The 52,500-nt window shown below is 42.7% G+C and overlaps 2 protein-coding genes across 2 annotated transcripts; one reads left to right on the top strand and one right to left on the bottom strand.

The window, feature by feature from the left end:
• Window positions 1-22,711: 22,711 nt before the first annotated feature.
• On the bottom strand, window positions 22,712-50,672 carry LOC147621933 (uncharacterized). The gene is made up of 5 exons (XM_086822947.1): window positions 50,452-50,672; window positions 50,316-50,365; window positions 24,025-24,157; window positions 23,766-23,870; window positions 22,712-23,649 (listed from the first exon to the last, which is right to left on the bottom strand). The coding sequence occupies exons 1-5, from the start codon at window positions 50,594-50,596 to the stop codon at window positions 23,018-23,020; spliced, it is 1,065 nt and encodes a 354-aa protein (XP_086679073.1). The 5' UTR covers window positions 50,597-50,672; the 3' UTR covers window positions 22,712-23,017.
• Window positions 27,719-29,256, top strand: LOC147621934 (uncharacterized). Its single transcript, XM_086822946.1, has one exon. It carries the CDS (start codon window positions 27,849-27,851, stop codon window positions 29,202-29,204), a length of 1,356 nt encoding a protein of 451 aa, XP_086679072.1. The 5' UTR covers window positions 27,719-27,848; the 3' UTR covers window positions 29,205-29,256.
• Window positions 50,673-52,500: the final 1,828 nt, after the last annotated feature.

The following is a 52,500-nucleotide window of genomic DNA, read 5'->3' as shown; positions in this document are numbered from 1 at the left end:
ACATGAAATGCAAACACCTTCTAATCATCCCACTCTACACTTTTTCCTTCTAATCCTCCCACTCTACACTTTTTCATGTGAAACAAAACAAAAACACCTTCTAATCCTCCCACTCTAAAGTAAGATACATTGATTTATCATGTGTGCCTCCTTAAGCATACTCTACTCACAACATGCTTTGTTATTGTAAAGGTTTACAAGTATCTTTTATTGATGTTCTTGTATAACTACCATGGCATACCTTGTAGCAAATCATGAGCATCACACATGTCTTATTCATGTTACTCTATAACTACCATGGCATAACTTGTAGAGCAATATAAGCATGGAACTATTCTTGTTGGCCTTGATGAACATCTTAGACAAAGTTCACGCAATTTTCCTTCACACTTACTACTCAAAAGAGTCCAATATGTACTTTTGTTTTCATTGAGTTAAAGCATACAAGACCACCATTTACCCAAAAAATAAGTACTTTTATATTGAAACTCCACACATATAAATAACGATGAAAAAGTGTATTCATGTGCATGTAAATGTATGCTTGTGTGTTCATGTACGTATGTTGTCACATGGGAATGGGCATGGGCATATGAGAGAGAGAGAGAGAGAGAGAGAGAGAGAGAGAGAGAGAGAGAGAGAGAGAGAGCCCTTCAACTCAAGAGATTCTTATGACTCACCATCCACAACTATGACCACCGATGAGACCACAAACCCTTATCGATGATCTCTTGTTGTAATTGTCCCTATTCTCGAGTGCCCCTCCCATGCAGACCACGTTGCACCCTAGGGTCTACGTACCTTGACTCCTACCCTACATGTGTTCTCCAAGCCTCCTTTACCATGCATTGCAACTCTAAGTACCGATGGCCGCATGGGTATCTCTTGTCCCTGCTATTTACTATTATGTAGCCTCAATTAGTGGGGTTATCTCGTATCCTACTTCCTACTACTACTTGTTGCCTTGTAGGAGGGACAAAAGGGTTCATGATTGGTATGTAACTTTTTGCTACCCTCTAGACTTAGTACTTTGGAGCCTACACTCGCACTATTAGTGCCTCTCACTCATGTAATTACTACACAACAACTTAATACATTCACTTAGAAGAATAACGAATAACATAATGTGGAAATGTGATGCTATGTTCAAATTGCCTTGAATTGGTTACAAGAGAATGTATTACAATGAGAGATTGCTTAGATGCTTTGCAAACACAAAGTAGGCTGAGTAAAACAACATTATAATGTATAATAAAACCTCTTGGATTCTCAAAGCTATGTCTTTCTAGAGTCTTTCCATGTCCTTTTGGTGTCTTTCCTTCAGTGCATATAGCTAAGGTTTACTATCTGCTTCACTTGATCTCTAAAGATATCTGAGGAGCAATAAGGATAGTTATGTCTCCACCCCTCATCATCCTTATGCAATGCTTTAGGTTGTTGAGACACCTCATAGATCTCATTGCATGTTATGTTGAACCCTCACCTCCATAAACTCCTTGGCTTGTTGGCGAGCATCTTTAAGGGCATCAATTTGATTAACAACACGGGTGTGATTTTTTGGCGAGCTTTTGAAAATGACAAGCTTTTGGATCTTTCATGTCTCTTGTGTGCTTAAAATGTCATCACACACACTCTATAGTATGCAAAAGAATATATAAGTGAACTAGTATTTTAGATAAAAAAATCTAATGAGAAGAGTAAAAGGCATACACCATACCATGACGAGGAGACTATTTACGATCATTTCATTTCAAAACTAGATAAATGGCTAGTGCATTTCACTTTACTATTTTATTGCCCACCACTATTAAAAATAATATTTCATAAAATTTAATATGATCAATATATTCATGAAATATAATCAACAATAGACCATAAATGTAATATGATCAACCATAAATTATTATACCATTCTATTAAGCTCACCCTAACCCCCCTTGAAACACATCTAACAAGAGATTACCTAGTGAACCGCAACTGTCATTGTGAGGATTTTTCCAATGGCAGAGCTCGTAACCCTTGAGGTCTCCAAGCTCTACAACTCCTTGAGAAGCAATTCCACCATGCCTCCCCATGAGCGTTGTCACACCACCGCATTGCACTGTGTACTCATCTCTCCTCTCACCTCATATCACACACACACTCACTAGCATGCATTAGAGAGAGAGACATTAGCAAGAGGATTAGCAAGAGCAAGACTCTATTGCACAATGGGACTCTCATAATATATCATGAAGTACATCACTTGGGACTTCATCGTAACTTGCTACCACACGTTCTTGAAGCAAAAATTACCATAAGTATTACATAGGACCATTACAGGCGCTCGTCCAAGTTGTAGATTTGGACACCATTGCTTCATATCTTGAATGTATGACCTTTTGGTGTATCTACCTTGACTCCTTGATATAAGATAATGGTAGCAGCTCTTGTTAACCCTAGGAATGGGTTAACATTCCCCCCTTCCTGATGGTGATCGTGTCCTCGGATTGCGTGGAAGACCTTTGTGTGGGGAGAATTGATAATCTTTGTTGATATCTTTAAATGTTGAGTGGCGTTCAATGGTTGTTATTCCTCTGGAAGGAATGGGAATGGATAGTTAGTAAATAAAAAGGTTAGTGTTTTTTTTGGAATTCCTAATGGGTGGGTAGGTAGGGTTTTTTACCGAATGATTGCATTTTTATGTTTATGTGAGCATGTTTTTTTTGGGTTATTTGCTCACTTTGTTTTTGGCTATCATAAGCAAGGTTACATGTGATTTGTGTTAGTGGGGACACTAAGAGATGTTAATAATGGGAGAAAAGGGAGGGAAGGATCCGGAGGAATGTAGACATAATCATCAGAACGAGATGGCGATTCTCAGTTTCTCATTTGATTCATTGAAGTAACATTCATCATTTGAAGAAATTGGCCTTTGATGATGTCCATTTGTGTGGTAGGATTCTTGTCAAATGTTGTGTAGAACCTGTTCCTGCATGCTTCTTCCCATGTGCTTTTTATGCTTTTATGTATATTTAAGTGCTCTAATGAAGTAGATATGTATGAAGCACAAGAATTGAGTCAAATAGACTCAATTCTTGTGCTTTTTATGCTTTTATGTATATTTAAGTGCTCTAATGAAGTAGATATATATGAAGCACAAGAATTGAGTCAAATAGACTCTTATTACGCGTTGCTTTTTGTTGAAGTAGCCATTCATCGGCGAAACTTGAAAGAATTACGTGGACTTGCGAGGCTAAGATATTTTCACTAAGGATTAGAGATCATTGTGTTGTGAAGATTTTGCTCGAAGAGGTTTGCAATTTGAAGGAGAGTTCTAGGCGATGGGTTGTACCATTGACCAGGCTTTCACCCACCATGGTCCCCCCATCCAGAGATATACCTGAAAAGTTGTTGATGGTGAGGATTTGGTACAAATGTCCTCCAGTGCATGAGTATGGATATGTACTCACATGGAGCAGCTGCTACATTAACTTAGCTAAAAGAATAGTAAGCTATAAGCTTAACAAAAATGGAATGGCTATTTAAGATCCTTGTTTGGGAGTTGTTTGTGATATTCTACCACTTTTAGGTAGGCCATATGTGTGACTCCCTTGTGTTTGTGTGTTGTTGTTTTTTTTTTTGGTTACCACCTTATGAGCAACAGGTTGTGGCTACTCTTCTTTTTGAGAGAATAGGTTCTTATGTCTGCCGCGTAGCTTTTGCACTTACGCTTCACATCCAGAGGGGTGAAAAGAGTATTGTGAGTTTGTCTTTGATGTGGTCATAAGTCTCCATTGTAGACGTGGGAATTGAATCTTGAACTTTTAGCACAAGTGTTGTCTAGGCAGTAGGTACATCTTCTGGTTGGTTGCCATTGGGTTTGAATGAACACGCAAGCTCTTGTTTATTTATTGAATGGCTTGCTTGGTGTTGCTTGGCTTTCCATTCTGGCCGAACTTTAGATGAAGCTTTTGGGGTTATAGTCAGTGGTGAGGCTGTCTTCACTTGGTTCGATTTCGGTAACCATATGATAGAATTACGAACATAGTATCCTTGTTGTTGAAGCACGTGCATAGACACCCATCTTTGATGAACATTATAATTTGGTGGCTGATGCTATTGGTGTGTTGAGGTTTCTTTCTTTGTGCAGGCTTAGGGGACTTTTTGTTGCACTTGGGAATCTAAGCTTTGGTATTTTCTTGGTAGTACCCTTGTGCTTGCAGTAATTGTTTTGGTACCCACGCTTGTTGAGTTGTTGGAGTTCATTGAGGAACTCACATAGGCTTTTGTGGACGGTGTTGTCCACCATAGAAACAAGTAGTGGGGAATCCATGGAAGAAGGGCTACGATTCTCTGGCATTGGAGAGGAAGAAAAGCCATCTTTCCCTGTTAGATCTAATGAAATCTTTGATATAGCCAGGAGATTTTTTGATCTCCAACACGGCACGGAAGATGAAGCACAATCTACGGGCACAGGCTCGTCAGCCAGCGCAGGACACAGTCTAAGACCAGAATTACCAATCCAACCTTCTAGCTCCAGGCACACTAAGACAGAGAGGATTAGTGGGACGACCCCCAGGGTTAGAAGGGATAAGGAAAGTGCCGCCAAGACAGGTCAAGTCTTCTTTCCTACATCGGAGGAAATAGAAACAAGCTTAAAAATGGTTGAGGTAGAGCGACAATTGCAACTATTGAGTTTAAGAAAACAAGAGGTTGATACTCGAAGAACAAGGGCGGAACAACGGGAAATGGAGGAAGTGAATCCATTTCGACCATGTGGCAAAGAACCAGAAACATCTAAAAATGCCACTAATAGTATGTGGATGGGGATAACAGATGAAGTGATACCAATTATGGAACCCATCAATGAGGAAACAAGGGTTGACGAAAGCCTTGAGACACAAGAAGAGGAGGACAACCTACCTAGGGCACCTGTTAAGTGGTGAGGATCGTCTCTATACAAGAAATGATCAATGATCCCATGTTCTTGCAGAGCATGGAACTCCTGATCAAACAAAGATGGACTCAGGCTACTAACAATGAGCTTGGCAAAATGAGGAATTACCCGGACCCAGCCATAGACCCGAACTGAATAGAAAAACTTATCCAAGAAGAGGATGAGGTCTAGGAAGGGGGGGGGTAGCTCCTCGAAGACCAATTGTGGATCCAAACATAGATCTTAATGTGGTAATGAGAGGGCGGATTTGGTAAATATGGCCGCAAAAATGGGCCAAGGTATGGTTAGGGAACTAGGCACCGCCCTAGAATCCAGACCATCCCAAATGAAGCCACATATCATTTCTAAGTTTATGCAAAATTTCTCAAGTGATGGGGACCTGAATCCAACATATAGAGGCCTTTAAGTGAGCTTATGAAACATGTGGGCTAATGAGTGATGTAACCATGATCCATGCTTTTTCACTGACCTTAGAAGGAAAGGCTCAACAACGGTATGGAACCTTAAAGCCAGAGGATAAAGTCAAAGTACTTTTATTTTTCCTTGTTCTCTGAGTGTTGTGTTAAGGAAGAGGCTTTGATGATCCAGGCACCCAAATTGGATTGGTGCCTTCGTAGTAGCCTTGGGCTACAAGTAGCTTCTTCTCCACCCACATTTTTATACCATTAAGATACTTGGATTTTGGTTGTCTTGGTGGATTTTTCTTTTTAATTAAAGTGGAAGGTTTGGGACCCTCCATCACATTGGTTTATAGTGAGATTACAGGTTTGAGACTCATGGGTGTTGTTATTGATGAAGCTTGAGTCCTTTTCGGAGTGACATTTGATGAGATGAGGCTTTTGAGCATATTGCCATCTCCTTTGGTGAGGTTTGTAAAGAGGCATTGGCTCCGGGGATTTTCCTTTGATTTTGTTGTTAGAGATAGATGGTTGTCCGTGGGAAACTTTTTCAAGAATAGCTGCTGTTGACTCTGTGAGGTTTTGGCATTGGTTTTGTTGGTGAGGATGGAGTTAAAGGAGTAGATGCTTTATCGGAGTCAGTTGTTGAGGTAGATGGTAGGTCATTGTGTAGAGGGACTATTGTAGAAGAGGCTTGTAACTTTTTTCATTTAGCATCATAGAAATCCATTAGGGTTGGATCCTCTTCCTGGCAGTATGGTATTGTCAACTTTGTGTCAGTGACCATCATGAGTGATGACCCTATCGCTAGCAAAGCACAATGGTGCTTGGGTAGCAATAGTCCATTTATGCCCTAAGGTCAAATCTGCTTCCAAGATACTCAACCACAAAAAAACTTGCAAATAAGGGGGTTAGTTTCAATATACATTGTATGTTCAAAGTACCCCAAACATGGTATGTTCAATTCTTGTGTAAATGGAATTCTTTTAGGATGAGCCGTGAGTGTTGGTTGATCTAAAAAATCCCATAACTCGAGGGTCATGAGATTCTTCTCTCGTGTTGGATAAAGCTTTGCTTGAATTGTGGTGATTTTATTGAAAAGCTCCAATCCAACCATAATTCTTGGGATATTCTTAGTAAGATATGTTGGAAGTTCTAGCTCCTCCAAGGTGTCTTCCTCCCATAAGAGCAATTGCACAATGCCTGTAGGAATGCTCAAGGTGAATGTTTGCATGGATTCATCAAGTGAATACAACAAGTCATGTATCCAAGTTCCACCAAGGATGACATCATACTCAAGGGCATCTAGGGTAATATGGAATCTAAATTCCACATATCCACCGATTGTTTGAGTAGCATAGCTAAAGTAACCTGGATCTTCAATGTTTTGTCCATTGGCTCCTCTTGCAAGACCATTGTCTTTAGGGATGAGTTTAGGTTGCCCCAATGACACCCAAGTGTCTATTTTCAGGATGTTATGACTAGCTCGAGGGCTAATCAATGTGCGTTTGCACTTAACATCATTGCCTGCAGGGAAATCTAACCATACCATGATAGAATCTTCAAGAGGAACCATGGATGTTTAAGTTTTTGTTTCAGCTTCAGATCCCGTTTCAATTTCATATTCCCATTCACTTTTATCCTCTTTTTGGCTCTTAGCTTTTTCAAGAGTACCTAATGTGTACAATGGCACACTTGGTCCTTTGACAATTCTAACTGAGTTCTGTTTGGAAACTTGTGAATCCTCATAGTCCTATTCTGTGGAGCTCTTTATATCTTGGTAATACTTATGTTTAGCTTTTAAAGGTGCAAGTGCTGATGCTATGCTGGCTTCACCATGAGAGAAGAGCACTTCTCCAAAGGAGGCTTTGAGAGACTCCTTTAATTTCGTAAGGGATTCATCAAATTCCTCACTTGCTTTTTGTTTTGCATTTTGGTTACTTTTTTAGGATTGGCATTATGAGGTTCAATCACAACCGGTGATCCTGTATGACACTCAACCATGCTAAGCATGGTCTCCTGAGCTTGCTTTTTATGTTTTGCATATGTCATGTGATCATGATTCTCAATTTAGGGTGGTTGGGTGGGTTCTAGTTTCTTGATTGGTCTGTGAGGTGCACCTAGTGCCGAATCAGAACTTGTTTCATCCTTACTAGTGATATATTAGAACTTGTTTCATCCTTACTAGTGACATTTTAGAACTTGTTTCATCTTTTGACTTTCGTTGGATTGTCAGGTTTTCATTATGTTTACCCATGCGATGAGAATGAATTTTCTTTTGGGCTTTTGTATTCTGTGTCGCACATATAGGTGTTGTGTTTTGTGTGGTAGCCTTTGAGGTGGAAGCTTCTATATCATGTGTAGCTTTTGGCTCTTTTGGGGTTATGTTCTCCATAGGTTCCTTTTTCTTGTTTTTTTATTCAACCTTGGTGTCGATAGTTTGTTGCCCCTTGTTTTTCTTGGATTTAGAAGGTTTTGCTTTCTCTTTTGGTTTCCGCTTTAAAGCATGTTCCTCTATCCATTTCAACGTGTTTTCTGTTGCATTCTTTTTTACTGTATCTCGTGCCTTGGCTTGTAAGCATGTAAGCACATTCAAGGGTACCGTGGATAATTTCCCGTTTTGTACACTTAAGATGTTAAGATTTGTATTTTGTGAGATAAGTTGCATTGAAGCAACTTGCCTTGAGCAATCATGGAACATGTGATTAGTGCCACATCGTTCACACATGGGTTGCAAAGTGTCAGCAGTGAGGGCATGGAAGTATTCCAAACTGTGCAATTTACCACTTTGTGAGGTCCACGACAATAGAAACATTGAAGTGTTTGCTTAACTGCTTCTTGAGCGGTTTCTACCCTTTGGACTGTTTCTGTTTGGTGCACGGGAGATGGAGGTTTTGAATTAATTGTTAATGAATCGGGACATAGGGTCGTGTCATGACCAAAGGTTTTACAATATATGTAGCACAGAAAAATAGGTGCCTTGTACACACAATGGGGATTGGGATGGTCGTAGTGATTACACTGAACACAAGGCATTTCACTCATCACTTAAGAGGCATGAAGGATGTTTGGTTTTGAAGGATCTCATCCTCTCTTAGAGATTGTCGGTTGTAAGCTTTTAAGCAAGGCTGCATAGAATTCAAGGAATGACAACTTCGAGATCATTATTTTGTTAGCCATTGCTTCTCTTGGTTTAGATGAGGAACATCTCATATCATGATCATCTTTCATCATGTTGTCATCTAACCGTATTGCTTCTTTACAACATTGATCGAATGTTTTCGGGTTGGATACAAGGATCAAGTTGTGTAAGCTGTTATTCTTTAAGCCCATCATGAAACATCTCTTCAATTGAGCATCATTTAGTTTCTCCCATGGCTCACCTCGTGAGTCCAAGAGTTTTATCCAAAGGATAAAATCCTGAATGGTTTCGTTATGTTTCTTCTCAATTGAATAGAGTTCTGTCGTTGCACTCCACTGATCACCTTGTCTTGAAAAGCCGTGGATAAAGCCCCTTTTTAAGGTCCTGAAGTTTGTCTTGATCTTGTTGGGCATCAATGTGATGAACCATCGACTAGCCTTTCCCACTACAACGCATGTACCTTGGTGGGGCAGTTTGGATTTCCAAATGCTTTGCATCATTGTTTAAACATTTGAATGAATTAAACAGGATTAGTTGTTTCATCATATTTGCCCATGATTTTTGAAATCTGTATAGCCGTGTTTTTGTATGTCACTGAGGCCGTGTGTGAGTGCCCTAGTGGGTAAGGACTCACTTAGTCCTTAGGTAACTCCCCTTCCTAGATTAGTCAATATATCCAAGGTGTGGGCATCTAGGGGTTGCAAAGGGTTGGTACCTATAGGATTTGTGGGAATGTTAAGTAAAGGATCAAAGCCCAGTGGGATTGAAGTGATAGGGTTAGTACCTATAGGATTTGTGGGAATGTTAGGTAAAGAACCAAAGCTTGGTAGGATTGAAGTAACAGGGGGTGTAAAACCCGATAACACGCTTGTTGTCGGCATGGCCAATGGTATTGGGAGGTGCATTTGGGGCATGGATCTCAATGGCTTGAAGATGTCAGCCATTTGGTTCAGTCCGTGTGTGAGCCCTAACAATCCCTCTATCATTGCCATATCTTGACGTTATATTAATTGCTCCTTTAATGAGCAAGCACATGTTTTTTTTTGCTTTTTATATTTTCTCACAACTTGTTACAGCCTCAAGAGGCATGGTGTACTCTTCGCTGGGTCAAACAAGTGTTCGTTTGCCCTAATTAGCTTAGGCGCTACACGTACGTGAACGACCTTTTTTCGAAAAAGGTGCATGCTAGTAACTTCCCAGATGGAAGAGGAGGTCCTAAAACCTATTTTCCATCAGTCTCAAGACGGGAAAAAAATTCAAGAATTTTTTTCTTGTTTAGCAACCCATTTTTGAAGGTGCTCCAAAAGGAATTTAGAAAAACTCTATATGAGAGAGTTGTAATATTTTTGGAGTACTACAACTTTGTCTCTCTGAATCTTTCGTGATTTTGTCGTTTATACCCTCAAAAAGTAGTTTGAATATGGTTCGCAATCATTTTCGTGTTGTTTTGGGTGATTTGTAGTGCTGTACAGGTTGTTTTTTGCCTTGATTTTTGGGTCAAATTTTGAGGCGATTGTCAGAGGCCGAAACGATGAATTTTGCCCTCGGACTCTCAAGACCAATTTCAAAGAGCTCAATGCCCGCTTTTCGATGAGCACTAGAGTGCCTTTAACAGATTCATGGTTTAAGTGAAACAAGCCTCCAAACATTGCTTTTTTTTGGGCCGACGGTCCCCCTTTCACGATGTGAACTAGTTGCGTGCAGTTCATGACGTGAAACAAACGGTCCCCCTTTCACGATGTGAACTAGTTGCATGCAGTTCATGACGTGAAACAAACTTCTCAAATTTTATCAAATTTAATTTACTTTTTAAAAAAACGTGGGGACTGTCATGTCTTGAGACACTTAAGGGTTTCACTCCGTTAACCCTTAAGGCGTGAGACAGACCTCATGGGATTTATTAAATTTGATTGATTTTTTTCGCGTGTGAGGCCTTAAAGCCTGAGACGCTTAAGGTGTAAGCCATTCTTTTTCCCTCGCGCGGCATAAGATGCTTAAGGTGTGAGACACTTCAGGCTTGAGACATTTTTTTTCGCATGTGAAGCCTTAATAAGGCGTGAGATGCTTAAGGGGTGAGCTGTTTTTTTTCTCCGCACGTGAGACCTTAAGGCGTGAGACACTTAAGGTGTGAGCTTTTTTTTTGGGGAGTCTAGAGGGAAATTCGAATTTCTTTGTTTTGGGGGGATATTTTGTGAATTTTAGGGAGATATTGGCATTTTCCCAAAAGGCAAGTGGAAATCAAAAAAGTCAATCCTTTTATGACACCTCCTTACACCCTTCATAAATGACTCCCAAAATGGATAATTTGACAACTCATTGGCATCTTCTCATTTAATGTTCATTAGCCTTAATGAATTATGTAAAAAATAATTAGAAATTAATCTTTCACTAATCTTTCTCTTTAAACTAATCAAAGACTCTAATTAATCACTAATCACTAATCACTAATTAATTCACACCATTAAGCACATCATTGGATAGAGCATGGAATTGCTAAGCTATGTGCATCAACTAATGTGTAAATTAATGTATAATTAGAGATTAATTAAACTCTTAATTAATATCTCTTCTCTTTATGCAAAATTAATCAAAAGAGAGCCAATTTCTTCCAATTGATGAAGAAATTGATGCAATTAGATGTTTTGATGCATTTACATGCTCCCAAAACACCCAAGAACACTAATTTTGGCCTCTAACATGAGCAATTTTGACTCCAAAAAACACATTTTCTAAAATATTACCTCTTGAACAAGATTAATCACCCTTAATGAGACAAAAAACCAATCAATTAAGAGAGATTAGTCGATTTCAAGAGTTTTTTTGATGATTTTGGGATTCTTTTCAATAATTAAGCTACTACTAATACTTGCTAACACTCTAATGCATACAAATCAAATAAAAATCATACAAATCAAGCAAAAATTAATGATTCTAACTCTATGTTTAACTCTAAAGAGAGCTAAGATTCACTAAAAATTGCATTCTATTACATTATTTGATGAAATGGATGCAAACTAAGCCTAATACACTCTATGTGCAAGCACTAGGAACATTCAAAACCACATTAACACAACAACCAAAACAACAAATTAAGCTAAAAAGCATTCTTTACAAAACAAAAAAGAGAGCTATTTATCACAAAATCACATACAAATCTCCATCAAATCCACATCTTTTTCATGGGAAACCATTAATCAAGATAATGGGCAATGGGTAATGTGTAGATTAGAGAAAAACGATGGAAAAAGCTCATGGATGTCTCCCTGGCAGGGGCGCAAAAAATATTAATGGCTCATCCTAACCCCCCTTCGAACAAGAGATTACCTGGTGAATTGCAACTATCATGAGGATCTTTCCAATGGCCTTGCTTGTAACCCTTGAGCTCTACAACTCCTTTGAGAAGAAATTCCACTGCACCTCCAACGAGCGTTGTCATGCTACCCGTATTGCACTACGTGTACTCGTCCCTCCTCTCACCTCACATCACTCACACACACTCACTAGCATGCATTAGAGAGAGAGATTATCAAGAGGATTAGCAAGAGCAAGACTCTATTGCACAATGGGAGAGTATCATTATATTATGAGAGATATTTACTTATATACATGGCTATATTTTTTCACACTCACTTAAACTGTGACCAGTCAGGCACTTTAGGCTCATAAGAGGCCTAATGCTATTACAATGACTACTCTCATAATATATCCATGAAGTACATCACTTGGGACTTCATCCTAACTTGCTACTAGACGCTCTTGAAGCGGAAATCGCCATAAGTATTACATAGGACCATTACGGGCGCTCGTCCAAGTTGTAGATTTAGACACCATTGCGTCATATCTTGAATGTATGACCTTTTGGTGTATCTACCTTGACTCCTTGATATAAGATAATGGTAGTAGCTCTTTTTAACCCTAGCAATGGGTTAACACAGACTTGTAGTTACAACTCAAAAGCAAAACAACATAGAATTCTCATAACATGCGTGATAAAGCACATTCTTGATGACGTGTGTTTTAATAGACATCGACAACATAACATATCAATGCTTAATTCAATGAAAATCTCAATCCAGAAATACCAATCCCATCTCCCAAATCCAAACTAACAATCCCAAAAAGACATTATGCTAGGGCTTGGATAATTCTTTCTCTTGAGATTGTGTGTGTCAACACTTTGAATCTCCCTCTTCAGACACTTATTATAAATTTCCTTATATTTTTGGACACACACACACAAAAGCACATCATCAATTCACATAATTTTACCATGCCTTTGCATCCTGTAAGCATATCAAACACTATGTCATCCTTCTTGGTAAAGGTTGCCAACAACAACCATATGTAAAAAATGGTCACAAGATACGCATATAAGGTCACACACATGTGAGTACTCTCCCATACATAGAAGACCATGTACATACATAGAAGACCATGTACTCACATATACTCTCGCATGTACTCTCAAGACTACAAATACAAGGTCCCACATATATACAATGGTGTACATACTATTGCTTCATCATAAATAAGTGATATTAAAGACAATGCTAAGAGAACACGTACTTACAAAAGAATGATGACCATTCATCCCCTCCAGGATATGGACCGCTTGGACTAATAGTTCCCCCGTTGGATTAATCTTAGGTTGGAAACTCTAAACTGAAGCTTTTGGTTGCACAAAATGCTTGTGCATCGATCTTCTCTCCTTCTTCTCTGACCAACCATAGCCTTAGAAATCCTTCTCGATGGAAGAGACACACCACCAAAGTAAACTTACTTACTTCTTATATATATGCTTACCTATGTATATAAAAACTCACACACACACACACACACACACACACACACACACACACATGTAAGCCGGATAAGAGAACTAAGACATTCATAACAGTTAACATATATAATATAATATATATATATATATATATAAGATTACTATGTGCTTACTAACATATAAGATTAGTCTCTTATATAATTTTAGTCTCTACACTATGTTCCTCCTATGTTCTTACTAACAAATAAGATTAGTCTCTTATAGGTGCAAGGTTTTCTTGTAGCATTTTGACCTTGTGTTGGAGGTAGTTTGCCCAGAGTGATGAGGAATTTTCTTGGAGAGGTAGGGAGGGCTCTCCCCCTTGTCTATTGTATATAACACACAAATATGCAATGGTAATGAATTCCCTTCTCTTGGGGATTTGAGAGTTGGAAAATGTAAAGTATAGAAAATTCACACTAGCCAAAACTTCCAAGTTATGTGTCTCTTAATGCAATTTGTGAGGAATACTAATGAAGAAAATTACTATTGCCAACACAAATCATTTGCATTCAAAATAGCTATGGAAAGCTTTAACAACAAGCTAATACTGCTAGCTAATGGGATGTGTTGAAATTGCAATATCAAATTGGATTGTTGAATATTCTGTGACCACCGCCAGGACCAATGATCTCTTAATTTGCGAGGCTTGTCACATCAAGCCCTTGATGATGCGCAGGTGCCATGCACGATCGCTTATGTCAATAGTGACAAAGTCGACCATGATTGGTTTCAAATCCTTATTACACTTGATATAAGTGTAGCTCCACAACCTGAAACAACCACCCTCGGGTTTGGATAAATTTCCTCTTTGGTAGAAACATGCAAAGAAAACATGCCTTGCTATCTCCCACACCTAGCCATAATCTTTTGCCATGGGAAACCTGGGTCTCTCTGGGAAAACCCTCTCTTAAAACGGCCCATGCCAAAGTTCAATTGCCTCTCTTAAAACTGCCCATGCCAAAGTTCAATTGCCTCTCTTAAAACTGCCCATGCCAAAGTTCAATTGCCTAGTGGACAATGCATACAAAGCCTTGGGTCTTTTACTCAAACTATACATACTGTATCTAACCCATTGGCTTGTAAGTTCTATGCGGTTCCCACAGGTGAGACAAAAGCAGCAGTCATCCTCGGAGGAAGTTGGGTCCCGAATGCTACAAGTACAATTAACTCCGCTAACAACATAGCTACCCTCAAGCTTGCCCAGGATAAGGTAACAATGATCCTTTGGGATGGGGAGTGCATCGAATCCAACCCTCTAGCCCCACCAACTGCTTCCACAAAGGGTGCTCCCTCACCTCCCACACTAACTGGTAAGTCTTCCATTGCTCCTGAACGACCCAAAGAACTAAACCCACCAAGAATATGGATTGGACTCCTGGTGGTCTACAACGGTGGCAAGTCCACATATCCTATGGCCCATGCCAATCTCATATTCTTGGAGGTGTGGAAAACTCTTGGAAAACCCACACTAACAATAGAAAACACTTACATTCAGATTTCACATGAAATGTGTTTAATGAGTGTTGGGTATTTCATTCCTAAAATTTCTACTGGAAATAACTAGTTGGAGTGTAGATTTCATGTCATAGATGCAAGTGCACTCCAAGGCCAGATAATAACTGGAAAAGAGTGGATTGATGCCACTCACTCCAAATCAATTGGCGCGATGAAATAGCCACCATGGAAATCAACGGCAAAAGGCCACTGTCCTCTTGTGTCCCCAAGAGGAAATGATACACACCCTTACCCCAACTTCCCTTCCGCCTCATACCACATCCTCATCTCACTGGTAGTCTCTCCTATTTCCACACCCCATGAATCACCAAAACTGGTCGATCGGCCACTGTCGACACCAGCCACCACGAATGATAATCAAGCCTCCTCGTCGACATTTCACCTCAACTCTTTAACCTTAACCACCCACACTGCAAGCACCCCGACCTCATATCTTTATCATGACAATCAATGGTGGGTGCCCAAGAATCTTCTTGTTTGCTGCTCATGGATTCTAAAATGGCTACACAGAACTATGGATCCCCAGACGGCCATCTCTATAGCCCCAGTGAAAAAAGACAACTAAACTAACAAAAACCAACCAGGCTTTGACATTGGCTAGCCCGTTATTACGAGCACAAGGCTACTATGAAGGCAACACTCGCCTTTGGCTACCCAAGAAGACTGCCTATGCTCATCCACCCCAATAACATGCCCCTAAGAAGCCGGGAACAAAAGGCCCCACGGTTGTCGGTTCGACAACCCCAAGCACACGAAGCCAACAATGATGGGTGTCTACCAACGTACTCAAAACTCAAGGCTTCCATGAAGGCACCACACACTTGTGGCTCCCCAAGCCACAATCAAAAATTTCTCCTCCACGTCGACAATCACCTCATAGCTCAAAGCCTCGTTGACAAAAAAGCCGAAAGCCTCGCAACCACGAACCTTTATCACTCAGCGGCGTTCGGTGCCGCTCCCAAGGCATACCCCTTAGCAATTCGCCCAAACCACACCCACCACGCAGTACCTGTCTAATCGACAAAGATGGTTTGGCAACCAACAGGCATGCAAGTCCCCTCCTCCTCGACAAAATCCTCTGGAATTGCCCACACCCAACCCATGGGCACTCTAAAAGCTCAATTCGTCCAACCTTTTCAACCCACGGAGCCTCATCCACCACGACACTCCACCCTGCCCCTCGACTTCGTCACACCAAACCAAGGGATAGTGCTACAAATGGCCAAGCTTATCCAACCACTCAAAGATACACTCAAAGGTAAGCTCACAAATCTAGCCAAATGGGCTACTCAGTACAAAACCCTCTTTAGGAATAAACACCTGTCAAAAAAAAAAAGGAGAGAGAGTCTCTAGGTGATTAGAAACTAGGTGATTAGGACCACGAGCACACCTTTTGCCCTCGCCCATGCACAACACCTGTAAATCTCACTAGGCTCTATCCTATGCGCACACACTGTATAAAGCTTCATCATTGATAGCCATCTAGGTACATCTCTGGATGTGGGGACCATGGTGGGCGCAAGCCTAGTCCATGGTACGACCCATCGCCTGGATCTTCTTAATCATCCCTACTGCACCCGAATAACTGTGCTTCATGTCTAATCAATCCTACCCAAAACTTCTTCTTCAGCTCAACACCTATGGATCCTCGCGCCATCAACTACCACTCTTATCAAAACATGATCCCAGCTCCATGAGCTACAATGACAAAAGAAGATAAAGCATAAAAAGAAAAAGAGAGAATACCGCAACCTGATGACTCAACATCCACGAGAGCCAAGATACCCATCACGGTGTCTTGACAAAGATGCTAGAGCTTCATGAACATCGCCGTCAACACATAGCATCTTGAAGAACAAGAACCCTCCATGCGTGTTGCGTCCTTGTCCCTCTAGAATTCCCCCCTTTCCATTTGCTTACTAACCCCATTGTTTTACAAACTCCTCTTTACTCATACCAACTACCACTGGGATACTGATCATTAAGTATTCCATGCTAGTCTAATCATTCAAGTACTTTGATTCCTCTAATGAGAATGTCCTGCCATAAAGGTGAAAAAATGAAAAAATACAAAAAAAAGAGTACTACTGGGAACATACAAAAAAGCAAACTCTAAGAGCCCGTACGATTAGCTGGATACTTAATCACCAGTACTCCACTAACTTCTTTCCATGACGGCGGTGACGAGCGGCTACAGTGGAGCTCTTGAGCCATGCTCGAGCCCGCTGTGACAGATAGCCATGACACAGTTAGTGTAGGCTTTCCTTAACACCTTTTTTGAAACCTCACGAGACACCGTGATTCTTGTCATGGTATTACAACCTCATAGGCCTAGATTAAAGCAAGTATCTCTCACTCAAGTTTAAGGATTGACTAGTGTAAGATTATTTTTTCTTGCTAGGTTTAGAGTTTGTGCACTTTGAAGTTCTCTCCTCTTCTCCATAATCATCTCCCCATCTCCTCTTTTGTGTAGTTGATTCCTTGTAGCTCTAGGTGAGAGAGAGAGAGAGAGAGAGAGAGAGAGAGAGAGAGAGAGGGGGGGGGGAGGAGGGAGGGATTCTCCCTACACAACTTTTTACGTAAGAAGCATATTAGTGATTATCCCCCTTCTCTTTGCGACCTCTCTCAACAATAACTTTTTATGTTAGAAGTGTCAATTAAGGGAGTATGCACAACGGAAGCAATAGTTGATGTGGCAAGATAGAGCAACATATATGAGAGAGAGCAAAAACACAAGATGTATAGAAAGCTTCTATATTACCTTCTATTTCAACTACTCCAAAGTAAGCTTAACCTTCACCTTCATGTGTTGGTTGTGTTGTGTTGTGTTACAAAAAGTGAGGCCTCCTGCCCTTTATATAGGGTTCACCAAGGGCTAGGGTGGGCCAACCCTAGATCCTTTTTCCACCCACATGCCCACTTTATTTGGGGTGTGTTCACACCTACATGACCTCTTTCTCTCACCCTTTATCACTTGTACATCATATATTTCAACACCCCCTCTCAATGCCACCTTGGGACAGTGCCAAACATGGAGCAAGGTGAGAATTGGACATACAAGAACAAAATGCCCCTCTCAACCATAGGATAGATGAAAAGGTGGGTAGCCTTTATAAATTAGGCTTTTACAAAAGTGATGAGTTATAGAGAAATGTGGTTCACTCCCAATTCTAGTAAGCATGCTTCACTCCTCAACTAGAAGGGTTGCTCGGCATGTGAGGAACTTACAAAATTTCCCTAAACCTTAGTAACATCTCTTGTACCATCTCTTCCATAGTGGCTTCGTGCCCCACCCTTGTTTCTCCTTCCATGTTAAAATTATGGGGAGTATGCACAACGGAAGCAATAGTTGATGGCAAGATAGAGAAACATATATGAGAGAGAGCAAGAACACAAGATGTATATAAAGCTTCTATATTACCTTCTATTTCAGCCCCGCTTGCCCTTTATATAGGGTTCACTAAGGGCTAGGGTTGGGCCAACCCTAGATCCCTTTTCCACCCACATGCCCACTTTATTTAGGGTGTGTTCACACCTACATGACCTCTTTCTCTCACCCTTTATCACTTGTACGTAATATATTTCAACAAGAAGCATATTAGTGATTATCCCCCATTTTTTATTTTCCTTTTGATGAGCCTGATGAAGATGCTTGTGTGTCTTTGGGGCCTCCATTTCCTTTTGGTAGCTTGTGTTTGAGAGTTAAAGAGGGTTGGGGCTTTGTAGAGGCTAACTTGGGCAAGCAGCCATACATGGGTACTGCCCATACATGGGTGCCACCATTGTAATATCCTTGAGCTCTAAGCAAAGGCCTGACAAACCCACCATCTCTTTTATGTTCACTTTACTTGTGGCGCCCTTCTTTTGCTAGCATGAGAATGTTGTGTTACTACTTTGGGGCTTTGGGGAGCCAAAACTAATTTGTATACTTACAAGAATTCTTTGGTGACCTCTGCATGGTTGTGGTTGTAGCTTTGAGCAAGTGCATTTCCTCTTCTTCTTTGGCTTGGTTGTGGTGGCTCGAGTAGTTACAGAGGACCTCTTTAGAATCCAAATGATGCCGCTGCCTTTATAGTACCCTTGTGCCTAAAGCATACATTTGGGCACCACCAGTTCTACCTTCGTGATGACAAGTTTTCAGGTTTGATGTGGTATCATGGTGGTTAGCTTTAAGGTTCCTTAGAGTTAGCTTTGGATGAGGCTCTAGATGAGCACTCACTAAGGGGTTAGTGAAGTTAGTGGAAGTGTTGTGGGATTTTTTCTTGGTGAGGATTGTTATTTATAAGAGGTAGTTGCCGAAGAAGCTGCCACCTATCTTGGTGAAGCTTTTGATGGAAATGGGCGACTTACCTTGGCCCCAAGTTTAAGCTAAGTCAAAGCAAGGGAGTTTTATTAGATTTTGCATAGGCAATAGTGAGGTGACATCAATTATTCCCCATCCATTCCCGTTTGAGGAGGACCTCTTCATGGATAGTCGTTGTTGGGCATACATTGTAAGAATATGGCACAACAGAAAAAGATACAACAAGAGAAAGTACACTAGACAATGCAATAGAGAGAATGGAGAGAATTTTAAAATTTTGATTATGCCAAACAAGAGATAGGTACAATATGATGGTGTCCACTCGTGCACTCTAGTGTAGAGCTTAGATAGCGATCTAGAGAGACTTTGGAAGGAGGGTGTACTAAGAGTATAGAGAACATATTCTCACAAGCATCGGATGCCTTAGCCTGTACCAATTATGTCCATTTATAGTGTTGTAGGTAGTGTAGTGGACGCATCCAAGACGTGGGCGGCTACGCTGCATTAATGCATCTCACTGCCCGTGTATTCATAATGCCTCCCAACTGACCACCGCCCACTAATGATGAAATTAGTATATGAGAAAATATTCCAAAGAATATTCCCTATGCCTTTGTTGATTTCCCACTTATGTGAGAAAGATTGACATGGGGATTGTGCTAGTGGGGATAGTGTATCTTGACACTATTGGATTTCAGATATCCAATGCCAATTTTCCACTTATGTGAGAAAGATCGACATGGGGATTATGCCAGTGGTCATCTATGTTGATGGCTTAATTGTCACTGGTGACAATGTGATGACATTCATGAAGTAAAGATGCTTCTTAAGAAGAAGTTTGAAATGAAAGAGCACGGTGTATCTTGTTACTATTGGATTTCAGATATCTAATACCGATTTTCCACTTATGTGAGAAAAGCTGACATGGGGATTGTGCTAATGGTCTTAATTATTATAGGTGACAATGATGATGACAATCTTGAGGTGAAGCAGGCACCTAGAGCATGGTGTCGCTTATCACCGTTGGATTTCAAATATCCAATTCCGATTTTCCACTCATGTGAGAAAGACTAACATGGGATTGTGGTAGTGGTTATCTATATTGATGGCTTAATTGTCACAAGTGACAATGATGATAACATTCATAAGGTGAAGATGCTTCTGAAGAAGAAGTTTAAAATGAAAGCTTTGGGAGAATTGTGATACTTCCTAGGTATAGAGGTGATTAGATCACGTGATGGGATTTAACTTTTGTGGAAGTAACCTTTGGACATGCTGTCCAAGTATGGACGCCAGGGTGTAAGCCAATTACAGTGCCATTGGAGCAGAACACAAGGTTGACTAAAGAAATATGTGAGATTCTACTATATATAGGTAGTTTAATTTACAGGATTGTTATTAGGCCGCTAGATTTGAGCTGTTTAGTTGAACAAGTGAATCAATTTATGTAAGTCTCGAGGAAGCCACATTTAAATGTGGCTAGGATGATACTCAAGTACATAAAGTCCACAGTACATACTTATCTATGAGACTAGGATACATGTATAGATACATGAGTATACAGATGCAGATTGGGCTAGTGTTATGGATAGGAGATCTACTAGTAGCTTTATGTTATTTGTTGGAAGCGTTGCTAGCTCAAACAACAAGAAGAAAATGATGGTTGCTTTGTCGAGTACAAAGACTAAGTATAAGAGTGCTGCTATGGCAACATATAAGATAGCTTGGTTACAAAAACTACTTGAAGATATATAGATGAGTCCATAGATAGAAAAGTTGTCATTTATTGTGACAACAAGAGCAACATAAAGTTATCCATAAACCTAGTGTATCATGTTAAGACAAAGCACATTGAGGTACACTATCATTTTGTGAGGAAGAAGGTTTTAGCAAGTGATGCAGATTTTGTTTATGTCAGCACAAAGAATCAAGTATTTTCACGAAGGCATAGGATATAGAGAAGCTTACTTGGAATGCAAGGTATGGAGTTGAGCTGGAGAGGAGTGTTGAGATACTAAGCTAAACTAGTGCGATATGGATGACACCTCCACACTTATGCCAGTGGCATGGTTGGTGAGATTATGGTTGATATGATAACCACTTTGGTTATGGCATAGTTATAGCGCCACCTCAAATAGTTGGGTTCACACTATGGACTTTGTATGTTTTAGTAGTAGAGTACTTTCCCTTATAGTATGTTATCTTAATGTTATGTTTGTAGAGAAATACGAAGATATAAAAAAATTTAGCCATCCATCTCTCTCGTGTGCTTGTCTATTCTTGTGTGTGTGTGTGGAAAAAAGAAAGCTTGCAAGGAGCTCACCCACCCACTTCCTTGCATTGTTCTCATCTTATCTCTAGGTTACAATGCAGCTTGGTACTACACATGGGGTACATGTTACCACCACCCATAATGTAATGGCTCAAGACTTGAGCTAGTGTATGCCTTGAGCTTCTAAGGGCTCAATGTAGAATATTTCTAGCACTTCATTCTTCTCCACTCCTTTGGGAATCTTGGTTAGTTCAAGTGGTTCTTTAATTAGTTTAGTGGTTGAGAAGATAGAACTTGGGGTGGTAAGGGCACATTTGGAATCCTTAGGAGCATAGTAGGTAAGTCGAGCAACTACCTCACTTGTTGGTTCCTATATTAGTGAGTCGTGTCGTGGTTCCTACCTCTCATGTAGTGGGAACACGAGTGATCTCCTTGTCTCAATCTCAAGTTTGGGCATTCAATGCTAATGTGATTAGCATGGCAAATAGGGCATCTGACTAACTCACATCTCAGATATATTTATATGGTTGAGACCTATTTTGTTGTTTACCTAAACTAACCCACCATTATTGGGTCATTTGATACATAAAGGCTACAAGGAGCTCTTTCATTGCCATGAGCTCTTTGATTGGATAAGTTCATATCAAATAATTAACGCCATGCTAATTTAAAAAATGATATTTAAAGCAAGCATAAACAAAACTAATATTTTATTGCAAAATTCACTCTCAAAATCTACATCAATTTATAGCTCTCATGATGAGTATCTAGATCTATTTTCATCTCTATGACTACCTTCATCAAGTCACCACAAATCACTCCACCTCACCTTGAATTTCTCAATCACGTGATTCTCTGTAAATCACCTAAATTCTCCCTATCCTTTTCACCTTCTACAATGTCACCAACCCTGTTAACCATTGATCTACACACCAAACAAATGTGTGCGCACGTGTAGTTATGCTCCCCCTTCATCTATGCCCAATCAGGAGATCACCTTTCCAACAGCAATTCCTTCTTCTCAAGGACATTAAAGTGCAATTCTATCCCATTCATATTCAAACTATTTTTGCAGCTTTCAAATAAGGGAGCGTCTCAAGACAAACAAAGAAGCACCATGAAATTATTTTTTCACATTGGTTTTACTCCTCCGCACCATTAAGCTTGAGACTCGAGCACCTCACAATAATGTTGCCTCACATTAAGATAAGAGTCGAGTGGCTGGTTTGACCCCCACATCCAACGGATGCAACAGGCTTCGATTGTCCCGTCACAATTTCAAGACATATTTAAACTCTCAAATAAACTCAACATGAATAGGTCAATTCCCAACACAATCCTCAGATTAAGATCCCTTAAAAGACATAGTCAGGAATGGTTTTTGAGAACTGGATCCTCCCCCATCCATGAGCACAAAGCAGTGCAGATGGCCCCACGCATGTGTATAGTTAAACCTGCAGACTTCAAATTTATAACACTTTCAAGATCTCCCTAGACGATGCAAAACGTTATCTAGCTCTGAGTCTAGACTTGAAAGTACACACTTATGAAATAAGCCCTATGACCTACATAAGGCATCCATATTAACTTATTCACCATAATTCTAAGAGGCTCGTGGAACCTTATTTACTCTTTTTCTGTATAGAACCTGTGCACCATTGTATGCTTGTATACTTGACCCGGACTGAAGACAACAGAAGGGAACTTGGGTTGATTTACTGCGTTTGGGAGTTCCTGTGTTTCCAAGCAAAGCCCACTGTGCTTTCTGTATTTAGAACCATCTTTTCCTTCCATATCAGACAAGAAATTCCCCGTGTAGAACTGCATACCAGGTGCATTGGTAAGCAGATCCATCACTCTCCCACTCGCAGGATCTTTTACTCTAGCAGCTAAATGCAGATCACCTTCAGCTTCCACATTACCGTGAAGGACAAAATTGTGATCATACCCTCCAGGAACATTGTCGATGCAGTCGCTAATCGTGCGGGAGTCTTTGAAATCAAAGGGAGTCCCATCCACCAGCAAGAATTCACCCGTTGGTATAAGGTCCTCATTTACTGGTGTGATATGGCTTGCCCATATGCGAACATTGTGTCCCAAAACATCTTCACTTTGATGACCAGCTAGATTCCAATATGAGTGTTGGGCCAAGCTAATAGGAGTAGACTTGTTGATGGGCACCGCTTCCATGTCCGTCCTTAGCTCAAACTCTCCACTCAGTGTGTATGTGACTGACACCTTGATGTCGCCAGGGAAGCCTGCATGTCGTACATTTCAAGGAACTCCATGAGAAAACTAGTAACAGATTAATTCAACACAATATTCAAGGCCGTACAGGACCCAGACCTTACAGTTCAAGAGAACCTTCACTCACCTTCTTCGCCATCAAAGCTGTGGTACACAAACTGCACAGAGGGATATGGGTTGCCTTTCACCTCCTTTACTTTCCACAGAACTTTATCAAACCCTTTCTTCCCACCTGGTGAGACCATATTTTTATGCTGTGAGGAGGCAACAGGATTTCATAATGACCACCTTCAGTATTGAAAACTTGGCCAAATGATGATAATGAGGAACAAAGCTTTAAATCAACATTGAAAAGATATGGAAGCCTTTTTCAGGAAGTTAGAAACCATGTAACGTTATGTCGGGGTTGCTTGTTGTAGCAACTAGTTTGTGTTTCTGCCCATCCAATGTAAATGCTGCATCACTTATTCGATTGGAAACCCTACCCACGATGCTTCCGAAATACGGTGATGTGCCATCCTTTCCAAAAGAAAATCCACATGTGAGAATCTCTCTCTCTCTCTCTCACACACACACACAACTTGGGGACAGCAGGGCACACAACAGCTTCAATGGCTGGACATGTCTTCATCCATCACCTAGCATAATGTGGTCTTCATCCATCACCTAGCATCACAATAACAACACATGGCCTCTCCATGGATGCGATGCCACTTGTTGGATGCATTTACCAAGGCAGGAGCTCAATAGAGTCATTCAAGACAATATTTGGCAAATAAATATTCATAGGGCATTGATCCTTCCAGAGAATGTGCATGTACCAAGACCAATTTGTCATAATTCTGGCAGACTTATCCAGATGCTGACAGGCGAGTTTATCCAGATGCCAAGATACCTGAGGCAAAGGAGCATGCCATCCTTCAATGCCCCACATACTACATGATCAAGAATCGCTAACACTGTCTATTCAGTCTAATTTGTCATAATTCTGGCAGACTTATCCAGATGCTGACAGGTGAGTTTATCCAGATGCCAAGATACCTGAGACAAAGGAGCACGCCATCCTTCAATGCTCCACATACTACGGGATCAAGAATCGCTTCCACTGTCTATTCAGTATATTCAGAGAGGGTTTGCTCCCCTTTGCCGAGCCATGAAGCATGAAGACCAGAAATATGTGCAGAGGGTCTTATCCACCTTGTCTCGAGGGCCGAAAGGTGGGGACAAGACCAATATTAGGCGGTGGAGGCCCATAACTTCGTTGGACCTCCTTACAAAATCATAGCGAAGGTAGTGACTATGAGGCTTCAGCCTGCTCTTCAAAGGGTTATTCATGATACATAGAATGGCTTCCTTCAAGGAAGGAGTATTTTTAATGATATCTTTTTATTCTGGGAAGTTGTGGAGTGGGCTAAATCTAGCCAACAACCCCTTGCCGTTCTCTTGCTGGACTTTGAAAAAGCTTATGACAGAATGGATTGGGACTTCTTGGAAGGCATGATGGCATGGATGGGTTTCTCACAAGAGTGGATTAGAGGGGTCTCTTGCATGTATAGGGAGGCCCATAGCACAGTTTTGGCTTGCAGGGGGTATGGTGAGTGCTTTCAAATCTCCCGTTCCGTGAGGCAGGGATGCCCCTTAGCTCCCCTATTTTATGTTATAGTAGCAAAGGATATAAGCAAGTTTCTTAGGGTTGGTTTCGGGCCTTATGCTGCCTCTTCGCATAGAGGAAGAGTTACTGGACTCAAAGTTGGCAGATGATACTGCTATGTTTTAGGAGGTTTCACACGCATGCCTCTGTGCTTTCCACACTGCCTTGGAGATGTTTTATTTGGCAACGGGTGCCACCATCTGCAGGCAGATCGGGGTTTGGATGTGGGGTTTACTTGGATTGACAAAGGATGCACTGCCAGGTACCTTGGCTGTCAGGTTGGCATTGACATCTCGCTTGCACAACAATTAGCTCCTGTGCTCATGAGCACTAAAAGAAAAAGGGAGCTTGATTTGGCCTCTAGAGCCTTGGTAGCTAACCAAGTGCTGCTGGCGACTGCTTGGTCTGTCATGTCATGCTGGCTTTTTAATAAGGGATGCATTGGCCAGCTTTGTTGGCTTATTCGAAACTTCCTTTGATCTGTTTTAGATGGCATTGTACACACCATGGCGAGAGTAGCTTGGGATACCATTATTATGCCTAAGCAAGAGGGAGGATTGAACATCATTGACCCTGAGATGCAATGTAAGGCTTTGCTTTGTAAGTTGGTTGTTAGAGGGTTTCTTCTTGGCACTGAGCCGGAATAGGTAAGGGCTGTAGTAAACCACCGGGATTTTGTGTGGGATCTTTGTTGAGTTGACATGGCATACATTTGGAGACAAACTCCCAGATACTTTCTGCCATTAAAATTGAATGAATAATTTCATTAAAATCCTATTCTCATGAAGTACAATCTGCCCGTCTTTAGGAATACTTAATCTGAAATGATTGATGGACTTGTTATTGTATTGCCTTTTGCTAAACAAATGCTGGAATCTTCTTTTTGTATACGTAGCTACTATATGCCTTTGTGGATGTAGGTAGTACCGATGTTCTTGAATACAGAGTTTGTCCATTTGCTACATAGCCTTGAACATATTGATGCTTTGAGTATACTATGCCTTATTCTGCTCTATGAAAATTTTAGATTGCACTTGTCTTTTATTGACATATCATGCATATATTATTTTTGGAGTCCACTATTGGAAGGGGACTTTACTGATTTCTCCTAATGATGCATTTAATCAAACAAAAGTACACTGTAGCCTTTACTATTTGATAAGATTTCAATAGCCGTAGCTGCATATGATATATTATTCCACTAAGGTATGAGGTATATTTGATACTCAGATATGCATTGATTTGACTATTACATTGGGCATCCTTGTATGTTGTTAGCATGCACTCGCTTAGTCCTAAGACGAGACCACTGAGGTACCTAGATATAGAGTTTGCCCTTATGATGATTAATCTGGGACATATTCAGGTGTCTTGTATTGTAAGCTTTGCAATGGTCTTTTATATCTATCCTAGGCTCATATATGTCTGGGTCTATGATGTCTCTCATGGGTCTGCACATGTGACCTACCCTCATGAAGGATTCACTTGACCTTCTATTAGTTTATGAACACTCTACTCTGTTAACCTTTTGGAAGCAGTAAATAATGCTTGACGAAGCATTCTGCTGGCCAATGAGGAACAACGGGTATGTTATGTACAAGGAGGTACACATTATGCCACAACTAGCAATGTTCAAGCGAATGTGGTGGATGCCAATGTCAATACCAATGCAATGCCCTCTATGCCTTTTCATATGACATATTCAGGTGTCTTGTATTGTAAGCTTTGCAATGGTCTTTTATATCTATCCTAGGCTCATATATGTCTGGGTCTATGATGTCTCTCATGGGTCTGCACATGTGACCTACCCTCATGAAGGATTCACTTGACCTTCTATTAGTTTATGAACACTCTACTCTGTTAACCTTTTGGAAGCAGTAAATAATGCTTGACGAAGCATTCTGCTGGCCAATGAGGAACAACGGGTATGTTATGTACAAGGAGGTACACATTATGCCACAACTAGCAATGTTCAAGCGAATGTGGTGGATGCCAATGTCAATACCAATGCAATGCCCTCTATGCCTTTTCATATGACATATTCAGGTGTCTTGTATTGTAAGCTTTGCAATGGTCTTTTATATCTATCCTAGGCTCATATATGTCTGGGTCTATGATGTCTCTCATGGGTCTGCACATGTGACCTACCCTCATGAAGGATTCACTTGACCTTCTATTAGTTTATGAACACTCTACTCTGTTAACCTTTTGGAAGCAGTAAATAATGCTTGACAAAGCATTCTGCTGGCCAATGAGGAACAACGGGTATGTTATGTACAAGGAGGTACACATTATGCCACAACTAGCAATGTTCAAGCGAATGTGGTGGATGCCAATGTCAATACCAATGCAATGCCCTCTATGCCTTTTGATATGTGCCAAATGATGATGATGATGAGAAGCATGGTGGAATCATTGATGAAGCCAATGATTGAAGAGATGAAGGGTCTCTGAGATGACATCAAAAGTGAGGTCAAGGGTAGTATTGAGCAAGCAAGACAACAAACTCATGGGGAATGGATACATGATGTTGGTGGTCCCTCTCATCGCCCCAATTTCATGGATGCTTCAAGATCAAGCAAAGGCATTGTGATTGGGGACATGGATGGTATGCTGCGGATGGACAAAGAGAAGACCAAACCAAGCATGCACTCTTCTCTTGGGGTAATGCATAACACTATGTATGCTTCTACACCAAGTGATGCGAAAGGAAAAGGACATGTGGGACAATCTTCTCGGATGCATGCACATACCGCAAGTCACGGCCATGATTACCATGCATTTGGATCAAGATATGTGGAGCATGAAGACCGTTTTGAACGGATGATGGATGATGAGATGCATGGGGATCACATGGTTCATAGGGATCGACACTCATTCATGGATCAAGGTACTCATGTGGATAGACATGCTCATGAAGATCATGATGCGTTCAGAGGCATTAAGGATAAGATCGTGTTTGCCAAGTTCAATGGCGAGGCCACTTCTAATGAAGAGTTTGAAGAGTGGGTCAACAAAATGGATCTCTATTTTGAGATGAACCCACGGAGCGAGAGGGCCAAGGTCTATTATGCCACTTTGCATTTGGAAGGATATGCTCATGCATGGTGGAGGCATCTACAATCTCAACACTATGAGATAACGACATGGGATGCTTTCAAGGATGATATGAGAGGTGCATTCACTTCCAAGTTGCATAGGGACAAGTTGGTTTGTGAGTGGGATAACTTGGAACAACGAGGATCAAGTGTTAAGGATTACACTCACAAATTCCTCAAGCTCATTCTTCATGTCAATGGCTTCGGAGAAGATTTCAAGGTGGTAAAGTACATCAAGGGGTTGCGGAGCAACATTGGAGCCGCTATCAAAGCTCAAAGGCCACGCACACTCAAAGAAGCTATGATGTTAGCCGAGATCTATAAGGAGAAGTACACTCATTCTTGGGCAAGCCGTAGCTATGGGTGGCCAAATTTTGGCTCAAACTCTTCTACAAAGCAACCTCGGGATGCCAACACTACTTCAAATGTGCCCAAGTTTCCTACCGTGTATGGTGGTAGTGGTGGCAAGACAAATTACAGGTTTGGCAATGTTTCAAATAGGCCTTCTTTTGGAGACGGGAAACCTCCTAGTGAAGTGAACAAAAGCAAATTTATGAGGGAGGACCGTTTGAACGAGATGAGAAGCAAAAACTTATGCTTCAAATGTGGAGAAAAGTGGAGTAAGGAGCATGCCAAGTCTTGCAAGGCACGCAATGTCACCATTAACATGATCTTTTCCGAAGAGGTGGATGAAGATGAAGACAAAGAGTTGGAAGCTTCGAAAGAATGTATTGAATGTGATGGTGAACATGACACTACACCGGATGGGGAATTTCCGTTTGACCCCGGTGGTAATAGCAATGACAAGCTTTGTTAATGTGGTGGCGGATTCACTCTCTAGAATGTGGGCATGCACGTTATTTGCCATCACGGAGGTTCACAAGGATTGGATTGATGATATCCAAGAGGAGTATATGTTAGGCGACGAGGCCGCACATATGATGCAGAAATTACAGCATGGTACATGTGATGATTTGCCTCATTTTCAATTGCAAAATGGACTCCTTTACTACAAGGAGAAGGTGTATCTTGTGCCACATTCAGCTTTCAAGCAAAAAGTGATGATTGAGATGCATTCTTCTCCCATGGCGGGACATTTGGGTTTGTTTAAAACCTATGATGCCATTAGAAAGAGCTTTCATTGGAAAGGCCTTTGGAGGCAAATGGACACACATTGCTATGGATTTTATTACCGGCCTTCCTATCACTAAGAAGGGGTGGGACAGCATTTATGTAGTGGTTGATCGGTTGACAAAAGCTGCTCATTTTGTGCCAAAAAAAGTGAAGTTTTCGGCATCTATGGTTGCGCATCAATTCATGGAGAATATGTCCCCCATACATGGTATGCCACAACAAATTGTGAGTGACCGAGATATCAAGTTCATGGGCACATTTTGGTGTACATTGTTTGAGAGCATGGCACCCAATTGACTCCAAGTACGGCCTATCACCCGGGAACCGATGGTCAAACCGAAAGGGTGAACAAGGGCTTGAGACTTACTTGAGGCATTATTGCTATGAGACACAACATGCATGGGATGAATGGTTGCATTTGGTGGAGTTTGCCTACAATAGCACATACCATGTGACTATTGGAATGTTGCCTTTTGAGGCTATGTATAGTTACAAGGTGCATGTGCCAATTGTAGCATTCAAGAATGATGATGTGAATCCCAATGCAAAGGATGAGGTGGAAAGAATGCAAGTTCTTTTGCAAACATGCAAGGAGAACATCAAGAAGTCTCAAGAGAAGATGAAGCACTTTGAAGATGCACATCGGAGACCATTGGAGTTCAAGGAAGGGGATTATGTCTTCTTGAGGATTCCCAAGACCCGGTATGGTTCTCTAAAGGGCAACACAAACACGAAGCTTGCACATCGCTTTTATGGGCCTTACAAGGTGATAAGGAGAGTTGGAGAAGTGGCTTATCAATTGCTACTTTCAACCACAACAAAGATTCATAATGTCTTTCATGTGTCACATTTGAAGGCATATGTTGGTCCGGAAGTGCAAGTGTTGGATGAACTCCCTCCCATGAGTGAAGATGGATTGGTGGAGTACATTCCCGAGAAGGTGTTGGGCATGAGAGAAAGGGTACTTCGCAACCGAACCTTGTGTGAATACCTAATCACGTTGTGCATGACATGCTCATGTACCTTCTCAGGGCTAATCCAGAAGGAGCAACCAGAAAAAGGACAAGTAGAGCTAGGATTTTGGAGCACAAGGCCAGTGTGGACTTGGAGCAAGGTTGGAGGGCATGAAGAGGAAGGCCTGTCGGCTGTACCAGAATAAGAAGCTGTCGGCTGCATACAGGTGTGGTCGACTGAATTGGAGAGCAAGGCGGCTGCAGGTCCGACAGCAGTAGTCGGCCAGCTCATCTTTGGTTCAAGAAGACTATATAAAGGCATGGGTGCTCATAGTTGTATTCATTCAACTCATTTAGGAGTTGGGTCCTTAGGGTCCCAATTAGGGACAGATTTTGGTGATGTTCACCTTTTCCAAGAGGGCAGCCAAGGGCTGTAGATTAGGAGTACCTTTTTGTACTATATTAATATACTCAATTTCCAGCATATCTCTCTCTCTCTCTCTCTCTCTCTCTCTCTCTCTCTCTCTCTCTCTCTCTACTCTCTTCATGTCTGCGTTTTGCATCAGATGGTTTCCAGGAGTGTTTAGGGCTGAAAGAAGACTCCCAGAGCTTCCGCGTGTTACATTGGTATCAGAGCATCAGGCTCAGCAAAGCTAAACACTAATTCAATCCCATATGATGGTGTACATGTTCAAAGTACAGGAAAATACACGGATACGAAGCCCAAGGCAAGGAACACAGAATTGAGAAGAGCTCCTAGGAGGTTTGTTGGTGGTGTTTCACAAAGCCAGGGGGGATGGCAGTCCTATGAGCCAGATAGGTTCTCGGGCAACGGTCCCAAGGGAGGATTATCCTCCAAGGGGTGATGTGAGAGTGCCAGACTCATTTCTCAGGAATGAAGACCGAGACCGTGTTCAAAGTTAGGGCAAGAATGGATTGGGGACTGGAGGGAACAGATGCATAGATCTTATTCTGTGACAGAGTGGTTTTGGAGACCGGGCCGGGTGTCATGTGCATAAAGTGCCATGGACATTCTCAGATGCTGGTCCAGAAGAGGCAGCCAGAAAAAGAGTATAAGAACTAGATAGAACCAAGATTATGGAGCATAGAGTGCAGATTGGATAGTGTGGACTTGGAGAAGACCAGGATGCTGTCGACAACATGAAAGGGTACTGTCGGCTGCTTCCAAGAGACGTCGGCTGTACCAGAGACCAAGGTGACTGAAGGAACATCATGACATGGCAAGGCGGCTGCAAAACGTAGCATTTTATGATTTATTAGCCAATCGGCTGACCGACTGCTGGTCGGCCAACACTTCACTTTTCCCAAGGGCCTATAAAAGGCACTCAAGGCTCATCATTGTAAATCATTCATTCTTCTAGGGAATGGGTCCTTAGGGTCCAAGTTAGGACTAGATTTTGGTGTCTATCACCTTTTGTATGAAGGCAGCCTAGGGCTGCAGATTTAGGTACCTTTTTGTACCATCAGAATATACTGAAATTCCAGCTATCTCTCTCTCTCTCTCTACTCTCCCTTCAGTCTATGTTTTTGCATCAGCATGTTCTAAGTGGTGTTTAGGGCTGAAAGAAGACTCCCAGAGCTTCCACGTGTTACACCGAGCTTTCAGAGAAAAGGGTTGCTAGGGATGGATGGATGATCGAGGAAATTTGGGAAAAGATTGGGATGATGACAGTCATCCAAGAACAGGTTGGAATCCCGTCATCAAGTTTAGCAGAGGGGGATGTCATGTGCATGACATGCTCATGTACCTTCTCAGGGCTAATCTAGAAGGGTCAGCCAGAAAAAGGACAAGTAGAGCTAGGATTTTAGAGCACAAGGCCAGTGTGGACTTGGAGCAAGGCTGGAGGGCATAGGGCATGAAGAGGAAGGCTTGTTGGCTGTACCAGAATTAAGCAAGAAGCTGTCGGCTGCATACAAGTGTGGTCGACTGAACTGGAGAGCAAGGCGGCTGCAGGCGTTACTATTTATGGAAAACAGTGCCCAGTCGGCTGGTCCGACAGCAATCGGCCAGCTCATCTTTGGTTCAAGAAGACTATATAAAGGCATGGGTGCTCATAGTTGTATTCATTCAACTCATTTAGGAGTTGGGTCCTTAGGGTCCCAGTTAGGGACAGATTTTGGTGATGTTCACCTTTTCCAAGAGGGCAGCCAAGGGCTGTAAATTAGGAGTACCTTTTTGTACTATATTAATATACTGAATTTCCAGCATCTCTCTCTCTCTCTACTCTCTTCATGTCTGCGTTTTGCATCAGATGGTTTCTAGGAGTGTTTAGGGCTGAAAGAAGACTCCCAGAGCTTCTGCGTGTTACAAGGGATTACCCCAAGATGAAGCTACTTGGCAGCCCGCAACTATACTACAACGGTTTGAGCATTTATTGGCAGCATCTAAAGGAGTACATTGAGGCTTACAATAGTGAATTGGATTGCTGGAATTTTCTGTAATTTACAGTTATGTGGCCTATTTGATGCTCAAGAGATGTGGATATCATGCAATTAACACATGGGGAGCATGTGATACCTATGGGCATACTTGGATAAGGTTCCGGAGAGAATTTGTTGAATGTGGGATGATCTTATTGCTCATGCAAGCTCTCTTGGACAGATTTTACAGATTGATGGCCTTCATTGATGCCTCACTCATGTAGAGATATTTTTGTTCTTCGACATGATGCATGTTTCGAGAACGAAACATACTTGGGTGGGGATGGTTTGGAATGAAATAAGGGGGCCATGGCCTTGTGGGTTAATGGTCATGGGCCAAATATTGTTTGTATATTGTACATGGGACATGGACCAAGGACAATAAGATGTAACAGTGAATGTGGCTTTGGCATGGGCATGGGCATGGGCACATATTAATGTAGTGTGAACCCAATGTCTACTATATAAGCCAATATTGGCCATTCACTAATCATTCCATAATCATGATACTTTTTCACTAATACAATTACAAGCTTCCATAGCTTTTCTTGGTGCAATCCACCCTTGCCGTGCTTCAAGTAAACAAGCACACATCTATTCTCCCTCCTTGCCTCTTGCAAGATCCTTCTGCAATGGTGACTTGAAAATAGGCTTTAGCAGCTTCAACTTCTTCGGCTTCAGTGGCTCAATCCTTGATAAAATCTGCAAACATTTGAGCCCTTCTTTGCTCCTATTCTCTTTTGGTTCTCCAAGAAATTCTCTGAGAGGTCGTCTGAACTGCTGAAAGTCATGAAACTCTTCTGATGTCAAGCCAGGGAAGCCTAAGCACGAACTGGGCTCGCGTTCTATTGATCTGAAATCTATTAAAGAAAAGAAAATGACATTTGCTTTCCAGATTTTCGGATGGCCGCGATTCCCATCAAGAATTTTTGTAACCACCTCATGGTTGTTCCCTTCATGAGGCCCGTGGTCTCCCTCTGCTCTCGATATGGCTCTGTCACCCCAAGAAAGTTTCTTCAAGAGAAATCCTGCTCTGATACCACTGTAAGCCTAGCGGGGCGTGCAGTGACAAACTCAACCATGTGTCCAAGAGATAAAAATATAAAGAGAGAGAGGGGAGAGAGAAAAGGAAATGGGGATCTTGCATAGTACACCACATTGAGCGGGGAACATGTCACCAATTGGCCGACCATTTGGTCCATTCCTAGTTTTTGCGTCTCGTTCACTTGAGGCCAGGCCGGTGTCTCGTGTGAAGAGGCCAGTATTTTGCTGACATGGACGGGAGCCAGACTGGTGCCACCCGTGTGTTAGCAGGATGGTGTCGTATGGACGGGAGCCAGATCAGTGCCACCCGTGTATGACCTGGACTGTGCTCGATCCATGGGACTGTCACGCCATGGAAGAGCCAGTATTCGTGCCGTGTTTTACCTATGGGACTGTCACACCTTAGGGAAACTCGTGCCTGGAACTGTGTCTTACCTATGGGACTGTCACTCCATAGGAAGACCAGGTTTTTATGTTTTTATGTCGTGCCAGTTTTGTGCCGACAGATATTTTGTACATGTTCCATGAACGGGAGATATGTCCATGTTACTATTTGCACATGCACACATATTTTGCATGTTTGAAACTGTTTTCGCATGACATGTATTTGTGTGTTTGCCTGCCTGACGTGTTACTTACTGAGCGGGGACGCCTGCCAGTGAGTCGTGAAGTCTGCTCTGTATTCTGACGAGTTTTAGTGCATGTGAACAGGTGGTAAGTATGTTACACATGTTGTTTTAATATTTTTTTATTCTAACCCTTTATTTTATAAGGTTAGGTGTTCACACTTATTTAAAAGTGGGCACCCCCTTTGGGCACCCACTTTGGGGCCAAGGTGGGGAGCCCCACTTTTAAGTGAGTGTGGGGGTGGGCATGGTCACCAACCCCCACTAGTTCCCTTTCATGCATGCGTGGGAACTCTCTAGTGGTATCTTCACTTAATTTTTATTAAAAAGAAGGGCTCTCTTCAAGCGTAGGCATCATCGCATCTATCTGGCGGGGATCCATCAACCGGCGTTCATCTCTTCGCTGCTGCCTCCCCCATACAGGCTGCGCACGGCTGCTTCTATCCTCTTACAGGTGGGCTGCGCCTGTGTACAGCAGCCAGGCCACTTCTCTCTAGGTGGCTGTACGCCTGTTTCCAGCCAGCAGAAACCTTCTTCTGCAGACAGCCGTGTGTGCTCTCCCTTCAGACAGCTGCGTTGAAATCTACAGAACAGGCTGCGCTTACTACCCCACCAGGCGACTGTTTTATTGTTGCTCCTTCAGGCGGCTGCTACTGCTCTCAGACGTGGGCCATCTTCACAGGGCACTGCTGCGTATGTGCTACTACAGGTGCCCTTCCTCCCACAGGCGGCTAAACCCTTTATTTGGTGGCTGTTTACCCACTGGCTGCGTTGCTTTGTCTCTTTGCAAGCAAACGTGGGCCAACTTCTCTCCACACTACAGCCAGGCTTCTCCTCCAAGCAGGTTCTCCTTCTTTCACAGCAGGTGGCTGTGATCTTTTGCGGTGATTCTTGTCTTGGTGGTTCACCACGAGGCAACTGCTTCTTCATCACCTGGATGACTTCATCATACCACAAGTATTGGTTTTCTATCAACCATCTACAAGTAAGTGATTTTCAGATTTGAGTAAAGTATTTTATGTTTAAATCTGATAAAAGATTCATCCCGCTCGGCCAACACCCGTTCGGTGCCGGGTTGTCCAAGCTATATGGGAGAACCTCGGTCCAAAGGTGCTGAGATCGGGAGAGCCAGGCGTTAGTACGAGAGCGCCTGTTTGTGCGTGGTCTTGGAACACCAGTGAGGCGCTCTCCGCGGAGTCCAGTGAGAGCACAGGACCGTAGAGATTGGACCACACTAGTGGTCGTTCTGCTTCGAGTCTCTACATCGAAATTCGAGCCTACTTGTTTGGTACTGTTTTCATATGTACATGGACATTATCTGGTTCTCAGAACCCATGGAGCATTGTATTCATTAAATACTCCCAATAAATATATCATATATTGAGGGGGGGGTCGGCCCGTTCCGGCCCCAGTGCTGGTGTCCATCTTTCCATTTCTGTTCATTTAAATTTCAAGTTGTTCTAAGTTGTCCATTTCATATTTGTGGTTTTAAAGTTGTGCTATTAAGCGTGTGGGTGTCCAACGGAGTCTTTCCCACTTGACGGGATCGGTTTCATTGGTATCAGAGCACGGTTGTTTCCCTCTTCCTAGTGGGGAAACGAACCTGTGTACTGGACATCCCGCTTTTAGCAAACTTAAAACACAATGGACAGCCAAGGCAACCCTTTGGAAGTACCAAATTCGAGGGGTCCATCTAGTGCTTCTCGTGGGTCTGATGCCCTGCGTGGTAGGCACAAGCCCCTTGAAAGGGTTATGGATAGTGAATCCAAGGGTCAACTGTCTCCAGGGAAGACAGTTATGCTTGAACAAGACCCTGATGCTATGAGGGCTGAAATGGAACATATGAGAAAACTTTTGCAGGCTCAAGAGCAAGAGTTAAAGTTTTTACATGAAGATCCCCATCTACAAAGTGCTATTGAAGCCAGGAAGGCTGATGCTATGGTTGATGTAACCTTTGAATCAATGGCTCGTGAAGTGGGCAAGAAACCAAGGGAGTTGGCACTTGCCTATCTCCTCCGCAAAGGTGATATCAAAGAGGGGGATGACGGAGAGCTGAAATTCAGTAATCCACCTCGTTTGAAGCATGGAGATCCTGCATCCCAGAGGCTGAAATCTTTTATGCAAAAGGAAGAGGTGACTATCACCTCTCGTCATGCATCCTCTCCACAAGGCACTAAGCCTGACAGATATATGTATGCCAGTGCTCATGGAGGGCACGAAAGTCACATGCATGCAAGATATGTATCTCATGGTGACAGGTCTACTTCCAGAAAAATTTTGCCTTCTGAGTTGTCTCATGGAGAGACCATGCCATATGCAGGTAAGTCACATGCATCTGAGCTTCGAGTTCGTGGAGCACATGCCACCGTGCCCCATGAAGCTTCTATGACGGCCCATGGAGCCCATGCAGACAGGGCTACCCTGTTGGATAAGGGGAAAAGAAAAAGAGAAGACCATGAGCCTCATGCCAGGAAGCTCAAGGAATTCAAAGCAGGTGATAAATCTGTCAAATTTGATGTCTTTCATGGTGAACATGATGCTTATAAGGTGTTAGCGTTTGTCGCACAGTTCGACATTGCTTTTAGCGATGAGGACTTTACAGAAAAATCAAAGGTGCGCCATGCTAGCATGTTTCTGAAAGGCACTGCTGCCCATTGGTGGATCACCGAAAAGATCACCAAGGATCCCATCTCTACTTGGAAGGAATTCAAAGATAGATTTTATGCTCAGTTCTTGCCACCCAATGCAGAGCAAACTCTCACTCAAAAGTGGGACAGGCTGGAACAAAAAGATAATGAGAGTGTGCAACAGTATGTTAACAAATTTTGGAAAGTGTTGCTGGAAGTGACTCCCTTCATGCAAATCTCAGAGGATGAAAGAAAGAGGAAGTTTCGGTAGCCCTGGATATGGATACGCAACTTCCCAATCAAAGGGGTAACCTGCACCTCTTTACCAATAAATGCAGCTTCAGCTTCAATCTGAGGTCCCATGTTTTCAACCTCAATACCCAATGCAGCTGCCATTTGCATAGAGATGAAATTGTCAGTTGCACAGTCATCAAACATGAAGAGTGCGGGCTGATCCTTGATTTGTCCCCAAGCCTTGCAAACCATTCGCTCTTTTGCATCATGACCTGTATTACCTTGCACATCAGGAACTGCATGAACATTTGCTTTGGTGTGCTTGTCCTCGTGCTTTGATTTGCGATCTGGGCATTGTCGGAACATGTGGTCTTTGCTACCACAAGAAAAGCATTTTCCATCCTTAGCATATTGCTCTCTTTGCTCCGGGGTTAATCCAAATTTGTTCTTCCTTGGACCCTGTTCTTTAGTTGTGTTATTTTCAGCTTTACCACCCTTGTAAGGCTCCCGGAAGTTCTTTTTAGGTGGCTGTCCACCCTTTTGCTGATTTGGGACAGCCTTGTCCTTCCCCTTGGAACCTCCTTGATCCTGCTTGATCTTGAGCACCAATTGCTCCGTAGCAAGAGAAGAAGCTGTGAGTTGTTGCAACGTATGTTTTGGGTGCAATTCAATACCCGATCTGTATGCTGGTTGCAGTATTTTCTAGTTGCTCCACTGAATGGATGTGATGTATTGTTGGGCAAGCCGTGGCACCATAGGCTTGAGCCCCGCAAAGATTACAAGTCCAATATGATTTCTTTTATGCATAAAGGCCGCATGCATTTTATTGATGCTGGCAAAGAAGGGGATTCCATCCCAGTTGTATCACACATCCAAATTAATAAAGCAATGAAAAAGAGTCTTTCAGCGTACTTGGTTTTTGTGCGTGATAATCTTGTGCCAAATCATCAAAATGTGGATGCTATGTCTAATGATAGGCTGAATTTTCTTAATGCATTCAACGATTGTTTTGCTGACTCGTTGCCAGGTAAATTACCTCCCCAAAGGCCCGAAGATCATCGTATAGATCTTGTGCCAGGTAGTTCTCCACCTAACAAACCCGCATACCGAGTGAGTGCTGCACAACAAGAAGAAATTATGAAGCAGGTAAACGAGCTTTTAGAGAAAGGTTTGGTTCAGCCCAGTTTCTCACCTTACTGCTCTCCTGTGCTTCTTGTTCAACAGAAGGACGGATCATTCCGTATGTGTGTGGACTATAGAGCTTTAAACAAGCTTACCATCAAGAACAGATTTCCTATTCCACGTATTGATGATATCTTGGATAAGCTTGATGGTTCGGCTTGCTTTAGCAGACTTGATTAGAAGATTGGTTATCACCAGATCCGAGTGGTACCACAAGATGTCCATAAGACTGCATTCAGGACAGCCTTCGGATTATATGAATTCTTGGTAATGCCTTTTGGTCTCACCAATGCTCCTGCTACTTTTAATCATATGATGGATAGGATATTCCGACCCCATCGCAAGTTTACAGGAGTCTTCTTCGATGATATCTTGGTTTTCTCCAAGAATGAGCAGGAACACAAAACTCATTTGGTCACAGTGTTCGAAGAGTTGCGGAAGCATAAACTTTTTGTCAATGCTAAGAAAAGTGAGTTTTTCCTTTCAGAGATTCATTATTTGGGTCATATTGTATCCAAAGATGGAGTTACAATGGATCCTGCAAAGGTCGAGACTATTCGGAATTGGCCCGAATTGCAAAACGTACATCAAGTACGTAGTTTTCTGGGATTATGTTCGTACTACAGGCGTTTCATAAGGCATTTTGCTATGATTGCCACTCCTCTACATGATCTCACGAAGAAGAAAACTGCTTTTAAATGGACTTCAAACGAACAGGATGCTTTCTTGCAGCTCAAGCATGCTATTATATGTGGTCCAGTATTGATTGTTCCTGACTTGCACAAGTCATTCGTGGTTGAATGTGATGCTTGTGGTGATTGCATAGGAGCTGTCCTAAATCAAGAAGGGCATGCAGTTGCATACGAGAGCCGTCGTTTGCATGATGCTGAGCTTCATATGGATATCTATGAGAAAGAGCTCTTGGCTGTAATTCATGCCTTAAAGATTTGGAAACACTACCTTCTTGGGACTGAATTTGTAGTCAAGACAGATCATCAAAGCTTGAGATACTTTCTATCTCAAACAAAGCTTTCAGAGAAGCAGATGAGAATGGCAAATTTTCTTTCCATGTTTCATTTTCAGATTGTGCATACTCCAGGAAAGAAAAATGTGGTGGCCGATGCACTATCTAGGAGGCCTTATGTTGCTGCAATCTCAGTGGCCTCTCATGGAGATCTATCTGCTATGAGAGATTTGTATCATTTGGATGCTGATTTTTGCCATATATGGACTGATTTGATGGCTGGTCATTCACATGCCTCTTATGTTATCAATGAGGGTTATCTTATGAAGGATAATTGCCTTTGTGTGGTGAAGGATTTGCGTCCAAAGGTTATGGACGAATGTCACGCTCCACCATATGCTGGTCATAGAGGTATTATGCCTACTACTCGCATGATTCAGAGGTACTTCTTTTGGCCAAGCATGCGTAAAGACATTGAGGCTTATGTGCGTGCATGTATTACTTGCCAAAAGGTGAAATTTGACAGGCAAAAGCCTCCAGGTTTGCTTCAGCCATTGCCTATTCCCTCGCAACCTTGGGAAAGTATCACGATGGATTTTATTATGGATTTGCCTAGATCCCAGCATGGGAATGATGCTATTTGGACTATTGTGGACAGGTTTAGCAAGCAAGCTCACTTCTTGCCCGTCAAGAAAACCATTAAAGCTGATCATATGGTAAAGCTTTTTCTTGCTAATATTTTCAAGCATCATGGTATGCCTAAATCCATTGTTGGGGATAGAGATCCCAGGACTACAAGCCTATTTTGGAGGGCTTTGTTTGATAATATGGGTACTAAACTTGAGTTTTCATCAGCTTATCATCCCCAAACGGATGGCCAAAGTGAAGCTGCAAATTCAGCCGTGTTGGATTTGTTGAAGTGTTATGTGGCAGATCAAAAGAGTGCATGGGAGAAGTATCTTCCACTTGTTGAGTTTGCCTACAACAATACGATCCATGCTTCCACAGTTTAGGCTCCGTTTGAGATTATTTATGGCAGAGTGGTCTTGCCACCTATCCTTCGTACCAAGGATGAGATTTTTGCAGCTGATGAATATGTTCGTGACTTGGATGTTGCCTTTGGTCAGGTGCGGACAGCCATTGCAAGATCTCAGGATAAGCATAAAATGGCTGCTGACAAGCATAGAAGGGACATGGAAGTCAAAGAAGGTGATTGGGTATTGCTGAAATTTGAGAAGGCTAGGGTTCGGAAGAGGCCAGGACGAGAAGGATCATATCCTAAGCTTTCTCCTCGCTATTATGGACCCTTCAAGGTGATTCACAAGATCAATGAAGTGTCCTACAGGCTTGCTTTACCTAGTCATTGGAAGATTCACAATGCTTTTCATGTGAGTCTATTTCGGAAATATGTGGGGCCAGATCCTGATGAGCCTGTCACAGAAGATCCGCCAGAAATTGAAGAGCTTGAGGAGATCCTCCAGCCAGAACAGATTGTTTTTCACAAGGAGAGAAAGCTACCTGCAGGAAAGCTTTCCAGGAGATACCTTGTGAAGTTTAAGAATTATTTGCCTATTGATGCCAAATGGGTAAATGAAGATTATTTTGCAGATTATCCGCAATTGTTGTAGGCATATCTTGAGGCTTTTCAGTTGAGGTCAACCCTTTAGAAGCCCGGGGGGATGTCACCAATTGGCCGACCATTTGGTCCATTCCTAGTTTTTGCGTCTCGTTCACTTGAGGCCAGGCCGGTGTCTCGTGTGAAGAGGCCAGTATTTTGCTGACATGGACGGGAGCCAGACTGGTGCCACCCGTGTGTTAGCAGGATGGTGTCGTATGGACGGGAGCCAGATCAGTGCCACCCGTGTATGACCTGGACTGTGCTCGATCCATGGGACTGTCACGCCATGGAAGAGCCAGTATTCGTGCCGTGTTTTACCTATGGGACTGTCACACCTTAGGGAAACTCGTGCCTGGAACTGTGTCTTACCTATGGGACTGTCACTCCATAGGAAGACCAGGTTTTTATGTTTTTATGTCGTGCCAGTTTTGTGCCGACAGATATTTTGTACATGTTCCATGAACGGGAGATATGTCCATGTTACTATTTGCACATGCACACATATTTTGCATGTTTGAAACGGTTTTCGCATGACATGTATTTGTGTGTTTGCCTGCCTGACGTGTTACTTACTGAGCGGGGACGCCTGCCAGTGAGTCGTGAAGTCTGCTCTGTATTCTGACGAGTTTTAGTGCATGTGAACAGGTGGTAAGTATGTTACACATGTTGTTTTAATATTTTTTTATTCTAACCCTTTATTTTATAAGGTTAGGTGTTCACACTTATTTAAAAGTGGGCACCCCCTTTGGGCACCCACTTTGGGGCCAAGGTGGGGAGCCCCACTTTTAAGTGAGTGTGGGGGTGGGCATGGTCACCAACCCCCACTAGTTCCCTTTCATGCATGCGTGGGAACTCTCTAGTGGTATCTTCACTTAATTTTTATTAAAAAGAAGGGCTCTCTTCAAGCGTAGGCATCATCGCATCTATCTGGCGGGGATCCATCAACCGGCGTTCATCTCTTCGCTGCTGCCTCCCCCATACAGGCTGCGCACGGCTGCTTCTATCCTCTTACAGGTGGGCTGCGCCTGTGTACAGCAGCCAGGCCACTTCTCTCTAGGTGGCTGTACGCCTGTTTCCAGCCAGCAGAAACCTTCTTCTGCAGACAGCCGTGTGTGCTCTCCCTTCAGACAGCTGCGTTGAAATCTACAGAACAGGCTGCGCTTACTACCCCACCAGGCGACTGTTTTTTTTGTTGCTCCTTCAGGCGGCTGCTACTGCTCTCAGACGTGGGCCATCTTCACAGGGCACTGCTGCGTATGTGCTACTACAGGTGCCCTTCCTCCCACAGGCGGCTAAACCCTTTATTTGGTGGCTGTTTACCCACTGGCTGCGTTGCTTTGTCTCTTTGCAAGCAAACGTGGGCCAACTTCTCTCCACACTACAGCCAGGCTTCTCCTCCAAGCAGGTTCTCCTTCTTTCACAGCAGGTGGCTGTGATCTTTTGCGGTGATTCTTGTCTTGGTGGTTCACCACGAGGCAACTGCTTCTTCATCACCTGGATGACTTCATCATACCACAAGTATTGGTTTTCTATCAACCATCTACAAGTAAGTGATTTTCAGATTTGAGTAGAGTATTTTATGTTTAAATCTGATAAAAGATTCATCCCGCTCGGCCAACACCCGTTCGGTGCCGGGTTGTCCAAGCTATATGGGAGAACCTCGGTCCAAAGGTGCTGAGATCGGGAGAGCCAGGCGTTAGTACGAGAGCGCCTGTTTGTGCGTGGTCTCGGAACACCAGTGAGGCGCTCTCCGCGGAGTCCAGTGAGAGCACAGGACCGTAGAGATTGGACCACACTAGTGGTCGTTCTGCTTCGAGTCTCTACATCGAAATTCGAGCCTACTTGTTTGGTACTGTTTTCATATGTACATGGACATTATCTGGTTCTCAGAACCCATGGAGCATTGTATTCATTAAATACTCCCAATAAATATATCATATATTGAGGGGGGGGTCGGCCCGTTCCGGCCCCAGTGCTGGTGTCCATCTTTCCATTTCTGTTCATTTAAATTTCAAGTTGTTCTAAGTTGTCCATTTCATATTTGTGGTTTTAAAGTTGTGCTATTAAGCGTGTGGGTGTCCAACGGAGTCTTTCCCACTTGACGGGATCGGTTTCAGAACATGCCCCACCCCCTCTTTAGGAATTTATTTCAAGAACAATCCACGGGCTTTTCCAAGCCAAGACCAATACAACAAATGAATACAATATCAAACAAAGGTGTTGATGTCGAGATCGGGCCGAGGTCGATGTCGAGGCACAAGATAGCTGATGTCGAGCTCACCACAAGAATGACCCACAAGTATCTCTCACCGGGATAGTACCAAATCCAATGGATCCCAAGTCCAATGAATAGTCCAAATCTCAGTCCAAAATCCAAGCTCCAAGTCTAAGCTCTATGTTCCATGTTCATGTCCAAGCTTCATGCCCAAGCTCTATGTCCAAGTTCTTCATGTCTATGCTCAAGTTCAAGTCCATGGCCAAGCTTCATGTTCCATGTCCAAGCTCTATGCCCAAGTTCCATGTCCAAGCTCTAAATCCACTTGCTCATCCCATGAATAATCTCCATAATTCCTATAACCTTGTCGATGATGAAAATCCTAGAAAAGCTCTTTCTAGCAAGAAAACTGATATAAAATCCGTTTTAATGGTTTTCGGGCGACAAAAACCTTCATCAAAAAGTAGTTTTTAGGGTTTTTTGAGCAGTTTGAGGGTTTCTGGAATTTTCAATCTGTGTACAGTCGCACGGAAAGATGGTGACGTGGCACTATAGTTACTAGATGGCGCTTTGAAATCAACGAGTAGCGATGAAAAACTCCATGATTTGGTTCATAGATGATGATAAAGAAGATAATCTCCACGTGTGGGTTCTTCTTCAACTTGATGCTCAAGAGAGGCTCATGCTTTTTTTAAACTTGGGGAAGCCTTGCTTTTTGCCAAAAAGTAATGCTTTTGCCTTTTTATTAAATATTATAAATAATAGCCAAAGTTCTTGATTTGTGCTTTTACAACTTCAAGGCCTTGCTTGTAACACGCGGAAGCTCTGGGTAGTCTTCTTTCAGCCCTAAACACTCTTGGAAACCTTCTGATGCAAAACGCACCATCTGATGCAAAAACGCAGGTAGAGAGAGAGTAGAGAGAGAGAGTGAGAAGTGCTGGAAATTCAGTATATACTATGGTACAAAAAGGTACATATCTGCAGCCCTTGGCTGCCTTCTTGAAAAGGTGATAACACACCAAAATTCAGTCCCAAATTAGGACTCCTACTGACTCAAATCCCTAGTGGGTTAAATGAATCAAACCTTGAGCATGTGGCCCTATTTATATGGGTCTTTGGACACTTTATGCTGGCCGATTGCTGGTCGGCCAGTTCCATGTCCATACAAGCCCTTTTAGCGCTGCTCGGCTGCTGTTGGTCCTTGTCCTTGATGCGCTTGTTGCCCACCCTCTCTGCTGACTTCAGCCGACAGCAATTCTGGCAACCAACATCCTCTTTCTTGCAGCCGACAGCCCTTGTCTGGATTCATGTGCTTCAGCCGTCTGCTTCCCTCCATGATCCCACTTGTCCTGCTCCATGCTCACCTCAGATGCTACACCTAAAGCTCCTACATTTTGGTTCTACCTATCTTCTACTGGTTCATGGTCTTTATCTGTTTGCCTCTTCTGGATCTAGCCTTGAGAATGTCCATGGCATCTGTGATGCACATGACATCCCCCTCTGCTAAACTTGATGACGGGAATCCAACCTGCTCTTGGGATGACTGTCATCATCCCAATCCTGTCCCGAAGTCCCTCTGTCATCTTCCATCCCTGGCAAAACCTTTTTCTCTGAAAATCCGGTCTGTTCTCCAAACCACTCTGTCTCTGATGAAGATCTATGCATCTGGTCTTCCTCTAGTCCACAATCCATTCCTGCCCTGACTCTGAACACCGTCTTGGTCTTCTTTCCTGGAACTGAGTTTGGCACTCTCACATCACCCTTGGAGGATCAACCTCCCTTGGGACCGTTACCTGTGAACCTATCTGGCTCACGGAACTGCCATCCCCATCTGGCACTGTGGAACACCACCAACAAACCTCCTGGGAGTTCTAACCGCTTCTGTGCTCCTCGCCTTGGGCTTCGAATCCGTGTACTTTCCTATACCTTGGACCTGTACACCATCATCTGGGACTGAATCAGTGTTTAGCTTTGCTGAGCCTGATGCTCTGATACCAATGTAACATGCGGAAGCTCTGGGTAGTCTTCTTTCAGCCCTAAACACTCTTGAGAATCATCTGATGCAAAAACACAGGTAGAGAGAGAGTAGAGAGAGAGAGAGGTGTGCTGGAAAATTCAGTATATTCTATGGTACAAAAAGGTACCTAAATCTGCAGCCATGGGCTGCCTTACATAAAAGGTGGTAACACACCAAAATCTGTCCCCTATGGGACCCCTAGTGATCCAATCCCCTAGAGGGAGAGAATGAGTTCAATGAGGAGCACTTGGGCCTTTTTATATGGGTCTTGGACCCCTTTATGCTGGCCAACTGCTGGTCGGCCAGTCATAATTTCATTAAAGTTTATTTAACTCAGCCGACTGGTCATTAATGCTTGTTTCGATGATACGCCTGCAGCCCCCTTCAACTTGGTTCAGCCGCCTCCACCTCTGGTACAACCGACAGGCTTTTCCTCTTGCTCTCCAAGCCCTGCTCCAGTCTACACTGCCAACAACTCTCTGTGCTCCATTTTCTGGTTCTAATGGTCCTTTTTCTGGCTGCCTTTTCTGGACTAGCTGAGAAACTTGTCCATGGGCATCTGTGCTCCATTAGCAGAGGGGGATGGAGATGGAAAACGCGACGCTGGAGAGCGAGAACGCTCCTCCAGAGCCAAAATCCGCGCCTTCTGCTCATCCAACTTGGTTGTCTGGTCTGCGATTGCTCGCATCATCTGCTGGAACATGTCTGTGACACTCAAGCCGGGTGCCCTAGCGAGAACGCTCCTCCAGAGCCAAAATCCGCGCCTTCTGCTCATCCAACTTGGTTGTCTGGTCTGCGATTACTCGCATCATCTGCTGGAACATGTCTGTGACACTCAAGCCGGGTGCCCTAGCTGGGCTGCCTGGTGCACTCTGGTCCCATGGTTCTGGTTCTCTCTCGTCGCCAAAGCTCGCCATAGCGGAAAAATGCAATTCCTTTCCGATACAATCTGACCATCCACTATCTGTGTGGGAGACTTCCGGAGGCTAAAAACCAACCGTCCTTCGAGGGACAGGAGTCACTCCGAAAGGGGTAGTCCACCGGCATCTAAAAACCAACCACACGAGCGAAAAAATTTTCTAGTTTTCTTTGCTGAATCTTTGTCCTTGAAGTAGGCTCTGATACCACTGTAATACGCGGAAGCTCTGGGTAGTCTTCTTTCAGCCCTAAACACTCTTGGAAACCTTCTGATGCAAAACGCACCATCTGATGCAAAAACGCAGGTAGAGAGAGAGTAGAGAGAGAGAGTGAGAAGTGCTGGAAATTCAGTATATACTATGGTACAAAAAGGTACATATCTGCAGCCCTTGGCTGCCTTCTTGAAAAGGTGATAACACACCAAAATTCAGTCCCAAATTAGGACTCCTACTGACTCAAATCCCTAGGGGGTTGAATGAATCAAACCTTGAGCATGTGGCCCTATTTATATGGGTCTTTGGACACTTTATGCTGGCCGATTGCTGGTCGGCCAGTTCCATGTCCATACAAGCCCTTTTAGCGCTGCTCGATTGCTGTTGGTCCTTGTCCTTGATGCGCTTGTTGCCCACCCTCTCTGCTGACTTCAGCCGACAGCAATTCTGGCAACCAACATCCTCTTTCTTGCAGCCGACAGCCCTTGTCTGGATTCATGTGCTTCAGCCGTCTGCTTCCCTCCATGATCCCACTTGTCCTGCTCCATGCTCACCTCAGATGCTACACCTGAAGCTCCTACATTTTGGTTCTACCTATCTTCTACTGGTTCATGGTCTTTATCTGTTTGCCTCTTCTGGATCTAGCCCTGAGAATGTCCATGGCATCTGTAATGCACATGACATTGCTTTTTGGCCCTAGAGTTGCTTTTTGAGAAAGCGACTTTTAGCTTTTTGGTCCGGCTTAGTCTCCTCTTTCCAATGGTGCCCTTGGCTTGTGGTCAACCCTGTTTGACTTTTTGCTTTTTCCTGCTTTTTGACTAAGAATGGTACTTTTTCTTAATCAATCCTTATGGACCTTGTCCCCATGTCTTCTTTCACCTGTCTGGTGTCCGGGCATGGATTTCATTATGTGAAATAGAGCTAGGAGGACCAAATAGTTATAGGCTAACATGCAGCAGTCCATTGTGTGGAATAACTTGATTTTGGATGAATATGGTAGACCACTTGGGCCAACCACGCATACCTAGTGGATTGTCTAGGTGACTCTTTTCCCTGCATTGTTTGATTGGAAGAGGCTCAAGAGCCTCGAGGATGAGAGAATGCTTTACACGTAGCACTTGAGGGGCATTAGTCAAAGGATTATGGAAATGGATGCAGCCATACCCAACCACTGGATCACCGCGAACTTCATGGAAGGGCCTCATCACTCATGGTTTGGGGTGTTTTCAAGGACAAGGGTACCCCTTTAGGTCATGTGCCTTCCCACTTCGGGTGAGAACAATGTACCGGTTTTTACTCCATTCAGGATAGATGACCCTTGGAGAGAAGTCTTAGGCAGGATATCATTTAGGGTCCGATGGTCTGGCCAGTGAGAGTGGTGAAGCACTTCTATATTGATCCCTCTCAAGGGATGATTATAGAGGGTTATATGATGGGTGTCCCAGTGTGTGGGAATGGAGGGATGATTACATTTTCTTGGAGCCTTTGGTTTTCAGATACATGCACTGGGACCCTGGTGAGGGATGCTCTTAATCCCATGAAAAGCATGCCCTTCTTTAGTTACACTATGTGGAACACCAGACACTAGATTCTAGGACAAATCCAAAGAGTCTCTACTTCTAGACCTCATTGGGAGGCTTACGGGATCACCCTTGACATTTAGAGAGCTTTTTGGCGGAGGTCATGGCACTTGTACAAGGAAACAAAGATTTTTCCTCTTTTATTTGGCTTTCTCTACATGGTGGTCTTGCCATCAACTAGTGGAGATCGATCGTTGGTGTAGCCAATCTTATCCGAGATGTGCAAGAACTTCAGAGATAGTCTACTATTGCTTATGGAAGTGCAGCAAGGCATAGAGGATTTGGATTGCCGTCTTCAAGACATGCCAAAGTCAGGCTACGTATCACCAACATAGAGGTTGGACACTGCATGGGAGATCATTGCTAGCATCATAGCTGGCACATTTGGAAGACTAGATGCGCTGAGGCCATGGAGGGCACTTTGGTTTATGATACACATTGCATTTGTAGGATCTAGTGTGATTTTATCCACATGCTCATGGCCACTGGGACTAGGATTCAGGGATCTTCGAGGGCTGCAAAGAAAATGTGGCCAATTCATGAGAGAGTGGGATCATGGGATCTTTTTCACTACCTCTCATATGGGACCTTGCTGGCAGCACAAGGTACCAGATTGGTTGAGATTTTCCCCTTGTGTGATCTAAAATCTCCGTTCTTGTAATTTTTTTTCACACTTAATAGAAGTCATTTTTTCGAAAAAAAGAAGAAGATAAGATTGAGGTTGAAAGTATGAAATTGGGGAAAAGTGAGAAATTGAAAGCTATCGGGGCCGCTTGTCAGGTCGCACCACACTTGAATAAACCACCTCCACTGCTGTCCTGGCTGCAAAAGATCAGACCAAACACCACCAGGGAGGCTTGCACCTTGACGCCGTGCAGTTAACGCAAGGGCCGGATCACCACTCAAGGCAAAACGCTGATGAAGAATAGGCTCTTGATGAAGAAAAAATGCAACCAGCAACAAAACGCAGCCCACCAATCACCAACCAACGTAGCCCCCCAGATTGTACCTAGACTCCGTGAGGAAACGCAGGCAGGAGCAATAGGAGAAAATGCTGATCAAGAAGGGAGAGCATGAGAAGAAAACGCAGCCACTGTTGAAAAACGCAGCAATGTCTTTGTTCACCACCACAGAAGAGGGAATAAAACGCAAAAGTGGGGAGCAGAAGCCTAGGCGATTGATACCATGATAAAGTTGCACAATGCAGAAGCAAAACATAGGAGAGAGGGAAAGTGGCAAAGAGAGAGACACATCAGACAATGAACATCATATTATGTAGCAAGAGGCTTTTACAATGGTAATACTAACCAACAGATGGTGTAGAGCATATGTGCTAGTGAATGAATGAATTGGATTAACAAGTGAGAAAGGAAGAGCCCTTTATATAGGAAGGCCAGAGTGAAGCAAAAATACCCCACGACTAGACAAACATGAGAAAATACATGTGTCCAAATAAAAGGTCTAGTCCCACACAAAAGTGAGATGCACGAATTCTAACATATATACACATATATAAATGTATATATATCTACATACACACATATAATTTTTGGACAGCCCTAACTGAGCCATCTTTCAAGAATGATGCCCGTTGTATCTTGCCCAAAATGCACCCCACATACACCTCCAGCTTTGGCAACTCTGGCACCATCTCTTGCCTTTTAAGGCTGGCCGTCCAACACAATATTTACTCATGGGAAGCCCAAAACATAAAAAGTCTGGCCTTTTACCAATAAACTTGTCCACCCATTTAATAATGGTGTGAACACACATAAATAACCTATTTTGCCATGTTTGCGTTTGGCTGTATTCTAGCATGTAAACAGGTAGGAAATTGCAGATGGGTTGCTAGAGTGTCTTGCCGAGGCAGTAGTGGAGGCAATTCTGCGCTTTGGGATTGCAACCCTGCTGCCTCGGCAATTTCGGTCGGCGATTCCTGATCATCATGTGCACAACCCTCCACATGTGTAAGGTGACCAGAACACTGATGGGTACAAAGTTACCCTGGGCATCCCAGCTACGTGATTGGTATAAAGGTTCCTGTGTAGAGATGTGCACAACATGCATAAAGACTTTAAAAGAAAACAGATATCATGGTCTGTGCTTGTATTAACTAAATCAGTACATAATAACAAGGGCACCAATTGGAAAGATCAACATACCATGTAAGGAGCGAGAGTATCAAAACCAAGCACAATGTCTGCTAATTGACCTGTGACAGAACAATGTTAAGGATTACACACAAAGCATAAGCATGCATGAGAGAAAAATGGACGGGGGCATGTAAAAGCAGCTTGCCCGCTTTGTCAGGCACCACGAGAGAGACGATGGTGGCGCCCCAGTTGGTAACTCGTAGCTGCATGTCTCCCCTTTGCAGGGTAAAGAGCTCGGCCTTGCCATCCAGGCCGAAGGGCTCCGCTTTGACAGTCGTATGGCTTCCCATACATGCGCAGCGTGGAACGATCAGAGATGAGGAAAGGTATGGCCACTTACTATGGTGTCAAATAAATCATTATCTTAATTAGACAGACTAAACTTCAATTTATGGACTAATTAAGTGAGTGATCATGCATCAACTGGCATCAGATCATCTCCACCCTCCATCCCCTTCCATTTGGATCAATGCCACCTCACCACCTCAACATGGCACCTCATATATCCACCTCCAGCTCACACCACCATGTATGCAAGCCATGTATCACCACTTGCATGTGTGGGCATCACATTGACTACCAAGTGGGTCAAGAATGAATATCCACCTCCACCTCACACCACCATGTATGCAAGCCATGTTTCACCTTCATGTGCAGTGCCTCTCGTACCAAGCTGGACATCACATAAACAGTCAAGAATGAAAGGAACTTCCAAGGCTTGTATCTTTTAATAATGGTGTAGTAAGAAGAAAAGATGAAGATCTTGTCGAGAACTTCACATTGAGTACCATGCACGTTATCCACTTTTACTAGTTATATATTATTTCTAATCGGTAGCACGTCCTCTTGCACAATCTTATAATGTATATAATTGTTGATCGGGGCATCAAATTGAAGGGGAAAGTATAGCATCTTGAGAAACCATCTATTCATCAACTGTACCTTGTTGGATTTGAAGGCTAACCACACACGATCAAAAAGCTTGAAGAAATCCGTGGAGTGAGAGATAAAGCAAAGCAAGGGATTAAGACTTTAGGAAAGATTAACAAAAAGTGAGCATGCACAAGTTTCAGGATAAAGTCATGTATTACTATGGGAGAGGAACACCTCTTTTATTTACAAAGGATAAAGTAATGTATTACTATGGGAGGGGAATACCACTTTTATTTACAAAGGATTGACCCAAATTTCATTACTCTCCTAACTCTATTTTTGCCTTTGCCTTAAGTGTCTAACCACACTATCTATATGAAAACTATTTTTTAATCTACCCTCTATCCTTATGCTTCTAAGCTTCGCACTTGACCTGAGTAAAAACCTCCCCTTAAAGTGATAAGGTGTGGAGCTTCAAGAAATACAAATGAACGATGTTTTGTTGCATCTCCTCCTAAATTGCTAAGGGCTTACAACATGACTTGGCCTCTCAATCCAAGCCACCATCATTACAATTTAAGCATAAAAAATAAAATACTACTAAGAAAATTGCTTAGAGTGATTTTTAAGGCTCGTATGCAGTTGTTGGTGTGTCGATGTCAATGTCACTGTTAAAACAATGAAGTGAAACCATGATCCCACAAATTGGATCCTCAAGAATGTGGTGATTAAGATAATAGGGTGGTGATTAAGGTAATACCTTCCATCAAGATCATCCTTGCTTTTGCTGCATCTTATGAAGGTCAAGCCAAAACTGGCTTATTTTGAAAACAAATCACCCTCTTGGACAACATTGTGTGTGTGGAATGATTTAATTTAAAACTTTAATAACTAAGGTTTTTTTTCCAAAGGAGAAACACACACACATAATCTATCACCCCTTTGTAGAGTGAGGGGGGAGGGGTGGGCCCACTAGGAGGAAAAGGGTGTCACCTTAATCACCCAAGTATTGTTCGCACCCCCTTTTAATAATTAAAGTTGATTAAACAAGACCACACTATTTTGGTGATTTGTGAAAATAATGAGTTATGTTATAATTTTTGTATATCTTTTGCTTATTGATTTGGTTGGGAAAAAAAGATGAGGCAAGCGCTACACATTTATGTTTTTCTCAACTTGTTACATGTCTATGCGGGGGTGTAGGCCCTTTTTATAGATCTAGTGGTTGATGGAGTCTTCTTGAGACTCAGGCATTGGTGTTGATACTATAAGGCTCAATAGACTTTAAAATAACCCTGCGACGATAAAGTTAACCCTATAA

This window comes from Cibotium barometz, chromosome 29 (assembly GCF_041138505.1).
Source record: "Cibotium barometz isolate CiBa-2024 chromosome 29, ASM4113850v1, whole genome shotgun sequence".
NCBI lineage: Eukaryota > Viridiplantae > Streptophyta > Polypodiopsida > Cyatheales > Cibotiaceae > Cibotium > Cibotium barometz.
This window is presented reverse-complemented; position numbering and strand designations above follow the sequence as displayed.

Bases quoted from the DNA above. Each gene is read 5' to 3' on its own strand.
- LOC147621934 (XM_086822946.1), top strand. From the start codon at position 27,849: ATGGATGCTTCAAGATCAAGCAAAGGCATTGTGATTGGGGACATGGAT.
- LOC147621933 (XM_086822947.1), bottom strand. From the start codon at position 50,596: ATGGGAAGCCATACGACTGTCAAAGCGGAGCCCTTCGGCCTGGATGGC. The intron at 50,366-50,451 runs GCAAGCTGCTTT...GTTCTGTCACAG, and splicing joins CGTGGTGCCTGACAAAGCGG to GTCAATTAGCAGACATTGTG. The intron at 23,650-23,765 runs GTGAGTGAAGGT...TACGACATGCAG, and splicing joins CAGCTTTGATGGCGAAGAAG to GCTTCCCTGGCGACATCAAG.